Genomic DNA, 72,089 nt, shown 5'->3' with positions numbered 1-72,089 from the left:
TCCCAAAGTCTGGGATTTGCTGGAAATATGAATCCACATCCAGCATGCTAATTATGGACAACACTGATTTTCAAAAGTCTTCTTCTTTTGGTATGTTCTTCCTTTGCTTTATTTTTTTAAGAGTTTGGTGCTAGTAGTATGGCTAAGACGCGTACATGTGATTTCCAAACTGAAGCACAATTTATGTTGTCCACAGCAGGGCGATCTGGATGTAAGGCAGCAATGTTTAGTTTCCCAAAGTCTGGGATTTGGTGGAAATATGAATCCACATCCAGCATGTTAATTATGGACAACACTGATGTTCAAAAGTCTTCTTCTTTTGGTATGTTCTTGCTTTGCCTTATTTTTTTTAGGGTTAGGTACTAGTAGTACTACTAAGACGCGTACATGTGATTTCTGAACTGAAGCACAATTTATGTTCTCCACAGCAGGGCGATCTGGATATAAGGCAGCAATGTTTAGTTTCCCAAAGTCTGGGATTTGGTGGAAATATGAATCCACATCTAGCATGCTAATTATGGACAACGCTGATGTTCAAAAGTCTTCTTCTTTTGGTATGTTCTTTCTTTGCTTTATTTTTTTAAGAGTTAGGTGCTAGTACTACTACTGAGACAGTACATGTGATTTCCGAACTGAAGCACAAATTATGTTCTCCACAGCAAGGCGATCTGGATGTAAGGCAGCAATGTTTAGTTTCCCAAAGTCTGGGATTTGGTGGAAATATGAATCTACATCCAGCATGCTAATTATGGACAATGCTGATCTTCAAAAGTCTTCTTCTTTTGGTATGTTCTTCCTTTGCTTTATTCTTTTAAGAGTTAGTTGCTAGTAGTACTACTAAGACGCGTACATGTGATTTCCGAACTGAAGCGCAATTTATGTTCTCCACAACAGGGCGATCTGGATGTAAGGCAGCAATGTTTACTTTCCCAAAGTCTGGGATTTGGTGGAAATATGAATCCACATCCAGCATGCTAATTATGGACAATGCTGATGTTCAAAAGTCTTCTTCTTTTGGTATGTTCTTCCTTTGCTTTACTTCTTTAAGGGTTAGGTGCTAGTAGTACTACTAAGACGCGTACATGTGATTCCCGAACTGAAGCACAATTTATGTTCTCCACAGCAGTGCGATCTGGATGTAAGGCAGCAATGTTTAGTTTCCCAAAGTTTGGGATTTGGTGGAAATATGAATCCACATCCAGCATGCTAATTATGGACAACGCTGAACTTGAAAAGTCTTCTTCTTTAGGTATGTTCTTCTTTTGCTTTATTTTTTTAAGAGTTAGGTACTAGTAGTACAACTAAGACGCGTACATGTGATTTGCGAACTGAAGCACAATTTATGTTCTCCACAGCAGGGCGATCTGGATGTAAGGCAGCAATGTTTAGCTTCCCAAAGTCTGGGATTTGGTGGAAATATGAATCCACATTCAGCATGCTAATTATGGACATTGCTGATCCTCAAAAGCCTCCTTCTTTTGGTATGTTCTACTTTTGCTTTATTTTTTTAAGAGTTAGGTGCTAGTAGTAGTACTAAGATGCGTACATGTGATTTCCGTTCTGATGCACATTTTATGTTCTCCACAGCAGGGCGATCTGGATGTAAGGCAGCAATGTTTAGTTTCCCAAAGTCTGGGATTTGGTGGAAATATGAATCCACATCCAGCATGCTAGTTATGGACAACGCTGATCTTCAAAAGTCTTCTTGTTTTGGTATATTCTTCCTTTGCTTTATTTTTTTAAGAGTTAGTTGCTAGTAGTACTACTAAGACGCGTACATGTGATTTCCGTACTGATGCACATTTTATGTTCTCCACAGCAGGGCGATCTGGATGTAAGGCAGCAATGTTTAGTTTCCCAAAGTCTGGGATTTGGTGGAAATATGAATCCACATCCAGCATGCTAATTATGGACAATGCTGATCTTCAAAAGTCTTCTTCTTTTGGTATGTTCTTCCTTTGCTTTATATTTTTAAGGGTTAGGTGCTAGTAGTACTACTAAGATGCGTACATGTGATTTCCGAACTGAAGCATAATTTATGTTCTCCACAGCAGGGCGATCTGGACGTAAGGCAGCAATGTTTAGTTTCCCAAAGTCTGGGATTTGCTGGAAATATGAATCTACATCCAGCATGCTAATTATGGACAACACTGATTTTCAAAAGTCTTCTTCTTTTGCTATGTTCTTCCTTTGCTTTATTTTTTTAAGAGTTTGGTGCTAGTAGTATGGCTAAGACGCGTACATGTGATTTCCAAACTGAAGGACAATTTATGTTCTCCACAGCAGGGCGATCTGGATGTAAGGCAGCAATGTTTAGTTTCCAAAAGTCTGGGATTTGGTGGAAATATGAATCCACATCCAGCATGTTAATTATGGACAACACTGCTGTTCAAAAGTCTTCTTCTTTTGGTATGTTCTTGCTTTGCCTTATTTTTTTTAGGGTTAGGTACTAGTAGTACTACTAAGACGCGTACATGTGATTTCTGAACTGAAGCACAATTTATGTTCTCCACAGCAGGGCGATCTGGATATAAGGCAGCAATGTTTAGTTTCCCAAAGTCTGGGATTTGGTGGAAATATGAATCCACATCTAGCATGCTAATTATGGACAACGCTGATGTTCAAAAGTCTACTTCTTTTGGTATGTTCTTTCTTTGCTTTATTTTTTTAAGAGTTAGGTGCTAGTAGTACTACTGAGACACGTACATGTGATTTCCGAACTGAAGCACAAATTATGTTCTCCACAGCAGGGCGATCTGGATGTAAGGCATTAATGTTTAGTTTCCCAAAGTCTGGGATTTGGTGGAAATATGAATCTACATCCAGCATGCTAATTATGGACAATGCTGATCTTCAAAAGTCTTCTTCTTTTGGTATGTTCTTCCTTTGCTTTATTCTTTTAAGAGTTAGTTGCTTGTAGTACTACTAAGACGCGTACATGTGATTTCCGAACTGAAGCGCAATTTATGTTCTCCACAACAGGGCGATCTGGATGTAAGGCAGCAATGTTTACTTTCCCAAAGTCTGGGATTTGGTGGAAATATGAATCCACATCCAGCATGCTAATTATGGACAACGCTGATGTTCAAAAGTCTTCTTCTTTTGGTATATTCTTCCTTTGCTTTACTTTTTAAGAGTTAAGTGCTAGTAGTACTACTGAGACGCGTACATGTGATTTCCGAACTGAAGCACAATTTATGTTCTCCACAGCAGGGCGATCTGGATATAGGGCAGCAATGTTTAGTTTCCCAAAGTCTGGGATTTGGTGGAAATATGAATCCACATCTAGCATGCTAATTATGGACAACGCTGATGTTCAAAAGTCTTCTTCTTTTGGTATGTTCTTTCTTTGCTTTATTTTTTTAAGAGTTAGGTGCTAGTAGTACTACTGAGACACGTACATATGATTTCCGAACTGAAGCACAAATTATGTTCTCCACAGCAGGGCGATCTGGATGTAAGGCAGCAATGTTTAGTTTCCCAAAGTCTGGGATTTGGTGGAAATATGAATCTACATCCAGCATGCTAATTATGGACAATGCTGATCTTCAAAAGTCTTCTTCTTTTGGTATGTTCTTCCTTTGCTTTATTCTTTTAAGAGTTAGTTGCTAGTAGTACTACTAAGACGCGTACATGTGATTTCCGAACTGAAGCGCAATTTATGTTCTCCACAACAGGGCGATCTGGATGTAAGGCAGCAATGTTTACTTTCCCAAAGTCTGGGATTTGGTGGAAATATGAATCCACATCCAGCATGCTAATTATGGACAACGCTGATGTTCAAAAGTCTTCTTCTTTTGGTATATTCTTCCTTTGCTTTACTTTTTAAGAGTTAAGTGCTAGTAGTACTACTGAGATGCGTACATGTGATTTCCGAACTGAAGCACAATTTATGTTCTCCACAGCAGGGCGATCTGGATGTAAGGCAGCAATGTTTAGTTTCCCAAAGTTTGGGATTTGGTGGAAATATGAATCCACATCCAGCATGCTAATTATGGACAACGCTGATCTTGAAAAGTCTTCTTCTTTAGGTATGTTCTTCTTTTGCTTTATTTTTTTAAGAGTTAGGTACTAGTAGTACTACTAAGACGCGTACATGTGATTTGCGAACTGAAGCACAATTTATGTTCTCCACAGCAGGGCGATCTGGATGTAAGGCAGCTATGATTAGTTTCCCAAAGTCTGGGATTTGGTGGAAATATGAATCCACATCCAGCATGCTAACTATGGACAACGCTGATCTTCAAAAGTCTTCTTCTTTTGGTATGTTCTTCCTTTGCTTTACTTCTTTAAGGGTTAGGTGCTAGTAGTACTACTAAGACGCGTACATGTGATTCCCGAACTGAAGCACAATTTATGTTCCCCACAGCAGTGCGATCTGGATGTAAGGCAGCAATGTTTAGTTTCCCAAAGTTTGGGATTTGGTGGAAATATGAATCCACATCCAGCATGCTAATTATGGACAATGCTGATCTTGAAAAGTCTTCTTCTTTAGGTATGTTCTTCTTTTGCTTTATTTTTTTAAGAGTTAGGTACTAGTAGTACTACTAAGACGCGTACATGTGATTTGCGAACTGAAGCACAATTTATGTTCTCCACAGCAGGGCGATCTGGATGTAAGGCAGCAATGTTTAGCTTCCCAAAGTCTGGGATTTGGTGGAAATATGAATCCACATTCAGCATGCTAATTATGGACATTGCTGATCCTCAAAAGTCTCCTTCTTTTGGTATGTTCTACTTTTGCTTTATTTTTTTAAGAGTTAGGTGCTAGTAGTAGTACTAAGATGCGTACATGTGATTTCCGTACTGATGCACATTTTATGTACTCCACAGCAGGGCGATCTGGATGTAAGGCAGCAATGTTTAGTTTCCCAAAGTCTGGGATTTGGTGGAAATATGAATCCACATCCAGCATACTAGTTATGGACAACGCTGATCTTCAAAAGTCTTCTTGTTTTGGTATATTCTTCCTTTGCTTTATTTTTTTAAGAGTTAGTTGCTAGTAGTACTACTAAGACGCGTACATGTGATTTCCGAACTGAAGCACAATATATGTTCTCCACAGCAGGGCGATCTGGATGTAAGGCAGCAATGTTTAGTTTCCCAAAGTCTGGGATTTGGTGGAAATATGAATCCACATCCAGCATGCTAATTATGGACAATGCTGATCTTCAAAAGTCTTCTTCTTTTGGTATGTTCTTCCTTTGCTTTATATTTTTAAGGGTTAGGTGCTAGTAGTACTACTAAGATGCGTACATGTGATTTCCGAACTGAAGCATAATTTATGTTCTCCACAGCAGGGCGATCTGGATGTAAGGCAGCAATGTTTAGTTTCCCAAAGTCTGGGATTTGCTGGAAATATGAATCCACATCCAGCATGCTAATTATGGACAACACTGATTTTCAAAAGTCTTCTTCTTTTGCTATGTTCTTCCTTTGCTTTATTCTTTTAAGAGTTAGTTGCTAGTAGTACTACTAAGACGCGTACATGTGATTTCCGAACTGAAGCGCAATTTATGTTCTCCACAACAGGGCGATCTGGATGTAAGGCAGCAATGTTTACTTTCCCAAAGTCTGGGATTTGGTGGAAATATGAATCCACATCCAGCATGCTAATTATGGACAACGCTGATGTTCAAAAGTCTTCTTCTTTTGGTATATTCTTCCTTTGCTTTACTTTTTAAGAGTTAAGTGCTAGTAGTACTACTGAGACGCGTACATGTGATTTCCGAACTGAAGCACAATTTATGTTCTCCACAGCAGGGCGATCTGGATGTAAGGCAGCAATGTTTAGTTTCCCAAAGTCTGGGATTTGGTGGAAATATGAATCCACATCCAGCATGCTAATTATGGACAATGCTGATGTTCAAAAGTCTTCTTCTTTTGGTATGTTCTTCCTTTGCTTTATTTTTTTAAGAGTTAGGTGCTAGTAGTACTACTAAGTCCCGTTCATCTGATTCCCGAACTGAAGCACAATTTATGTTCTCCACAGCAGGTCGATCTGGATGTAATGGAGCAATGTTTAGTTTCCCAAAGTCTGGGATTTGGTGGAAATATGAATCCACATCCAGCAAGCTAATTTACGACAACGCTGCTCTTCAAAAGTCTTCTTCTTTTGGTATGTTCTTCCTTTGCTTTATTTTTTTAAGAGTTAAGTACTAGTAGTACTACTAAGACGCGTACATGAGATTTCTGAACTGAAGCACAATTTATGTTCTCCACAGCAGGGCGATCTGGATGTAAGGCAGCAATGTTTAGTTTCCCAAAGTCTGGGATTTGGTGGAAATATGAATCCATATCCAGCATGCTAATTATGGACAACACTGATCTTCAAAAGTCTTCTTCTTTTGGTATGTTCTTCCTTTGCTTTATTTTTTTAAGAGTTAGGTGCTAGTAGTACTACTAAGTCGCGTACATGTGATTCCCGAACTGAAGCACAATTTATGTTCTCCACAGCAGGGCGATCTGGATGTAAGGGAGCAATGTTTAGTTTCCCAAAGTCTGGGATTTGTTGGAAATATGAATCCGCATCCATGTTAATTATGGACAATGCTGATCTTCAAAATTCTTGTTCTTTTGGTATGTTCTTCTTTTGCTTTATTTTTTTAAGAGTTAGGTGCTAGTAGTACTACTCAGTTGCATACGTGTGATTTGCGAACTGAAGCACAATTTACGTTCTCCACAGCAGGGCGATCTGGATGTAAGGCAGCAATGTTTAGTTTCCCAAAGACTGGGATTTGGTGGAAATATGAATCCACATCCAGCATGCTAATTATGGACAACGCTGATGTTCAAAAGTCTTCTTCTTTTGGTATGTTCTTCCTTTGCTTTACTTTTTAAGAGTTAAGTGCTAGTAGTACTACTGAGAAGCGTACATGTGATTTCCGAACGGAAGCACAATTTATGTTCTCCACCCCAGGGCGATCTGGATGTAAGGCAGCAATGTTTAGTTTCCCAAAGTCTGGGATTTGGTGGAAATATGAATCCACATCCAGCATGCTAATTATGGACAACGGTGATCTTCAAAAGTCTTCTTCTTTTGGTATGTTCTTCCTTTGCTTTATTTTTTTAAGAGTTAGGTACTAGTAGTAGTAATAAGACGCGTACATGTGATTTCCGAACTGAAGCACAATTTATGTTCTCCACAGCAGGGCGATCTGGATGTAAGGCAGCAATGTTTAGTTTCCCAAAGTCTGGGATTTTGTGGAAATATGAATCCACATCCAGCATGCTAATTATGGACAACGCTGATGTTCAAAAGTCTTCTTCTTTTGGTAAGCTCTTCCTTTGCTTTACTTTTTAAGAGTTAAGTGCTAGTAGTACTACTGAGACGCGTACATGTGTTTTCCAAACTGAAGCACAATTTATGTTCTCCACAGCAGGGCGATCTGGATGTAAGGCAGCAATGTTTAGTTTCCCAAAGTCTGGGATTTGGTGGAAATATGAATCCACATCCAGCATGCTAATTATGGACAACACTGATGTTCAAAAGTCTTCTTCTTTTGGTATGTTCTTCCTTTGCTTTACTTTTTAAGAGTTAAGTGCCAGTAGTACTACTGAGACGCGTACATGTGATTTCCGAACTGAAGCACAATTTATGTTCTGCACAGCAGGGAGATCTGGATGTAAGGCAGCAATGTTTAGTTTCCCAAAGTCTGGGATTTGGTGGAAATATGAATCCACATCCAGCATGCTAATTATGGACAACGCTGATCTTCAAAAGTCTTCTTCTTTTGGTATGTTCTTCCTTTGCTTTATTTTTTTAAGAGTTAGGTGCTAGTAGTACTACTAAGTCGCGTACATCTGATTCCCGAACTGAAGCACAATTTATGTTCTCCACAGCAGGTCGATCTGGATGTAATGGAGCAATGTTTAGTTTCCCAAAGTCTGGGATTTGGTGGAAATATGAATCCACATCCAGCATGCTAATTATGGACAACGCTGATCTTCAAAAGTCTTTTTCTTTTGGTATGTTCTTCCTTTGCTTTATTTTTTTAAGAGTTAAGTACTAGTAGTACTACTAAGACGCGTACATGTGATTTCCGAACTGAAGCACAATTTATGTTCTCCACAGCAGGGCGATCTAAATGTAAGAGAGCAAAGTTTAGTTTCCCAAAGTCTGGGATTTGGTGCAAATATGAATCCACATCCAGCATGCTAATTATGGAAAACCCTGATCTTCATAAGTCCTCTTCTTTTGGTATGTTCTTCCTTTGCTTTATTTTTTTAAGAGTTATTTGCTAGTAGTACTACTATAACGCATACATGTGATTTCCGAACTGAAGCACAATTTATGTTCTCCACAGCAGGGCGATCTGGATGTAAGGCAGCAATGTTTAGTTTCCCAAAGTCTGGGATTTGGTGGAAATATGAATCCACATCCAGCATGCTAATTATGGACAACGCTGATGTTCAAAAGTCTTCTTCTTTTGGTATGTTCTTCCTTTGCCTTATTTTTTTTAGGGTTAGGTACTAGTAGTACTACTAAGACGCGTACATGTGATTTCTGAACTGAAGCACAATTTATGTTCTCCACAGCAGGGCGATCTGAATGTAAGGCAGCAATGTTTAGTTTCCCAAAGTCTGGGATTTGGTGGAAATTTGAATCCACATCCAGCATGCTAATTATGGACAATGCTGATATTCAAAAGTCTTCTTCTTTTGGTATGTTCTTCCTTTGCTTTATTTTTTTAAGAGTTAGGTACTAGTATTACTACTAAGACACGTACATGTGATTTCCGAACTGAAGCACAATTTATGTTCTCCACAGCAGGGCGATCTGGATGTAAGGCAGCAATGTTTAGTTTCCCAAAGTCTGGGATTTGGTGAAAATATGAATCTACATCCAGCATGCTAATTATGGACAATGCTGATCTTGAAAAGTCTTCTTCTTTTGGTATGTACTTCCTTTGCTTTATTTTTTTAATAGTTAGGTGCTAGTAGTACTACTAAGACGCGTACATGTGATTTCCGAACTGAAGCACAATTTATGTTCTCCACAGCAGGGCGATCTGGATGTAAGGCAGCAATGTTTAGCTTCCCAAAGTCTGGGATTTGGTGGAAATATGAATCCACATTCAGCATGCTAATTATGGACATTGCTGATCCTCAAAAGTCTCCTTCTTTTGGTATGTTCTACTTTTGCTTTATTTTTTTAAGAGTTAGGTGCTAGTAGTAGTACTAAGATGCGTACATGTGATTTCCGTACTGATGCACATTTTATGTACTCCACAGCAGGGCGATCTGGATGTAAGGCAGCAATGTTTAGTTTCCCAAAGTCTGGGATTTGGTGGAAATATGAATCCACATCCAGCATGCTAGTTATGGACAACGCTGATCTTCAAAAGTCTTCTTGTTTTGGTATATTCTTCCTTTGCTTTATTTTTTTAAGAGTTAGTTGCTAGTAGTACTACTAAGACGCGTACATGTGATTTCCGAACTGAAGCACAATATATGTTCTCCACAGCAGGGCGATCTGGATGTAAGGCAGCAATGTTTAGTTTCCCAAAGTCTGGGATTTGGTGGAAATATGAATCCACATCCAGCATGCTAATTATGGACAATGCTGATCTTCAAAAGTCTTCTTCTTTTGGTATGTTCTTCCTTTGCTTTATATTTTTAAGGGTTAGGTGCTAGTAGTACTACTAAGATGCGTACATGTGATTTCCGAACTGAAGCATAATTTATGTTCTCCACAGCAGGGCGATCTGGATGTAAGGCAGCAATGTTTAGTTTCCCAAAGTCTGGGATTTGCTGGAAATATGAATCCACATCCAGCATGCTAATTATGGACAACACTGATTTTCAAAAGTCTTCTTCTTTTGCTATGTTCTTCCTTTGCTTTATTCTTTTAAGAGTTAGTTGCTAGTAGTACTACTAAGACGCGTACATGTGATTTCCGAACTGAAGCGCAATTTATGTTCTCCACAACAGGGCGATCTGGATGTAAGGCAGCAATGTTTAGTTTCCCAAAGTCTGGGATTTGGTGGAAATATGAATCCACATCCAGCATGCTAATTATGGACAACGCTGATGTTCAAAAGTCTTCTTCTTTTGGTATATTCTTCCTTTGCTTTACTTTTTAAGAGTTAAGTGCTAGTAGTACTACTGAGACGCGTACATGTGATTTCCGAACTGAAGCACAATTTATGTTCTCCACAGCAGGTCGATCTGGATGTAATGGAGCAATGTTTAGTTTCCCAAAGTCTGGGATTTGGTGGAAATATGAATCCACATCCAGCAAGCTAATTTACGACAACGCTGCTCTTCAAAAGTCTTCTTCTTTTGGTATGTTCTTCCTTTGCTTTATTTTTTTAAGAGTTAAGTACTAGTAGTACTACTAAGACGCGTACATGTGATTACCGAACTGAAGCACAATTTATGTTCTCCACAGCAGGGCGATCTGGATGTAAGGGAGCAATGTTTAGTTTCCCAAAGTCCTGGATTTGGTGTAAATATGAATCCCCATCCAGCATGCTAATTATGGACAACACTGATGTTCAAAAGTCTTCTTCTTTTGGTATGTTCTTCCTTTGCCTTATTTTTTTAAGAGTTATTGGCTATTAGTACTACTAAAACGCATACATGTGATTTCCGAACGGAAGCACAATTTATGTTCTCCACAGCAGGGTGATCTGGATGTAAGGCAGCAATGTTTAGTTTCCCAAAGTCTGGGATTTGGTGGAAATATGAATCCACATCCAGCATGCTAATTATGGACAACGCTGATGTTCAAAAGTCTTCTTCTTTTGGTATGTTCTTCCTTTGCCTTATTTTTTTTAGGGTTAGGTACTAGTAGTACTAGTAAGACCTGTACATGTGATTTCTGAACTGAAGCACAAATTATGTTCTCCACAGCAGGGCGATCTGGATGTAAGGCAGCAATGTTTAGTTTCCCAAAGTCTGGGATTTGGTGGAAATATGAATCCACATCCAGCATGCTAATTATGGACAACGCTGATGTTCAAAAGTCATCTTCTTTTGGAATGTTCTTCCTTCGCCTTATTTTTTTTAGGGTTAGGTACTAGTAGTACTACTAAGACGCGTACATGTGATTTCTGAACTGAAGCACAATTTATGTTCTCCACAGCAGGGCGATCTGGATGTAAGGCAGCAATGTTTAGTTTCCCAAAGTCTGGGATTTGGTGGAAATATGAATCCATATCCAGCATGCTAATTATGGACAACACTGATCTTCAAAAGTCTTCTTCTTTTGGTATGTTCTTCCTTTGCTTTATTTTTTTAAGAGTTAGGTGCTAGTAGTACTACTAAGTCGCGTACATGTGATTCCCGAACTGAAGCACAATTTATGTTCTCCACAGCAGGCCGATCTGGATGTAATGGAGCAATGTTTAGTTTCCCAAAGTCTGGGATTTGGTGGAAATATGAATCCACATCCAGCAAGCTAATTTACGACAACGCTGCTCTTCAAAGTCTTCTTCTTTTGGTATGTTCTTCCTTTGCTTTATTTTTTTAAGAGTTAAGTACTAGTAGTACTACTAAGACGCGTACATGTGATTACCGAACTGAAGCACAATTTATGTTCTCCACAGCAGGGCGATCTGGATGTAAGGGAGCAATGTTTAGTTTCCCAAAGTCCTGGATTTGGTGTAAATATGAATCCCCATCCAGCATGCTAATTATGGACAACACTGATGTTCAAAAGTCTTCTTCTTTTGGTATGTTCTTCCTTTGCCTTATTTTTTTAAGAGTTATTTGCTATTAGTACTACTAAAACGCATACATGTGATTTCCGAACGGAAGCACAATTTATGTTCTCCACAGCAGGGTGATCTGGATGTAAGGCAGCAATGTTTAGTTTCCCAAAGTCTGGGATTTGGTGGAAATATGAATCCACATCCAGCATGCTAATTATGGACAACGCTGATGTTCAAAAGTCTTCTTCTTTTGGTATGTTCTTCCTTTGCCTTATTTTTTTTAGGGTTAGGTACTAGTAGTACTAGTAAGACCTGTACATGTGATTTCTGAACTGAAGCACAAATTATGTTCTCCACAGCAGGGCGATCTGGATGTAAGGCAGCAATGTTTAGTTTCCCAAAGTCTGGGATTTGGTGGAAATATGAATCCACATCCAGCATGCTAATTATGGACAACGCTGATGTTCAAAAGTCATCTTCTTTTGGAATGTTCTTCCTTCGCCTTATTTTTTTTAGGGTTAGGTACTAGTAGTACTACTAAGACGCGTACATGTGATTTCTGAACTGAAGCACAATTTATGTTCTCCACAGCAGGGCGATCTGGATGTAAGGCAGCAATGTTTAGTTTCCCAAAGTCTGGGATTTGGTGGAAATATGAATCCATATCCAGCATGCTAATTATGGACAACACTGATCTTCAAAAGTCTTCTTCTTTTGGTATGTTCTTCCTTTGCTTTATTTTTTTAAGAGTTAGGTGCTAGTAGTACTACTAAGTCGCGTACATGTGATTCCCGAACTGAAGCACAATTTATGTTCTCCACAGCAGGGCGATCTGGATGTAAGGGAGCAATGTTTAGTTTCCCAAAGTCTGGGATTTGTTGGAAATATGAATCCGCATCCATGTTAATTATGGACAATGCTGATCTTCAAAATTCTTGTTCTTTTGGTATGTTCTTCTTTTGCTTTATTTTTTTAAGAGTTAGGTGCTAGTAGTACTACTCAGTCGCATACGTGTGATTTGCGAACTGAAGCACAATTTACGTTCTCCACAGCAGGGCGATCTGGATGTAAGGCAGCAATGTTTAGTTTCCCAAAGACTGGGATTTGGTGGAAATATGAATCCACATCCAGCATGCTAATTATGGACAACGCTGATGTTCAAAAGTCTTCTTCTTTTGGTATGTTCTTCCTTTGCTTTACTTTTTAAGAGTTAAGTGCTAGTAGTACTACTGAGAAGCGTACATGTGATTTCCGAACGGAAGCACAATTTATGTTCTCCACCCCAGGGCGATCTGGATGTAAGGCAGCAATGTTTAGTTTCCCAAAGTCTGGGATTTGGTGGAAATATGAATCCACATCCAGCATGCTAATTATGGACAACGGTGATCTTCAAAAGTCTTCTTCTTTTGGTATGTTCTTCCTTTGCTTTATTTTTTTAAGAGTTAGGTACTAGTAGTAGTAATAAGACGCGTACATGTGATTTCCGAACTGAAGCACAATTTATGTTCTCCACAGCAGGGCGATCTGGATGTAAGGCAGCAATGTTTAGTTTCCCAAAGTCTGGGATTTTGTGGAAATATGAATCCACATCCAGCATGCTAATTATGGACAACGCTGATGTTCAAAAGTCTTCTTCTTTTGGTAAGCTCTTCCTTTGCTTTACTTTTTAAGAGTTAAGTGCTAGTAGTACTACTGAGACGCGTACATGTGTTTTCCAAACTGAAGCACAATTTATGTTCTCCACAGCAGGGCGATCTGGATGTAAGGCAGCAATGTTTAGTTTCCCAAAGTCTGGGATTTGGTGGAAATATGAATCCACATCCAGCATGCTAATTATGGACAACACTGATGTTCAAAAGTCTTCTTCTTTTGGTATGTTCTTCCTTTGCTTTACTTTTTAAGAGTTAAGTGCCAGTAGTACTACTGAGACGCGTACATGTGATTTCCGAACTGAAGCACAATTTATGTTCTGCACAGCAGGGAGATCTGGATGTAAGGCAGCAATGTTTAGTTTCCCAAAGTCTGGGATTTGGTGGAAATATGAATCCACATCCAGCATGCTAATTATGGACAACGCTGATCTTCAAAAGTCTTCTTCTTTTGGTATGTTCTTCCTTTGCTTTATTTTTTTAAGAGTTAGGTGCTAGTAGTACTACTAAGTCGCGTACATCTGATTCCCGAACTGAAGCACAATTTATGTTCTCCACAGCAGGTCGATCTGGATGTAATGGAGCAATGTTTAGTTTCCCAAAGTCTGGGATTTGGTGGAAATATGAATCCACATCCAGCATGCTAATTATGGACAACGCTGATCTTCAAAAGTCTTTTTCTTTTGGTATGTTCTTCCTTTGCTTTATTTTTTTAAGAGTTAAGTACTAGTAGTACTACTAAGACGCGTACATGTGATTTCCGAACTGAAGCACAATTTATGTTCTCCACAGCAGGGCGATCTAAATGTAAGAGAGCAAAGTTTAGTTTCCCAAAGTCTGGGATTTGGTGCAAATATGAATCCACATCCAGCATGCTAATTATGGAAAACGCTGATCTTCATAAGTCTTCTTCTTTTGGTATGTTCTTCCTTTGCTTTATTTTTTTAAGAGTTATTTGCTAGTAGTACTACTATAACGCATACATGTGATTTCCGAACTGAAGCACAATTTATGTTCTCCACAGCAGGGCGATCTGGATGTAAGGCAGCAATGTTTAGTTTCCCAAAGTCTGGGATTTGGTGGAAATATGAATCCACATCCAGCATGCTAATTATGGACAACGCTGATGTTCAAAAGTCTTCTTCTTTTGGTATGTTCTTCCTTTGCCTTATTTTTTTTAGGGTTAGGTACTAGTAGTACTACTAAGACGCGTACATGTGATTTCTGAACTGAAGCACAATTTATGTTCTCCACAGCAGGGCGATCTGAATGTAAGGCAGCAATGTTTAGTTTCCCAAAGTCTGGGATTTGGTGGAAATTTGAATCCACATCCAGCATGCTAATTATGGACAATGCTGATATTCAAAAGTCTTCTTCTTTTGGTATGTTCTTCCTTTGCTTTATTTTTTTAAGAGTTAGGTACTAGTATTACTACTAAGACACGTACATGTGATTTCCGAACTGAAGCACAATTTATGTTCTCCACAGCAGGGCGATCTGGATGTAAGGCAGCAATGTTTAGTTTCCCAAAGTCTGGGATTTGGTGAAAATATGAATCTACATCCAGCATGCTAATTATGGACAATGCTGATCTTGAAAAGTCTTCTTCTTTTGGTATGTTCTTCCTTTGCTTTATTTTTTTAATAGTTAGGTGCTAGTAGTACTACTAAGACGCGTACATGTGATTTCCGAACTGAAGCACAATTTATGTTCTCCACAGCAGGGCGATCTGGATGTAAGGCAGCAATGTTTAGTTTCCCAAAGTCTGGGATTTGGTGGAAAAATGAATCCACATCCAGCATGCTAATTATGGACAATGCTGATCTTCAAAAGTCTTCTTCTTTTGGTATGTTTTTCCTTTGCTTTATTTTCTTAAGAGTTAGGTGCTAGTAGTACTACTAAGACACGTACATGTGATTTCCGAACTGAAGCACAATTTATGTTCTCCACAGCAGGGCGATCTGGATGTAAGGCAGCAATGTTTAGTTTCCCAAAGTCTGGGATTTGGTGGAAATATGAATCCACATCCAGCATGCTAATTATGGACAACGCTGATTTTCAAAAGTCTTCTTCTTTTGGTATGTTCTTCCTTTGCTTTATTTTTTTAGGAGTTTGGTGCTAGTAGTACGGCTAAGAGGCGACATGTGATTTCCAAGCTGAAGATCAATTTATGTTTTCCACAGCAGGGCGATCTGGATGTAAGGCAGCAATGTTTAGTTTCCCAAAGTCTGGGATTTGGTGGAAATATGTATCCACATCCAGCATGCTAATTATGGACAATGCTGATCTTCAAAAGTCTTCTTCTTTTGGTATGTTCTTCCTTTGCTTTATTTTTTTAAGAGTTAGGTGCTAGTAGTACTACTAAGACGCGTACATGTGATTTCCGAACTGAAGCACAATTTATGTTATCCACAGCAGGGCGATCTGGATGTAAGGCAGCAATGTTTAGTTTCCCAAAGTCTGGGATTTGGTGGAAATATGAATCCACATCCAGCATGCTAATTATGGACAATGCTGATCTTCAAAAGTCTTCTTCTTTTGGTATGTTCTTCCTTTGCTTTATTTTTTTAAGAGTTAAGTGCTAGTAGTACTACTAAGATGCGTACATGTGATTTCCGAACTGAAGCACAATTTATGTTCTCCACAGCAGGGCGATCTGGATGTAAGGCAGCAATATTTAGTTTCCCAAAGTCTGGGATTTGGTGGAAATATGAATCCACATCCAGCATGCTAATTATGGACAACGCTGATTTTCAAAAGTCTTCTTCTTTTGCTATGTTCTTCCTTTGCTTTATTTTTTTAAGAGTTTGGTGCTAGTAGTACGGCTAAGACGCGTACGTGTGATTTCCAAACTGAAGCACAATTTATGTTCTCCACAGCAGGGCGATCTGGATGTAAGGCAGCAATGTTTAGTTTCCCAAAGTCTGGGATTTGGTGGAAATATGAATCCACATCCAGCATGTTAATTATGGACAACACTGATGTTCAAAAGTCTTCTTCTTTTGGTATGTTCTTCCTTTGCCTTATTTTTTTTAGGGTTAGGTACTAGTAGTACTACTAAGACGCGTACATGTGATTTCTGAACTGAAGCACAATTTATGTTCTCCACAGCAGGGCGATCTGGATATAAGGCAGCAATGTTTAGTTTCCCAAAGTCTGGGATTTGGTGGAAATATGAATCCACATCTAGCATGCTAATTATGGACAATGCTGATGTTCAAAAGTCTTCTTCTTTTGGTATGTTCTTCCTTTGCTTTATTTTTTTAAGAGTTAGGTGCTAGTAGTACTACTAAGACGCGTACATGTGATTTCCGAACTGAAGCACAAATTATGTTCTCCACAGCAGGGCGATCTGGATGTAAGGCAGCAATGTTTAGTTTCCCAAAGTCTGGGATTTGGTGGAAATATGAATCTACATCCAGCATGCTAATTATGGACAATGCTGATCTTCAAAAGTCTTCTTCTTTTGGTATGTTCTTGCTTTGCCTTATTTTTTTAAGAGTTAGGTACTATTAGTACTACTAAGACACGTACATGTGATTTCTGAGCTGAAGCACAATTTATGTTCTCCACAGCAGGCCGATCTGGATGTAAGGCAGCAATGTTTAGTTTCCCAAAGTCTGGGATTTGGTGGAAATATAAATCCACATCCAGGAAGCTAATTATGGACAACGCTGATGTTCGAAAGCCTTCTTCTTTTGGTATGTTCTTCCTTTGCTTTATTTTTTTAAGAGTTTGGTGCTAGTAGTACTACTAAGATGCGTACATGTGATTTCCGAACTGAAGCACAATTTATGTTCTCCACAGCAGGGCGATGTGGATGTAAGGCAGCAGTGTACAGTTTCCCAAAGTCTGGGATTTGGTGGATATATGAATCCACATCCAGAAAGCTAATTATGGACAACGCTGATGCTCAAAAGTCTTGTTCTTTTGGTATGTTCTTCCTTTGCCTTATTTTTTTAAGAGTTGGGTACTAGTAGTACTACTAAGACACATACATGAGATTTCTGAACTGAAGAACAATTTATGTTCTCCACAGCAGGGCGATCTGGATGTAAGGCAGCAATGTTTAGGTTCCCAAAGTCTGGGATTTGGTGGAAATATGAATCCACATCCAGCAAGCTAATTATGGACAACGCTGATTTTCAAAAGTCTTCTTCTTTTGCTATGTTCTTCCTTTGCTTTATTTTTTAAAGAGGTTGGTGCTAGTAGTACGGCTAAGACGCGTACATGTGATTTCCAAACTGAAGCACAATTTATGTTCTGCACAGCAGGGCGATCTGGATGTAAGGCAGCAATGTTTAGTTTCATAAAGTCTGGGATTTGGTGGAAATATGAATCCACATCCAGCATGCTAATTATGGACAATGCTGATCTTCAAAAGTCTTCTTCTTTTGGTATGTTCTTCCTTTGCTTTATTCTTTTAAGAGTTAGTTGCTAGTAGTACTACTAAGATGCGTACATGTGATTTCCGAACTGAAGCACAATTTATGTTCTCCACAGCAGGGCGATGTGGATGTAAGGCAGCAGTGTACAGTTTCCCAAAGTCTGGGATGTTGTGGAAATATGAATCGACATCCAGCAAGCTAATTATGGACAACGCTGATCTTCAAAAGTCTTCTTCTTTCTTCCTTTGCTTTATTTTTTTAAGACTTTGGTGCTAGTAGTACAGCTAAGACGCGTACATATGATTTCCGAACTGAAGCACAATTTATGTTCTCCACAGCAGGGCGACTTGGATGTAAGGCAGCAATGTTTAGTATCCCAAAGTCTGGGATTTGGTGGAAATATGAATCCACATCCAGCATGCTAATTATCGGCAACGCTGATCTTCAAAAGTCTTCTTCTTTTGGTATGTTCTTCCTTTGCTTTATATTTTTAAGAGTTAGGTACTAGTAGTAATACTAAGACGCGTACATGTGATTTCCGAACTGAAGCACAATTTATGTTCTCCACAGCAGGGCGATCTGGATGTAAGGGAGCAATGTTTAGTTTCCCAAAGTCCTGGATTTGGTGTAAATATGAATCCCCATCCAGCATGCTAATTATGGACAACACTGATGTTCAAAAGTCTTCTTCTTTTGGTATGTTCTTCCTTTGCCTTATTTTTTTAAGAGTTATTTGCTATTAGTACTACTAAAACGCATACATGTGATTTCCGAACGGAAGCACAATTTATGTTCTCCACAGCAGGGTGATCTGGATGTAAGGCAGCAATGTTTAGTTTCCCAAAGTCTGGGATTTGGTGGAAATATGAATCCACATCCAGCATGCTAATTATGGACAACGCTGATGTTCAAAAGTCTTCTTCTTTTGGTATGTTCTTCCTTTGCCTTATTTTTTTTAGGGTTAGGTACTAGTAGTACTAGTAAGACCTGTACATGTGATTTCTGAACTGAAGCACAAATTATGTTCTCCACAGCAGGGCGATCTGGATGTAAGGCAGCAATGTTTAGTTTCCCAAAGTCTGGGATTTGGTGGAAATATGAATCCACATCCAGCATGCTAATTATGGACAACGCTGATGTTCAAAAGTCATCTTCTTTTGGAATGTTCTTCCTTCGCCTTATTTTTTTTAGGGTTAGGTACTAGTAGTACTACTAAGACGCGTACATGTGATTTCTGAACTGAAGCACAATTTATGTTCTCCACAGCAGGGCGATCTGGATGTAAGGCAGCAATGTTTAGTTTCCCAAAGTCTGGGATTTGGTGGAAATATGAATCCATATCCAGCATGCTAATTATGGACAACACTGATCTTCAAAAGTCTTCTTCTTTTGGTATGTTCTTCCTTTGCTTTATTTTTTTAAGAGTTAGGTGCTAGTAGTACTACTAAGTCGCGTACATGTGATTCCCGAACTGAAGCACAATTTATGTTCTCCACAGCAGGGCGATCTGGATGTAAGGGAGCAATGTTTAGTTTCCCAAAGTCTGGGATTTGTTGGAAATATGAATCCGCATCCATGTTAATTATGGACAATGCTGATCTTCAAAATTCTTGTTCTTTTGGTATGTTCTTCTTTTGCTTTATTTTTTTAAGAGTTAGGTGCTAGTAGTACTACTCAGTCGCATACGTGTGATTTGCGAACTGAAGCACAATTTACGTTCTCCACAGCAGGGCGATCTGGATGTAAGGCAGCAATGTTTAGTTTCCCAAAGACTGGGATTTGGTGGAAATATGAATCCACATCCAGCATGCTAATTATGGACAACGCTGATGTTCAAAAGTCTTCTTCTTTTGGTATGTTCTTCCTTTGCTTTACTTTTTAAGAGTTAAGTGCTAGTAGTACTACTGAGAAGCGTACATGTGATTTCCGAACGGAAGCACAATTTATGTTCTCCACCCCAGGGCGATCTGGATGTAAGGCAGCAATGTTTAGTTTCCCAAAGTCTGGGATTTGGTGGAAATATGAATCCACATCCAGCATGCTAATTATGGACAACGGTGATCTTCAAAAGTCTTCTTCTTTTGGTATGTTCTTCCTTTGCTTTATTTTTTTAAGAGTTAGGTACTAGTAGTAGTAATAAGACGCGTACATGTGATTTCCGAACTGAAGCACAATTTATGTTCTCCACAGCAGGGCGATCTGGATGTAAGGCAGCAATGTTTAGTTTCCCAAAGTCTGGGATTTTGTGGAAATATGAATCCACATCCAGCATGCTAATTATGGACAACGCTGATGTTCAAAAGTCTTCTTCTTTTGGTAAGCTCTTCCTTTGCTTTACTTTTTAAGAGTTAAGTGCTAGTAGTACTACTGAGACGCGTACATGTGTTTTCCAAACTGAAGCACAATTTATGTTCTCCACAGCAGGGCGATCTGGATGTAAGGCAGCAATGTTTAGTTTCCCAAAGTCTGGGATTTGGTGGAAATATGAATCCACATCCAGCATGCTAATTATGGACAACACTGATGTTCAAAAGTCTTCTTCTTTTGGTATGTTCTTCCTTTGCTTTACTTTTTAAGAGTTAAGTGCCAGTAGTACTACTGAGACGCGTACATGTGATTTCCGAACTGAAGCACAATTTATGTTCTGCACAGCAGGGAGATCTGGATGTAAGGCAGCAATGTTTAGTTTCCCAAAGTCTGGGATTTGGTGGAAATATGAATCCACATCCAGCATGCTAATTATGGACAACGCTGATCTTCAAAAGTCTTCTTCTTTTGGTATGTTCTTCCTTTGCTTTATTTTTTTAAGAGTTAGGTGCTAGTAGTACTACTAAGTCGCGTACATCTGATTCCCGAACTGAAGCACAATTTATGTTCTCCACAGCAGGTCGATCTGGATGTAATGGAGCAATGTTTAGTTTCCCAAAGTCTGGGATTTGGTGGAAATATGAATCCACATCCAGCATGCTAATTATGGACAACGCTGATCTTCAAAAGTCTTTTTCTTTTGGTATGTTCTTCCTTTGCTTTATTTTTTTAAGAGTTAAGTACTAGTAGTACTACTAAGACGCGTACATGTGATTTCCGAACTGAAGCACAATTTATGTTCTCCACAGCAGGGCGATCTAAATGTAAGAGAGCAAAGTTTAGTTTCCCAAAGTCTGGGATTTGGTGCAAATATGAATCCACATCCAGCATGCTAATTATGGAAAACGCTGATCTTCATAAGTCTTCTTCTTTTGGTATGTTCTTCCTTTGCTTTATTTTTTTAAGAGTTATTTGCTAGTAGTACTACTATAACGCATACATGTGATTTCCGAACTGAAGCACAATTTATGTTCTCCACAGCAGGGCGATCTGGATGTAAGGCAGCAATGTTTAGTTTCCCAAAGTCTGGGATTTGGTGGAAATATGAATCCACATCCAGCATGCTAATTATGGACAACGCTGATGTTCAAAAGTCTTCTTCTTTTGGTATGTTCTTCCTTTGCCTTATTTTTTTTAGGGTTAGGTACTAGTAGTACTACTAAGACGCGTACATGTGATTTCTGAACTGAAGCACAATTTATGTTCTCCACAGCAGGGCGATCTGAATGTAAGGCAGCAATGTTTAGTTTCCCAAAGTCTGGGATTTGGTGGAAATTTGAATCCACATCCAGCATGCTAATTATGGACAATGCTGATATTCAAAAGCCTTCTTCTTTTGGTATGTTCTTCCTTTGCTTTATTTTTTTAAGAGTTTGGTGCTAGTAGTACTACTAAGATGCGTACATGTGATTTCCGAACTGAAGCACAATTTATGTTCTCCACAGCAGGGCGATGTGGATGTAAGGCAGCAGTGTACAGTTTCCCAAAGTCTGGGATTTGGTGGATATATGAATCCACATCCAGAAAGCTAATTATGGACAACGCTGATGCTCAAAAGTCTTGTTCTTTTGGTATGTTCTTCCTTTGCCTTATTTTTTTAAGAGTTGGGTACTAGTAGTACTACTAAGACACATACATGAGATTTCTGAACTGAAGAACAATTTATGTTCTCCACAGCAGGGCGATCTGGATGTAAGGCAGCAATGTTTAGGTTCCCAAAGTCTGGGATTTGGTGGAAATATGAATCCACATCCAGCAAGCTAATTATGGACAACGCTGATTTTCAAAAGTCTTCTTCTTTTGCTATGTTCTTCCTTTGCTTTATTTTTTAAAGAGGTTGGTGCTAGTAGTACGGCTAAGACGCGTACATGTGATTTCCAAACTGAAGCACAATTTATGTTCTGCACAGCAGGGCGATCTGGATGTAAGGCAGCAATGTTTAGTTTCATAAAGTCTGGGATTTGGTGGAAATATGAATCCACATCCAGCATGCTAATTATGGACAATGCTGATCTTCAAAAGTCTTCTTCTTTTGGTATGTTCTTCCTTTGCTTTATTCTTTTAAGAGTTAGTTGCTAGTAGTACTACTAAGATGCGTACATGTGATTTCCGAACTGAAGCACAATTTATGTTCTCCACAGCAGGGCGATGTGGATGTAAGGCAGCAGTGTACAGTTTCCCAAAGTCTGGGATGTTGTGGAAATATGAATCGACATCCAGCAAGCTAATTATGGACAACGCTGATCTTCAAAAGTCTTCTTCTTTCTTCCTTTGCTTTATTTTTTTAAGACTTTGGTGCTAGTAGTACAGCTAAGACGCGTACATATGATTTCCGAACTGAAGCACAATTTATGTTCTCCACAGCAGGGCGACTTGGATGTAAGGCAGCAATGTTTAGTATCCCAAAGTCTGGGATTTGGTGGAAATATGAATCCACATCCAGCATGCTAATTATGGACAACGCTGATCCTCAAAAGTCTTCTTCTTTTGGTATGTTCTTCCTTTGCTTTATTTTTTTAAGAGTTAGGTACTAGTAGTAGTAATAAGACGCGTACATGTGATTTCCGAACTGAAGCACAATTTATGTTCTCCACAGCAGGGCGATCTGGATGTAAGGCAGCAATGTTTAGTTTCCCAAAGTCTGGGATTTGGTGGAAATATAAATCCACATCCAGCATGCTAATTATGGACAACAGTGATGTTCAAAAGTTTTCTTCTTTTGGTATGTTCTTCCTTTGCTTTACTTTTAAGAGTTAAGTGCTAGTAATACTACTGAGACACGTACATGTGATTTCCGAACTGAAGCACAATTTATGTTCTCCACAGCACGGCGATCTGGATGTAAGGGAGCAATGTTTAGTTTCCCAAAGTCCTGGATTTGGTGTAAATATGAATCCCCATCCAGCATGCTAATTATGGACAACACTGATGTTCAAAAGTCTTCTTCTTTTGGTATGTTCTTCCTTTGCCTTATTTTTTTAAGAGTTATTTGCTATTAGTACTACTAAAACGCATACATGTGATTTCCGAACGGAAGCACAATTTATGTTCTCCACAGCAGGGTGATCTGGATGTAAGGCAGCAATGTTTAGTTTCCCAAAGTCTGGGATTTGGTGGAAATATGAATCCACATCCAGCATGCTAATTATGGACAACGCTGATGTTCAAAAGTCTTCTTCTTTTGGTATGTTCTTCCTTTGCCTTATTTTTTTTAGGGTTAGGTACTAGTAGTACTAGTAAGACCTGTACATGTGATTTCTGAACTGAAGCACAAATTATGTTCTCCACAGCAGGGCGATCTGGATGTAAGGCAGCAATGTTTAGTTTCCCAAAGTCTGGGATTTGGTGGAAATATGAATCCACATCCAGCATGCTAATTATGGACAACGCTGATGTTCAAAAGTCATCTTCTTTTGGAATGTTCTTCCTTCGCCTTATTTTTTTTAGGGTTAGGTACTAGTAGTACTACTAAGACGCGTACATGTGATTTCTGAACTGAAGCACAATTTATGTTCTCCACAGCAGGGCGATCTGGATGTAAGGCAGCAATGTTTAGTTTCCCAAAGTGTGGGATTTGGTGGAAATATGAATCCATATCCAGCATGCTAATTATGGACAACACTGATCTTCAAAAGTCTTCTTCTTTTGGTATGTTCTTCCTTTGCTTTATTTTTTTAAGAGTTAGGTGCTAGTAGTACTACTAAGTCGCGTACATGTGATTCCCGAACTGAAGCACAATTTATGTTCTCCACAGCAGGGCGATCTGGATGTAAGGGAGCAATGTTTAGTTTCCCAAAGTCTGGGATTTGTTGGAAATATGAATCCGCATCCATGTTAATTATGGACAATGCTGATCTTCAAAATTCTTGTTCTTTTGGTATGTTCTTCTTTTGCTTTATTTTTTTAAGAGTTAGGTGCTAGTAGTACTACTCAGTCGCATACGTGTGATTTGCGAACTGAAGCACAATTTACGTTCTCCACAGCAGGGCGATCTGGATGTAAGGCAGCAATGTTTAGTTTCCCAAAGACTGGGATTTGGTGGAAATATGAATCCACATCCAGCATGCTAATTATGGACAACGCTGATGTTCAAAAGTCTTCTTCTTTTGGTATGTTCTTCCTTTGCTTTACTTTTTAAGAGTTAAGTGCTAGTAGTACTACTGAGAAGCGTACATGTGATTTCCGAACGGAAGCACAATTTATGTTCTCCACCCCAGGGCGATCTGGATGTAAGGCAGCAATGTTTAGTTTCCCAAAGTCTGGGATTTGGTGGAAATATGAATCCACATCCAGCATGCTAATTATGGACAACGGTGATCTTCAAAAGTCTTCTTCTTTTGGTATGTTCTTCCTTTGCTTTATTTTTTTAAGAGTTAGGTACTAGTAGTAGTAATAAGACGCGTACATGTGATTTCCGAACTGAAGCACAATTTATGTTCTCCACAGCAGGGCGATCTGGATGTAAGGCAGCAATGTTTAGTTTCCCAAAGTCTGGGATTTTGTGGAAATATGAATCCACATCCAGCATGCTAATTATGGACAACGCTGATGTTCAAAAGTCTTCTTCTTTTGGTAAGCTCTTCCTTTGCTTTACTTTTTAAGAGTTAAGTGCTAGTAGTACTACTGAGACGCGTACATGTGTTTTCCAAACTGAAGCACAATTTATGTTCTCCACAGCAGGGCGATCTGGATGTAAGGCAGCAATGTTTAGTTTCCCAAAGTCTGGGATTTGGTGGAAATATGAATCCACATCCAGCATGCTAATTATGGACAACACTGATGTTCAAAAGTCTTCTTCTTTTGGTATGTTCTTCCTTTGCTTTACTTTTTAAGAGTTAAGTGCCAGTAGTACTACTGAGACGCGTACATGTGATTTCCGAACTGAAGCACAATTTATGTTCTGCACAGCAGGGAGATCTGGATGTAAGGCAGCAATGTTTAGTTTCCCAAAGTCTGGGATTTGGTGGAAATATGAATCCACATCCAGCATGCTAATTATGGACAACGCTGATCTTCAAAAGTCTTCTTCTTTTGGTATGTTCTTCCTTTGCTTTATTTTTTTAAGAGTTAGGTGCTAGTAGTACTACTAAGTCGCGTACATCTGATTCCCGAACTGAAGCACAATTTATGTTCTCCACAGCAGGTCGATCTGGATGTAATGGAGCAATGTTTAGTTTCCCAAAGTCTGGGATTTGGTGGAAATATGAATCCACATCCAGCATGCTAATTATGGACAACGCTGATCTTCAAAAGTCTTTTTCTTTTGGTATGTTCTTCCTTTGCTTTATTTTTTTAAGAGTTAAGTACTAGTAGTACTACTAAGACGCGTACATGTGATTTCCGAACTGAAGCACAATTTATGTTCTCCACAGCAGGGCGATCTAAATGTAAGAGAGCAAAGTTTAGTTTCCCAAAGTCTGGGATTTGGTGCAAATATGAATCCACATCCAGCATGCTAATTATGGAAAACGCTGATCTTCATAAGTCTTCTTCTTTTGGTATGTTCTTCCTTTGCTTTATTTTTTTAAGAGTTATTTGCTAGTAGTACTACTATAACGCATACATGTGATTTCCGAACTGAAGCACAATTTATGTTCTCCACAGCAGGGCGATCTGGATGTAAGGCAGCAATGTTTAGTTTCCCAAAGTCTGGGATTTGGTGGAAATATGAATCCACATCCAGCATGCTAATTATGGACAACGCTGATGTTCAAAAGTCTTCTTCTTTTGGTATGTTCTTCCTTTGCCTTATTTTTTTTAGGGTTAGGTACTAGTAGTACTACTAAGACGCGTACATGTGATTTCTGAACTGAAGCACAATTTATGTTCTCCACAGCAGGGCGATCTGAATGTAAGGCAGCAATGTTTAGTTTCCCAAAGTCTGGGATTTGGTGGAAATTTGAATCCACATCCAGCATGCTAATTATGGACAATGCTGATATTCAAAAGTCTTCTTCTTTTGGTATGTTCTTCCTTTGCTTTATTTTTTTAAGAGTTAGGTACTAGTATTACTACTAAGACACGTACATGTGATTTCCGAACTGAAGCACAATTTATGTTCTCCACAGCAGGGCGATCTGGATGTAAGGCAGCAATGTTTAGTTTCCCAAAGTCTGGGATTTGGTGAAAATATGAATCTACATCCAGCATGCTAATTATGGACAATGCTGATCTTGAAAAGTCTTCTTCTTTTGGTATGTTCTTCCTTTGCTTTATTTTTTTAATAGTTAGGTGCTAGTAGTACTACTAAGACGCGTACATGTGATTTCCGAACTGAAGCACAATTTATGTTCTCCACAGCAGGGCGATCTGGATGTAAGGCAGCAATGTTTAGTTTCCCAAAGTCTGGGATTTGGTGGAAAAATGAATCCACATCCAGCATGCTAATTATGGACAATGCTGATCTTCAAAAGTCTTCTTCTTTTGGTATGTTTTTCCTTTGCTTTATTTTCTTAAGAGTTAGGTGCTAGTAGTACTACTAAGACACGTACATGTGATTTCCGAACTGAAGCACAATTTATGTTCTCCACAGCAGGGCGATCTGGATGTAAGGCAGCAATGTTTAGTTTCCCAAAGTCTGGGATTTGGTGGAAATATGAATCCACATCCAGCATGCTAATTATGGACAACGCTGATTTTCAAAAGTCTTCTTCTTTTGGTATGTTCTTCCTTTGCTTTATTTTTTTAGGAGTTTGGTGCTAGTAGTACGGCTAAGAGGCGACATGTGATTTCCAAGCTGAAGATCAATTTATGTTTTCCACAGCAGGGCGATCTGGATGTAAGGCAGCAATGTTTAGTTTCCCAAAGTCTGGGATTTGGTGGAAATATGTATCCACATCCAGCATGCTAATTATGGACAATGCTGATCTTCAAAAGTCTTCTTCTTTTGGTATGTTCTTCCTTTGCTTTATTTTTTTAAGAGTTAGGTGCTAGTAGTACTACTAAGACGCGTACATGTGATTTCCGAACTGAAGCACAATTTATGTTATCCACAGCAGGGCGATCTGGATGTAAGGCAGCAATGTTTAGTTTCCCAAAGTCTGGGATTTGGTGGAAATATGAATCCACATCCAGCATGCTAATTATGGACAATGCTGATCTTCAAAAGTCTTCTTCTTTTGGTATGTTCTTCCTTTGCTTTATTTTTTTAAGAGTTAAGTGCTAGTAGTACTACTAAGATGCGTACATGTGATTTCCGAACTGAAGCACAATTTATGTTCTCCACAGCAGGGCGATCTGGATGTAAGGCAGCAATATTTAGTTTCCCAAAGTCTGGGATTTGGTGGAAATATGAATCCACATCCAGCATGCTAATTATGGACAACGCTGATTTTCAAAAGTCTTCTTCTTTTGCTATGTTCTTCCTTTGCTTTATTTTTTTAAGAGTTTGGTGCTAGTAGTACGGCTAAGACGCGTACGTGTGATTTCCAAACTGAAGCACAATTTATGTTCTCCACAGCAGGGCGATCTGGATGTAAGGCAGCAATGTTTAGTTTCCCAAAGTCTGGGATTTGGTGGAAATATGAATCCACATCCAGCATGTTAATTATGGACAACACTGATGTTCAAAAGTCTTCTTCTTTTGGTATGTTCTTCCTTTGCCTTATTTTTTTTAGGGTTAGGTACTAGTAGTACTACTAAGACGCGTACATGTGATTTCTGAACTGAAGCACAATTTATGTTCTCCACAGCAGGGCGATCTGGATATAAGGCAGCAATGTTTAGTTTCCCAAAGTCTGGGATTTGGTGGAAATATGAATCCACATCTAGCATGCTAATTATGGACAATGCTGATGTTCAAAAGTCTTCTTCTTTTGGTATGTTCTTCCTTTGCTTTATTTTTTTAAGAGTTAGGTGCTAGTAGTACTACTAAGACGCGTACATGTGATTTCCGAACTGAAGCACAAATTATGTTCTCCACAGCAGGGCGATCTGGATGTAAGGCAGCAATGTTTAGTTTCCCAAAGTCTGGGATTTGGTGGAAATATGAATCTACATCCAGCATGCTAATTATGGACAATGCTGATCTTCAAAAGTCTTCTTCTTTTGGTATGTTCTTGCTTTGCCTTATTTTTTTAAGAGTTAGGTACTATTAGTACTACTAAGACACGTACATGTGATTTCTGAGCTGAAGCACAATTTATGTTCTCCACAGCAGGCCGATCTGGATGTAAGGCAGCAATGTTTAGTTTCCCAAAGTCTGGGATTTGGTGGAAATATAAATCCACATCCAGGAAGCTAATTATGGACAACGCTGATGTTCGAAAGCCTTCTTCTTTTGGTATGTTCTTCCTTTGCTTTATTTTTTTAAGAGTTTGGTGCTAGTAGTACTACTAAGATGCGTACATGTGATTTCCGAACTGAAGCACAATTTATGTTCTCCACAGCAGGGCGATGTGGATGTAAGGCAGCAGTGTACAGTTTCCCAAAGTCTGGGATTTGGTGGATATATGAATCCACATCCAGAAAGCTAATTATGGACAACGCTGATGCTCAAAAGTCTTGTTCTTTTGGTATGTTCTTCCTTTGCCTTATTTTTTTAAGAGTTGGGTACTAGTAGTACTACTAAGACACATACATGAGATTTCTGAACTGAAGAACAATTTATGTTCTCCACAGCAGGGCGATCTGGATGTAAGGCAGCAATGTTTAGGTTCCCAAAGTCTGGGATTTGGTGGAAATATGAATCCACATCCAGCAAGCTAATTATGGACAACGCTGATTTTCAAAAGTCTTCTTCTTTTGCTATGTTCTTCCTTTGCTTTATTTTTTAAAGAGGTTGGTGCTAGTAGTACGGCTAAGACGCGTACATGTGATTTCCAAACTGAAGCACAATTTATGTTCTGCACAGCAGGGCGATCTGGATGTAAGGCAGCAATGTTTAGTTTCATAAAGTCTGGGATTTGGTGGAAATATGAATCCACATCCAGCATGCTAATTATGGACAATGCTGATCTTCAAAAGTCTTCTTCTTTTGGTATGTTCTTCCTTTGCTTTATTCTTTTAAGAGTTAGTTGCTAGTAGTACTACTAAGATGCGTACATGTGATTTCCGAACTGAAGCACAATTTATGTTCTCCACAGCAGGGCGATGTGGATGTAAGGCAGCAGTGTACAGTTTCCCAAAGTCTGGGATGTTGTGGAAATATGAATCGACATCCAGCAAGCTAATTATGGACAACGCTGATCTTCAAAAGTCTTCTTCTTTCTTCCTTTGCTTTATTTTTTTAAGACTTTGGTGCTAGTAGTACAGCTAAGACGCGTACATATGATTTCCGAACTGAAGCACAATTTATGTTCTCCACAGCAGGGCGACTTGGATGTAAGGCAGCAATGTTTAGTATCCCAAAGTCTGGGATTTGGTGGAAATATGAATCCACATCCAGCATGCTAATTATGGACAACGCTGATCCTCAAAAGTCTTCTTCTTTTGGTATGTTCTTCCTTTGCTTTATTTTTTTAAGAGTTAGGTACTAGTAGTAGTAATAAGACGCGTACATGTGATTTCCGAACTGAAGCACAATTTATGTTCTCCACAGCAGGGCGATCTGGATGTAAGGCAGCAATGTTTAGTTTCCCAAAGTCTGGGATTTGGTGGAAATATAAATCCACATCCAGCATGCTAATTATGGACAACAGTGATGTTCAAAAGTTTTCTTCTTTTGGTATGTTCTTCCTTTGCTTTACTTTTAAGAGTTAAGTGCTAGTAATACTACTGAGACACGTACATGTGATTTCCGAACTGAAGCACAATTTATGTTCTCCACAGCACGGCGATCTGGATGTAAGGCAGCAATGTTTAGTTTCCCAAAGTCTGGGATTTGGTGGAAATATGAATCCACATCCAGCATGCTAATTATGGACAATGCTGATCTTCAAAAGTCTTCTTCTTTTGGTATGTTCTTCCTTTGCTTTATTTTTTTAAGAGTTAGGTGCTAGTAGTACTACTAAGACGCGTACATGTGATTTCCGAACTGAAGCACAATTTATGTTATCCACAGCAGGGCGATCTGGATGTAAGGCAGCAATGTTTAGTTTCCCAAAGTCTGGGATTTGGTGGAAATATGAATCCTCATCCAGCATGCTAATTATGGACAACGCTGATCTTCAAAAGTCTCCTTCTTTTGGTATGTTCTTCCTTTGCTTTATTTTTTTAAGAGTTAAGTGCTAGTAGTACGGCTAAGACGCGTACATGTGATTTCCAAACTGAAGCACAATTTATGTTCTCCACAGCAGGGCGATCTGGATGTAAGGCAGCAATGTTTAGTTTCCCAAAGTCTGGGATTTGGTGGAAATATGAATCCACATCCAGCATGTTAATTATGGACAACACTGATGTTCAAAAGTCTTCTTCTTTTGGTATGTTCTTCCTTTGCCAAATTTTTTTTAGGGTTAGGTACTAGTAGTACTACTAAGACGCGTACATGTGATTTCTGAACTGAAGCACAATTTATGTTCTCCACAGCAGGGCGATCTGGATATAAGGCAGCAATGTTTAGTTTCCCAAAGTCTGGGATTTGGTGGAAATATGAATCCACATCTAGCATGCTAATTATGGACATCGCTGATGTTCAAAAGTCTTCTTCCTTTGGTATGTTCTTCCTTTGCTTTATTTTTTTAAGAGTTAGGTGCTAGTAGTACTACTAAGACGCGTACATGTGATTTCCGAACTGAAGCACAAATTATGTTCTCCACAGCAGGGCGATCTGGATGTAAGGCAGCAATGTTTAGTTTCCCAAAGTCTGGGATTTGGTGGAAATATGAATCTACATCCAGCATGCTAATTATGGACAATGCTGATCTTCAAAAGTCTTCTTCTTTTGGTATGTTCTTCCTTTGCTTTATTCTTTTAAGAGTTAGTTGCTAGTAGTACTACTAAGAAGCGTACATGTGATTTCCGAACTGAAGCACAATTTATGTTCTCCACAACAGGGCGATCTGGATGTAAGGCAGCAATGTTTAGTTTCCCAAAGTCTGGGATTTGGTGGAAATATGAATCCACATCCAGCATGCTAATTATGGACAACGCTGATGTTCAAAAGTCTTCTTCTTTTGGTATGTTCTTCCTTTGCTTTACTTTTTAAGAGTTAAGTGCTAGTAGTACTACTGAGACGCGTACATGTGATTTCCGAACTGAAGCACAATTTATATTCTCCACAGCAGGGTGATCTGGATGTAAGGCAGCAATGTTTAGTTTCCCAAAGTCTGCGATTTGGTGGAAATATGAATCCACATCCAGCATGCTAATTATGGACAATGCTGATCTTCAAAAGTCTTCTTCTTTTGGTATGTTCTTCCTTTGCTTTATTTTTTTAAGATTTAGGTGCTAGTAGTACTACTAAGACGCGTACATGTGATTTCCGAACTGAAGCACAATTTATGTTCTCCACAGCAGGGCGAACTGGATGTAAGGCAGCAATGTTTAGTTTCCCAAAGTCTGGAATTTGGTGGAAATATGAATCCACATCCAGCATGCTAATTATGGACAATTCTGATTTTCAAAAGTCTTCTTCTTTTGGTATGTTCTTGCTTTGCCTTATTTTTTTAAGAGTTAGGTACTATTAGTACTACTAAGACACGTACATGTGATTTCTGAACTGAAGCACAATTTATGTTCTCCACAGCAGGCCGATCTGGATGTAAGGCAGCAATGTTTAGTTTCCCACAGTCTGGGATTTGGTGGAAATATAAATCCACATCCAGGAAGCTAATTATGGACAACGCTGATGTTCAAAAGTCTTCTTCTTTTGGTATGTTCTTCCTTTGCTTTATTTTTTTAAGAGTTTGGTGCTAGTAGTACGGCTAAGAGGCGTACATGTGATTTCCAAACTGAAGCACAATTTATGTTCTCCACAGCAGGGCGAACTGGATGTAAGGCAGCAATGTTTAGGTTCCCAAAGTCTGGGATTTGGTGGAAATATGAATCCACATCCAGCGTGCTTATTATGGACAATGCTGATTTTCAAAAGTCTTCTTCTTTTGGTATGTTCTTCCTTTGCTTTATTTTTTTAAGAGTTAGGTACTAGTAGTACTACTAAGACACGTACAAGTGATTTCTGAACTGAAGCACAACTTATGTTCTCCACAGCAGGCCGATCTGGATGTAAGGCAGCAATGTTTAGTTTCCCAAAGTCTGGGATTTGGTGGAAATATGAATTCACATCCAGCAAGCAAATTATGGACAACGCTGATGTTCAAAAGTCTTCTTCTTTTGGTATGTTCTTCCTTTGCTTTATTTTTTTAAGAGTTAGGTACTAGTAGTACTACTAAGACACATACATGAGATTTCTGAACTGAAGCACAATTTATGTTCTCCACAGCAGGGCGATCTGGATGTAAGGCAGCAATGTTTAGGTTCCCAAAGTCTGGGATTTGGTGGAAATATGAATCCACATCCAGCAAGCTAATTATGGACAACGCTGATCTTCAAAAGTCTTCTTCTTTTGGTATGTTCTTCCTTTGCTTTATTCTTTTAAGTGTTAGTTGCTAGTAGTACTACTAAGATGCGTACATGTGATTTCCGAACTGAAGCACAATTAATGTTCTCCACAGCAGGGCGATGTGGATGTAAGGCAGCAGTGTACAGTTTCCCAAAGTCTGGGATTTTGTGGACATATGAATCGACATCCAGCATGCTAATTATGGACAACGCTGATCTTCAAAAGTCTTCTTCTTTTGGTATGTTCTTCCTTTGCTTTATTTTTTTAAGAGTTAGGTACTAGTAGTAGTAATAAGACGCGTACATGTGATTTCCGAACTGAAGCACAATTTATGTTCTCCACAGCAGGGCGATCTGGATGTAAGGCTGCAATGTTTAGTTTCCCAAAGTCTGGGATTTGGTGGAAATATAAATCCACATCCAGCATGCTAATTATGGACAACGGTGATGTTCAAAAGTTTTCTTCTTTTGGTATGTTCTTCCTTTGCTTTACTTTTAAGAGTTAAGTGCTAGTAATACTACTGAGACACGTACATGTGATTTCCGAACTGAAGCACAATTTATGTTCTCCACAGCAGGGCGATCTGGATGAAGGCAGCAATGTTTAGTTTCCCAAAGTCTGGGATTTGGAGGAAATATGAATCCACATCCAGCATGCTAATTATGGACAACGCTGATCTTCAAAAGTCTTCTTCTTTTGGTATGTTCTTCCTTTGCTTTATTTTTTTAAGAGTTAGGTACTAGTAGTAGTAATAAGACGCGTACATATGATTCCCGAACTGAAGCACAATTTATGTTCTCCACAGCAGGGCGATCTGGATGTAATGCAGCAATGTTTAGTTTCCCAAAGTCTGGGATTTGGTGGAAATATGAATCCACATCCAGCATGCTAATTATGGACAACGCTGATGTTCAAAAGTCTTCTTCTTTTGGTATGTTCTTCCTTTGCTTTACTTTTTAAGAATTAAGTGCTAGTAGTACTACTGAGAAGCGTACATGTGATTTCCGAACTGAAGCACAATTTATGTTCTCCACAGCAGGGCGATCTGGATGTAAGGCAGCAATGTTTAGTTTCCCAAAGTCTGGGATTTGGTGGAAATATGAATCCACATCCAGCATGCTAATTATGGACAACGCTGATCTTCAAAAGTCTTCTTCTTTTGGTATGTTCTTCCTTTGCTTTATTTTTTTAAGAGTTAGGTACTAGTAGTAGTAATAAGACGCGTACATGTGATTTCCGAACTGAAGCACAATTTATGTTCTCCACAGCAGGGCGATCTGGATGTAAGGCAGCAATGTTTAGTTTCCCAAAGTCTGGGATTTGGTGGAAATATGAATCTACATCCAGCATGCTAACTATGGACAACGCTGATGTTCAAAAGTTTTCTTCTTTTGGTATGTTCTTCCTTTGCTTTACTTTTTAAGAGTTAAGTGCTAGTAATACTACTGAGACGCGTACATGTGATTTCCGAACGGAAGCACAATTTATGTTCTCCACCCCAGGGCGATCTGGATGTAAGGCAGCAAGGTTTAGTTTCCCAAAGTCTGGGATTTGGTGGAAATATGAATCCACATCCAGCATGCTAATTATGGACAACGGTGATCTTCAAAAGTCTTCTTCTTTTGGTATGTTCTTCCTTTGCTTTATTTTTTTAAGAGTTTGGTGCTAGTAGTACGGCTAAGAGGCGTACATGTGATTTCCAAACTGAAGCATAATTTATGTTCTCCACAGCAGGGCGATCTGGATGTAAGGCAGCAATGTTTAGTTTCCCAAAGTCTGGGATTTGGTGGAAATATGAATCCACATCCAGCATGCTAATTATGGACAATGCTGATCTTCAAATGTCTTCTTCTTTTGGTATGTTCTTCCTTTGCTTTATTCTTTTAAGAGTTAGTTGCTAGTAGTATTACTAAGATGCATACATGTGATTTCCGAACTGAAGCACAATTTATGTTCTCCACAGCAGGGCGATCTGGATGTAAGGCAGCAATGTTTAGTTTCCCAAAGTCTGGGATTTGGTGGAAATATGAATCCCCATCCAGCATGCTAATTATGGAAAACGCTGATCTTCAAAAGTCTTCTTCTTTTGGTATGTTCTTCCTTTGCTTTATTTTTTTAAGAGTTATTTGCTAGTAGTACTACTAAAACGCATACATGTGATTTCCGAACTGAAGCACAATTTATGTTCTCCACAGCAGGGCGATCTGGATGTAAGGCAGCAATGTTTAGTTTCCCAAAGTCTGGGATTTGGTGGAAATATGAATCAACATCCAGCATGCTAATTATGGACAACGCTGATGTTCAAAAGTCTTCTTCTTTTGGTATGTTCTTCCTTTGCCTTATTTTTTTTAGGGTTAGGTACTAGTAGTACTACTAAGACGCGTACATGTGATTTCTGAACTGAAGCACAATTTATGTTCTCCACAGCAGGGCGATCTGGATGTAAGGCAGCAATGTTTAGTTTCCCAAAGTCTGGGATTTGGTGGAAATATGAATCCACATCCAGCATGCTAATTATGGACAACGCTGATGTTCAAAAGTTTTCTTCTTTTGGTATGTTCTTCCTTTGCTTTACTTTTTAAGAGTTATGTGCTAGTAATACTACTGAGACGCGTACATGTGATTTCCGAACGGAAGCACAATTTATGTTCTCCACCCCAGGGCGATCTGGATGTAAGGCAGCAATGTTTAGTTTCCCAAAGTCTGGGATTTGGTGGAAATATGAATCCACATCCAGCATGCTAATTACGGACAATGCTGATTTTCAAAAGTCTTGTTCTTTTGGTATGTTCTTCCTTTGCTTTATTTTTTTAAGAATTAGGTGCTAGTAGTACTACTAAGACGCGTACATGTGATTTCCGAACTGAAGCAAAATTTATGTTCTCCACAGCAGGGCGATCTGGATGTAAGGCAGCAATGTTTAGTTTCCCAAAGTCTGGGATTTGGTGGAAATATGAATCCACATCCAGCAGTGGAAATATGAATCCACATCCAGCATGCTTATTATGGACAACGCTGATGTTCAAAAGTCTTCTTCTTTTGGTATGTTCTTCCTTTGCTTTATTTTTTTAAGAGCTAAGTACTAGTAGTACTACTAAGAAACGAAACATGAGATTTCTGAACTGAAGCACAATTTATGTTCTCCACAGCAGGGCGATCTGGATGTAAGGCAGCAATGTTTAGTTTCCCTAAGTCTGGGATTTGGTGGAAATATGAATCCACATCCAGCATGCTAATTATGGACAACGGTGATCTTCAAAAGTCTTCTTCTTTTGGTATGTTCTTCCTTAGCTTTATTTTTTTAAGAGTTAGGTGCTAGTAGTATTACTAAGACGCGTACATGTGATTTCCTAACTGAAGCTCAATTTGTGTTCTCCACAGCAGGGCGATCTGGATGTAAGGCAGCAATGTTTAGTTTCCCAAAGTCTGGGATTTGGTGGAAATATGAATCCACATCCAGCATGCTAATTATGGACAACGGTGATGTTGAAAAGTCTTCTTCTTTTGGAATGTTCTTCCGTTGCTTTACTTTTTAAGATTTACGTGCTAGTAGTACTACTTAAGACGCGTACATGTGATTTCCGAACTGAAGCACAATTTATGTTCTCCACAGCAGGGCGATCTGGATGTAAGGCAGCAATGTTTAGTTTCCCAAAGTCTGGGATTTGGTGGAAATATGAATCCACATCCAGCATGCTAATTACGGACAATGCTGATTTTCAAAAGTCTTCTTCTTTTGGTATGTTCTTCCTTTGCTTTATTTTTTTAAGAGTTAGGTGCTTTAGTACTACTAAGACGCTTACATGTGATTTCTGAACTGATGCACAATTTATGTTCTCCACAGCAGGGCGATCTGGATGTAAGGCAGCAATGTTTAGTTTCCCAAAGTCTGGGATTTGGTGGAAATATGAATCCACATCCAGCATGCTAATTATGGACAATGCTGATCTTCAAAAGTCTTCTTCTTTTGGTATGTTCTTCCTTTGCTTTATTTTTTTAAGAGTTAGGTGCTAGTAGTACTACTAAGACGCGTACATGTGATTTCCGAACTGAAGCACAATTTATGTTATCCACAGCAGGGCGATCTGGATGTAAGGCAGCAATGTTTAGTTTCCCAAAGTCTGGGATTTGGTGGAAATATGAATCCTCATCCAGCATGCTAATTATGGACAACGCTGATCTTCAAAAGTCTCCTTCTTTTGGTATGTTCTTCCTTTGCTTTATTTTTTTAAGAGTTAAGTGCTAGTAGTACGGCTAAGACGCGTACATGTGATTTCCAAACTGAAGCACAATTTATGTTCTCCACAGCAGGGCGATCTGGATGTAAGGCAGCAATGTTTAGTTTCCCAAAGTCTGGGATTTGGTGGAAATATGAATCCACATCCAGCATGTTAATTATGGACAACACTGATGTTCAAAAGTCTTCTTCTTTTGGTATGTTCTTCCTTTGCCAAATTTTTTTTAGGGTTAGGTACTAGTAGTACTACTAAGACGCGTACATGTGATTTCTGAACTGAAGCACAATTTATGTTCTCCACAGCAGGGCGATCTGGATATAAGGCAGCAATGTTTAGTTTCCCAAAGTCTGGGATTTGGTGGAAATATGAATCCACATCTAGCATGCTAATTATGGACATCGCTGATGTTCAAAAGTCTTCTTCCTTTGGTATGTTCTTCCTTTGCTTTATTTTTTTAAGAGTTAGGTGCTAGTAGTACTACTAAGACGCGTACATGTGATTTCCGAACTGAAGCACAAATTATGTTCTCCACAGCAGGGCGATCTGGATGTAAGGCAGCAATGTTTAGTTTCCCAAAGTCTGGGATTTGGTGGAAATATGAATCTACATCCAGCATGCTAATTATGGACAATGCTGATCTTCAAAAGTCTTCTTCTTTTGGTATGTTCTTCCTTTGCTTTATTCTTTTAAGAGTTAGTTGCTAGTAGTACTACTAAGAAGCGTACATGTGATTTCCGAACTGAAGCACAATTTATGTTCTCCACAACAGGGCGATCTGGATGTAAGGCAGCAATGTTTAGTTTCCCAAAGTCTGGGATTTGGTGGAAATATGAATCCACATCCAGCATGCTAATTATGGACAACGCTGATGTTCAAAAGTCTTCTTCTTTTGGTATGTTCTTCCTTTGCTTTACTTTTTAAGAGTTAAGTGCTAGTAGTACTACTGAGACGCGTACATGTGATTTCCGAACTGAAGCACAATTTATATTCTCCACAGCAGGGTGATCTGGATGTAAGGCAGCAATGTTTAGTTTCCCAAAGTCTGCGATTTGGTGGAAATATGAATCCACATCCAGCATGCTAATTATGGACAATGCTGATCTTCAAAAGTCTTCTTCTTTTGGTATGTTCTTCCTTTGCTTTATTTTTTTAAGATTTAGGTGCTAGTAGTACTACTAAGACGCGTACATGTGATTTCCGAACTGAAGCACAATTTATGTTCTCCACAGCAGGGCGAACTGGATGTAAGGCAGCAATGTTTAGTTTCCCAAAGTCTGGAATTTGGTGGAAATATGAATCCACATCCAGCATGCTAATTATGGACAATTCTGATTTTCAAAAGTCTTCTTCTTTTGGTATGTTCTTGCTTTGCCTTATTTTTTTAAGAGTTAGGTACTATTAGTACTACTAAGACACGTACATGTGATTTCTGAACTGAAGCACAATTTATGTTCTCCACAGCAGGCCGATCTGGATGTAAGGCAGCAATGTTTAGTTTCCCACAGTCTGGGATTTGGTGGAAATATAAATCCACATCCAGGAAGCTAATTATGGACAACGCTGATGTTCAAAAGTCTTCTTCTTTTGGTATGTTCTTCCTTTGCTTTATTTTTTTAAGAGTTTGGTGCTAGTAGTACGGCTAAGAGGCGTACATGTGATTTCCAAACTGAAGCACAATTTATGTTCTCCACAGCAGGGCGAACTGGATGTAAGGCAGCAATGTTTAGGTTCCCAAAGTCTGGGATTTGGTGGAAATATGAATCCACATCCAGCGTGCTTATTATGGACAATGCTGATTTTCAAAAGTCTTCTTCTTTTGGTATGTTCTTCCTTTGCTTTATTTTTTTAAGAGTTAGGTACTAGTAGTACTACTAAGACACGTACAAGTGATTTCTGAACTGAAGCACAACTTATGTTCTCCACAGCAGGCCGATCTGGATGTAAGGCAGCAATGTTTAGTTTCCCAAAGTCTGGGATTTGGTGGAAATATGAATTCACATCCAGCAAGCAAATTATGGACAACGCTGATGTTCAAAAGTCTTCTTCTTTTGGTATGTTCTTCCTTTGCTTTATTTTTTTAAGAGTTAGGTACTAGTAGTACTACTAAGACACATACATGAGATTTCTGAACTGAAGCACAATTTATGTTCTCCACAGCAGGGCGATCTGGATGTAAGGCAGCAATGTTTAGGTTCCCAAAGTCTGGGATTTGGTGGAAATATGAATCCACATCCAGCAAGCTAATTATGGACAACGCTGATCTTCAAAAGTCTTCTTCTTTTGGTATGTTCTTCCTTTGCTTTATTCTTTTAAGTGTTAGTTGCTAGTAGTACTACTAAGATGCGTACATGTGATTTCCGAACTGAAGCACAATTAATGTTCTCCACAGCAGGGCGATGTGGATGTAAGGCAGCAGTGTACAGTTTCCCAAAGTCTGGGATTTTGTGGACATATGAATCGACATCCAGCATGCTAATTATGGACAACGCTGATCTTCAAAAGTCTTCTTCTTTTGGTATGTTCTTCCTTTGCTTTATTTTTTTAAGAGTTAGGTACTAGTAGTAGTAATAAGACGCGTACATGTGATTTCCGAACTGAAGCACAATTTATGTTCTCCACAGCAGGGCGATCTGGATGTAAGGCTGCAATGTTTAGTTTCCCAAAGTCTGGGATTTGGTGGAAATATAAATCCACATCCAGCATGCTAATTATGGACAACGGTGATGTTCAAAAGTTTTCTTCTTTTGGTATGTTCTTCCTTTGCTTTACTTTTAAGAGTTAAGTGCTAGTAATACTACTGAGACACGTACATGTGATTTCCGAACTGAAGCACAATTTATGTTCTCCACAGCAGGGCGATCTGGATGAAGGCAGCAATGTTTAGTTTCCCAAAGTCTGGGATTTGGAGGAAATATGAATCCACATCCAGCATGCTAATTATGGACAACGCTGATCTTCAAAAGTCTTCTTCTTTTGGTATGTTCTTCCTTTGCTTTATTTTTTTAAGAGTTAGGTACTAGTAGTAGTAATAAGACGCGTACATATGATTCCCGAACTGAAGCACAATTTATGTTCTCCACAGCAGGGCGATCTGGATGTAATGCAGCAATGTTTAGTTTCCCAAAGTCTGGGATTTGGTGGAAATATGAATCCACATCCAGCATGCTAATTATGGACAACGCTGATGTTCAAAAGTCTTCTTCTTTTGGTATGTTCTTCCTTTGCTTTACTTTTTAAGAATTAAGTGCTAGTAGTACTACTGAGAAGCGTACATGTGATTTCCGAACTGAAGCACAATTTATGTTCTCCACAGCAGGGCGATCTGGATGTAAGGCAGCAATGTTTAGTTTCCCAAAGTCTGGGATTTGGTGGAAATATGAATCCACATCCAGCATGCTAATTATGGACAACGCTGATCTTCAAAAGTCTTCTTCTTTTGGTATGTTCTTCCTTTGCTTTATTTTTTTAAGAGTTAGGTACTAGTAGTAGTAATAAGACGCGTACATGTGATTTCCGAACTGAAGCACAATTTATGTTCTCCACAGCAGGGCGATCTGGATGTAAGGCAGCAATGTTTAGTTTCCCAAAGTCTGGGATTTGGTGGAAATATGAATCTACATCCAGCATGCTAACTATGGACAACGCTGATGTTCAAAAGTTTTCTTCTTTTGGTATGTTCTTCCTTTGCTTTACTTTTTAAGAGTTAAGTGCTAGTAATACTACTGAGACGCGTACATGTGATTTCCGAACGGAAGCACAATTTATGTTCTCCACCCCAGGGCGATCTGGATGTAAGGCAGCAAGGTTTAGTTTCCCAAAGTCTGGGATTTGGTGGAAATATGAATCCACATCCAGCATGCTAATTATGGACAACGGTGATCTTCAAAAGTCTTCTTCTTTTGGTATGTTCTTCCTTTGCTTTATTTTTTTAAGAGTTTGGTGCTAGTAGTACGGCTAAGAGGCGTACATGTGATTTCCAAACTGAAGCATAATTTATGTTCTCCACAGCAGGGCGATCTGGATGTAAGGCAGCAATGTTTAGTTTCCCAAAGTCTGGGATTTGGTGGAAATATGAATCCACATCCAGCATGCTAATTATGGACAATGCTGATCTTCAAATGTCTTCTTCTTTTGGTATGTTCTTCCTTTGCTTTATTCTTTTAAGAGTTAGTTGCTAGTAGTATTACTAAGATGCATACATGTGATTTCCGAACTGAAGCACAATTTATGTTCTCCACAGCAGGGCGATCTGGATGTAAGGCAGCAATGTTTAGTTTCCCAAAGTCTGGGATTTGGTGGAAATATGAATCCCCATCCAGCATGCTAATTATGGAAAACGCTGATCTTCAAAAGTCTTCTTCTTTTGGTATGTTCTTCCTTTGCTTTATTTTTTTAAGAGTTATTTGCTAGTAGTACTACTAAAACGCATACATGTGATTTCCGAACTGAAGCACAATTTATGTTCTCCACAGCAGGGCGATCTGGATGTAAGGCAGCAATGTTTAGTTTCCCAAAGTCTGGGATTTGGTGGAAATATGAATCAACATCCAGCATGCTAATTATGGACAACGCTGATGTTCAAAAGTCTTCTTCTTTTGGTATGTTCTTCCTTTGCCTTATTTTTTTTAGGGTTAGGTACTAGTAGTACTACTAAGACGCGTACATGTGATTTCTGAACTGAAGCACAATTTATGTTCTCCACAGCAGGGCGATCTGGATGTAAGGCAGCAATGTTTAGTTTCCCAAAGTCTGGGATTTGGTGGAAATATGAATCCACATCCAGCATGCTAATTATGGACAACGCTGATGTTCAAAAGTTTTCTTCTTTTGGTATGTTCTTCCTTTGCTTTACTTTTTAAGAGTTATGTGCTAGTAATACTACTGAGACGCGTACATGTGATTTCCGAACGGAAGCACAATTTATGTTCTCCACCCCAGGGCGATCTGGATGTAAGGCAGCAATGTTTAGTTTCCCAAAGTCTGGGATTTGGTGGAAATATGAATCCACATCCAGCATGCTAATTACGGACAATGCTGATTTTCAAAAGTCTTGTTCTTTTGGTATGTTCTTCCTTTGCTTTATTTTTTTAAGAATTAGGTGCTAGTAGTACTACTAAGACGCGTACATGTGATTTCCGAACTGAAGCAAAATTTATGTTCTCCACAGCAGGGCGATCTGGATGTAAGGCAGCAATGTTTAGTTTCCCAAAGTCTGGGATTTGGTGGAAATATGAATCCACATCCAGCAGTGGAAATATGAATCCACATCCAGCATGCTTATTATGGACAACGCTGATGTTCAAAAGTCTTCTTCTTTTGGTATGTTCTTCCTTTGCTTTATTTTTTTAAGAGCTAAGTACTAGTAGTACTACTAAGAAACGAAACATGAGATTTCTGAACTGAAGCACAATTTATGTTCTCCACAGCAGGGCGATCTGGATGTAAGGCAGCAATGTTTAGTTTCCCTAAGTCTGGGATTTGGTGGAAATATGAATCCACATCCAGCATGCTAATTATGGACAACGGTGATCTTCAAAAGTCTTCTTCTTTTGGTATGTTCTTCCTTAGCTTTATTTTTTTAAGAGTTAGGTGCTAGTAGTATTACTAAGACGCGTACATGTGATTTCCTAACTGAAGCTCAATTTGTGTTCTCCACAGCAGGGCGATCTGGATGTAAGGCAGCAATGTTTAGTTTCCCAAAGTCTGGGATTTGGTGGAAATATGAATCCACATCCAGCATGCTAATTATGGACAACGGTGATGTTGAAAAGTCTTCTTCTTTTGGAATGTTCTTCCGTTGCTTTACTTTTTAAGATTTACGTGCTAGTAGTACTACTTAAGACGCGTACATGTGATTTCCGAACTGAAGCACAATTTATGTTCTCCACAGCAGGGCGATCTGGATGTAAGGCAGCAATGTTTAGTTTCCCAAAGTCTGGGATTTGGTGGAAATATGAATCCACATCCAGCATGCTAATTATGGACAACGGTGATGTTGAAAAGTCTTCTTCTTTTGGAATGTTCTTCCGTTGCTTTACTTTTTAAGATTTACGTGCTAGTAGTACTACTCTGACGCGTACATGTGATTTCCGAACTGAAGCACAATTTATGTTCTCCACAGCAGGGTGATCTGGATGTAAGGCAGCAATGTTTAGTTTCCCAAAGTCTGGGATTTGGTGGAAATATGAATCCACATCCAGCATGCTAATTATGGACAATGCTGATCTTCAAAAGTCTTCTTCTTTTGGTATGTTCTTCCTTTGCTTTATTCTTTTAAGAGTTAGTTGCTAGTAGTACTACTAAGACCCGTACATGTGATTTCCGAACTGAAGCACAATTTATGTTCTCCACAGCAGGGCGATCTGGATGTAAGGCAGCAATGTTTAGTTTCCCAAAGTCTGGGATTTGGTGGAAATATGATTCCACATCCAGCATGCTAATTATGGACAACGCTGATGTTCAAAAGTCTTCTTCTTTTGATATGTTCTTCCTTTGCTTTATTTTTTTAAGAGCTAAGTACTAGTAGTACTACTAAGAAACGAAACATGAGATTTCTGAACTGAAGCACAATTTACGTTCTCCACAGCAGGGCGATCTGGATGTAAGGCAGCAATGTTTAGTTTCCCAAAGTCTGGGATTTGGTGGAAAGATGAATCCACATCCAGCATGCTAATTATGGACAAAGCTGATTTTCAAAAGTCTTCTTCTTTGGTATGTTCTTCCTTTGCTTTATTTTTTTTAGGGTTAGGTACTAGTAGTTCTACTATGACACGTACATGTGATTTCTGAACTGAAGCACAATTTATGTTCTCCACAGCAGGGCGATCTGGATGTAAGGCAGCAATGTTTAATTTCCCAAAGTCTGGGACTTGGTGGAAATATGAATCCATATCCAGCATGCTAATTATGGACAACGCTGATGTTCAAAAGACTTCTTCTTTTGGTATGTTCTTCCTTTGCTTTATTTTTTTAAGAGTTAGGTGCTAGTAGTTCTACTAAGACGCGTACATGTGATTTCCGAACTGAAGCACAATTTATGTTCTCCACAGCAGGGCGATCTGGATGTAAGGCAGCAATGTTTAGTTTCCCAAAGTCTGGGATTTGGTGGAAATATGAATCCATATCCAGCATGCTAATTATGGACAACGCTGATGTTCAAAAGTCTTCTTCTTTTGGTATGTTCTTCCTTTGGCTTATTTTTTTTAAGGTTAGGTACTAGTAGTACTACTAAGACGCGTACATGTGATTTCCGAACTGAAGCACAAAATATGTTCTCCACAGCAGGGCGATCTGGATGTAAGGCAGCAATGTTTAGTTTCCCAAAGTCTGGGATTTGGTGGAAATATGAATCCACATCCAGCATGCTAATTATGGACAACGCTGATGTTCAAAAGTCTTCTTCTTTTGGTATGTTCTTCCTTTGCTTTATTTTCTTAAGAGTTAATTGCTAGTAGTACTACTAAGACACGTACATGTGATTTCCGAACTGAAGCACAATTTATGTTCTCCACAGCAGGGCGATCTGGATGTAAGGCAGCAATGTTTAGTTTCCCAAAGTCTGGGATTTCGTGGAAATATGATTCCACATCCAGCATGCTAATTACGGACAATGCTGATTTTCAAAAGGCTTCTTCTTTTGGTATGTTCTTCGTTTGCTTTATTTTTTTAAGAGTTAAGTGCTAGTAGTACTACTAAGACGCGTACATGTGATTTCCGAATTGGAGCACAATTTATGTTCTCCACAGCAGGGCGATCTGGATGTAAGGCAGCAATGTTTAGTTTCCCAAAGTCTGGGATTTGGTGGAAATATGAATCCACATCCAGCATGCTAATTGTGGACAAAGCTGATGTTCAAAAGTCTTCTTCTTTTGGTATGTTCTTCCTTTGCCTTATTTTTTTAAGAGTTAGGTACTAGTAGTACTACTAAGACACGTACATGAGATTTCTGAACTGTAGCACAATTTATGTTCTCCACAGCAGGCCGATCTGGATGTAAGGCAGCAATGTTTAGTTTCCCAAAGTCTGGGATTTGGTGGAAATATGAATCCACATCCAGCAGTGGAAATATGAATCCACATCCAGCATGCTAATTATGGACAACGCTGATGTTCAAAAGTCTTCTTCTTTTGGTATGTTCTTCCTTTGCTTTATTTTTTTAAGAGCTAGGTACTAGTAGTACGACTAAGGAACAAAACATCAGATTTCTGAACTGAAGCACAATTTATGTTCTCCACAGCAGGGCGATCTGGATGTAAGGCAGCAATGTTTAGTTTCCCAAAGTCTGGGATTTTATGGAAATATGAATCCACATCCAGCATGCTAATTATGGACAACGCTGATTTTCAAAAGTCTTCTTCTTTTGGTATGTTCTTCCTTTGCTTTATTTTTTTAAGAGTTTGTTGCTAGTAGTACGGCTAAGAGGCGTACATGTGATTTCCAAACTGAAGCACAATTTATGTTTTCCACAGCAGGGCGATCTGGATGTAAGGCAGCAATGTTTAGTTTCCCAAAGTCTGGGATTTGGTGGAAATATAAATCCACATCCAGCATGCTAATTATGGACAATGCTGATCTTCAAAAGTCTTCTTCTTTTGGTATGTTCTTCCTTTGCTTTATTCTTTTAAGAGTTAGTTGCTAGTAGTACTACTAAGATGCGTACGTGTGATTTCCGAACTGAAGCACAATTTATGTTGTCCACAGCAGGGCGATCTGGATGTAAGGCAGCAATGTTTAGTTTCCCAAAGTCTGGGATTTGGTGGAAATATGAATCCACATCCAGCATGCTAATTATGGACAACGCTGATGTTCAAAAGTCTTCTTCTTTTGGTATGTTCTTCCTTTGCTTTATTTTTTTAAGAGTTAGGTACTAGTAGTACTACTAAGACATGTACATGTGATTTCCTAACTGAAGCACAATTTATGTTCTCCACAGCAGGGCGATCTGGATGTAAGGCAGCAATGTTTAGTTTCCCAAAGTCTGGGATTTGGTGGAAATATGAATCCACATCCAGCATGCTAATTATGGACAACGGTGATGTTGAAAAGTCTTCTTCTTTTGGAATGTTCTTCCGTTGCTTTACTTTTTAAGATTTACGTGCTAGTAGTACTACTTAAGACGCGTACATGTGATTTCCGAACTGAAGCACAATTTATGTTCTCCACAGCAGGGCGATCTGGATGTATGGCAGCAATGTTGAGTTTCCCAAAGTCTGGGATTTGGTGGAAATATGAATCCACATCCAGCATGCTAATTATGGACAACGCTGATGTTCAAAAGTCTTCTTCTTTTGGAATGTTCTTCCGTTGCTTTACTTTTTAAGATTTACGTGCTAGTAGTACTACTAAGACGCGTACATGTGATTTCCGAACTGAAGCACAATTTATGTTCTCAACAGCAGGGTGATCTGGATGTAAGGCAGCAATGTTTAGTTTCCCAAAGTCTGGGATTTGGTGGAAATATGAATCCACATCCAGCATGCTAATTATGGACAATGCTGATCTTCAAAAGTCTTCTTCTTTTGGTATGTTCTTCCTTTGCTTTATTCTTTTAAGAGTTAGTTGCTAGTAGTACTACTAAGACCCGTACATGTGATTTCCGAACTGAAGCACAATTTATGTTCTCCACAGCAGGGCGATCTGGATGTAAGGCAGCAATGTTTAGTTTCCCAAAGTCTGGGATTTCGTGGAAATATGATTCCACATCCAGCATGCTAATTACGGACAATGCTGATTTTCAAAAGGCTTCTTCTTTTGGTATGTTCTTCGTTTGCTTTATTTTTTTAAGAGTTAGGTGCTAGTAGTACTACTAAGACGCGTACATGTGATTTCCGAATTGGAGCACAATTTATGTTCTCCACAGCAGGGCGATCTGGATGTAAGGCAGCAATGTTTAGTTTCCCAAAGTCTGGGATTTGGTGGAAATATGAATCCACATCCAGCATGCTAATTGTGGACAAAGCTGATGTTCAAAAGTCTTCTTCTTTTGGTATGTTCTTCCTTTGCCTTATTTTTTTAAGAGTTAGGTACTAGTAGTACTACTAAGACACGTACATGAGATTTCTGAACTGTAGCACAATTTATGTTCTCCACAGCAGGCCGATCTGGATGTAAGGCAGCAATGTTTAGTTTCCCAAAGTCTGGGATTTGGTGGAAATATGAATCCACATCCAGCAGTGGAAATATGAATCCACATCCAGCATGCTAATTATGGACAATGCTGATGTTCAAAAGTCTTCTTCTTTTGGTATGTTCTTCCTTTGCTTTATTTTTTTAAGAGCTAGGTACTAGTAGTACGACTAAGGAACAAAACATCAGATTTCTGAACTGAAGCACAATTTATGTTCTCCACAGCAGGGCGATCTGGATGTAAGGCAGCAATGTTTAGTTTCCCAAAGTCTGGGATTTTATGGAAATATGAATCCACATCCAGCATGCTAATTATGGACAACGCTGATTTTCAAAAGTCTTCTTCTTTTGGTATGTTCTTCCTTTGCTTTATTTTTTTAAGAGTTTGGTGCTAGTAGTACGGCTAAGAGGCGTACATGTGATTTCCAAACTGAAGCACAATTTATGTTTTCCACAGCAGGGCGATCTGGATGTAAGGCAGCAATGTTTAGTTTCCCAAAGTCTGGGATTTGGTGGAAATATAAATCCACATCCAGCATGCTAATTATGGACAATGCTGATCTTCAAAAGTCTTCTTCTTTTGGTATGTTCTTCCTTTGCTTTATTCTTTTAAGAGTTAGTTGCTAGTAGTACTACTAAGATGCGTACGTGTGATTTCCGAACTGAAGCACAATTTATGTTGTCCACAGCAGGGCGATCTGGATGTAAGGCAGCAATGTTTAGTTTCCCAAAGTCTGGGATTTGGTGGAAATATGAATCCACATCCAGCATGCTAATTATGGACAACGCTGATGTTCAAAAGTCTTCTTCTTTTGGTATGTTCTTCCTTTGCTTTATTTTTTTAAGAGTTAGGTACTAGTAGTACTACTAAGACATGTACATGTGATTTCCTAACTGAAGCACAATTTATGTTCTCCACAGCAGGGCGATCTGGATGTAAGGCAGCAATGTTTAGTTTCCCAAAGTCTGGGATTTGGTGGAAATATGATTCCACATCCAGCATGCTAATTATGGACAACGGTGATGTTGAAAAGTCTTCTTCTTTTGGAATGTTCTTCCGTTGCTTTACTTTTTAAGATTTACGTGCTAGTAGTACTACTTAAGACGCGTACATGTGATTTCCGAACTGAAGCACAATTTATGTTCTCCACAGCAGGGCGATCTGGATGTAAGGCAGCAATGTTTAGTTTCCCAAAGTCTGGGATTTGGTGGAAATATGAATCCACATCCAGCATGCTAATTATGGACAACGCTGATGTTCAAAAGTCTTCTTCTTTTGGAATGTTCTTCCGTTGCTTTACTTTTTAAGATTTACGTGCTAGTAGTACTACTAAGACGCGTACATGTGATTTCCGAACTGAAGCACAATTTATGTTCTCCACAGCAGGGTGATCTGGATGTAAGGCAGCAATGTTTAGTTTCCCAAAGTCTGGGATTTGGTGGAAATATGATTCCACATCCAGCATGCTAATTATGGACAACGCTGATGTTCAAAAGTCTTCTTCTTTTGGTATGTTCTTCCTTTGCTTTATTTTTTTAAGAGCTAAGTACTAGTAGTACTACTAAGAAACGAAACATGAGATTTCTGAACTGAAGCACAATTTATGTTCTCCACAGCAGGGCGATCTGGATGTAAGGCAGCAATGTTTAGTTTCCCAAAGTCTGGGATTTGGTGGAAAGATGAATCCACATCCAGCATGCTAATTATGGACAACGCTGATTTTCAAAAGTCTTCTTCTTTGGTATGTTCTTCCTTTGCTTTATTTTTTTTAGGGTTAGGTACTAGTAGTTCTACTATGACACGTACATGTGATTTCTGAACTGAAGCACAATTTATGTTCTCCACAGCAGGGCAATCTGGATGTAAGGCAGCAATGTTTAATTTCCCAAAGTCTGGGATTTGGTGGAAATATGAATCCACATCCAGCATGCTAATTATGGACAACGCTGATGTTCAAAAGACTTCTTCTTTTGGTATGTTCTTCCTTTGCTTTATTTTTTTAAGAGTTAGGTGCTAGTAGTTCTACTAAGACGCGTACATGTGATTTCCGAACTGAAGCACAATTTATGTTCTCCACAGCAGGGCGATCTGGATGTAAGGCAGCAATGTTTAGTTTCCCAAAGTCTGGGATTTGGTGGAAATATGAATCCATATCCAGCATGCTAATTATGGACAACGCTGATGTTCAAAAGTCTTCTTCTTTTGGTATGTTCTTCCTTTGGCTTATTTTTTTTAAGGTTAGGTACTAGTAGTACTACTAAGACGCGTACATGTGATTTCCGAACTGAAGCACAAAATATGTTCTCCACAGCAGGGCGATCTGGATGTAAGGCAGCAATGTTTAGTTTCCCAAAGTCTGGGATTTGGTGGAAATATGAATCCACATCCAGCATGCTAATTATGGACAACGCTGATGTTCAAAAGTCTTCTTCTTTTGGTATGTTCTTCCTTTGCTTTATTTTCTTAAGAGTTAATTGCTAGTAGTACTACTAAGACACGTACATGTGATTTCCGAACTGAAGCACAATTTATGTTCTCCACAGCAGGGCGATCTGGATGTAAGGCAGCAATGTTTAGTTTCCCAAAGTCTGGGATTTCGTGGAAATATGATTCCACATCCAGCATGCTAATTACGGACAATGCTGATTTTCAAAAGTCTTCTTCTTTTGGTATGTTCTTCGTTTGCTTTATTTTTTTAAGAGTTAGGTGCTAGTAGTACTACTAAGACGCGTACATGTGATTTCCGAATTGGAGCACAATTTATGTTCTCCACAGCAGGGCGATCTGGATGTAAGGCAGCAATGTTTAGTTTCCCAAAGTCTGGGATTTGGTGGAAATATGAATCCACATCCAGCATGCTAATTGTGGACAAAGCTGATGTTCAAAAGTCTTCTTCTTTTGGTATGTTCTTCCTTTGCCTTATTTTTTTAAGAGTTAGGTACTAGTAGTACTACTAAGACACGTACATGAGATTTCTGAACTGTAGCACAATTTATGTTCTCCACAGCAGGCCGATCTGGATGTAAGGCAGCAATGTTTAGTTTCCCAAAGTCTGGGATTTGGTGGAAATATGAATCCACATCCAGCAGTGGAAATATGAATCCACATCCAGCATGCTAATTATGGACAACGCTGATGTTCAAAAGTCTTCTTCTTTTGGTATGTTCTTCCTTTGCTTTATTTTTTTAAGAGCTAGGTACTAGTAGTACGACTAAGGAACAAAACATCAGATTTCTGAACTGAAGCACAATTTATGTTCTCCACAGCAGGGCGATCTGGATGTAAGGCAGCAATGTTTAGTTTCCCAAAGTCTGGGATTTGGTGGAAATATGAATCTACATCCAGCATGCTAATTATGGACAATGCTGATGTTCAAAAGTCTTCTTCTTTTGGTATGTTCTTCCTTTGCTTTATTTTTTTAAGAGTTAGGTGCTAGTAGTACTACTAAGACGCGTACATGTGATTTCCGAACTGAAGCACAATTTATGTTCTCCACAACAGGGCGATCTGGATGTAAGGCAGCAATGTTTAGTTTCCCAAAGTCTGGGATTTGGTGGAAATATGAATCCACATCCAGCATGCTAATTATGGACAACGCTGATTTTCAAAAGTCTTCTTCTTTTGGTATGTTCTTCCTTTGCTTTATTTTTTTAAGAGTTAGGTACTAGTAGTACTACTAAGACGCGTACATGTGATTTCCGAACTGAAGCACAAATTATGTTCTCCACAGCAGGGCGATCTGGATGTAAGGCAGCAATGTTTAGTTTCCCAAAGTCTGGGATTTGGTGGAAATATGAATCCACATCCAGCAAGCTAATTATGGACAACGCTGATCTTCAAAAGTCTTCTTCTTTTGGTATGTTCCGTCTTTGCTTTATTTTTTTAAGAGTTTGGTGCTAGTAGTACGGCTAAGAGGCGTACATGTGATTTCCAAACTGAAGCACAATTTATGTTTTCCACAGCAGGGCGATCTGGATGTAAGGCAGCAATGTTTAGTTTCCCAAAGTCTGGGATTTGGTGGAAATATGAATCCACATCCAGCATGCTAATTATGGACAATGCTGATCTTCAAAAGTCTTCTTCTTTTGGTATGTTCTTCCTTTGCTCTATTCTTTTAAGAGTTAGTTGCTAGTAGTACTACTAAGATGCGTACGTGTGATTTCCGAACTGAAGCACAATTTATGTTGTCCACAGCAGGGCGATCTGGATGTAAGGCAGCAATGTTTAGTTTCCCAAAGTCTGGGATTTGGTGGAAATATGAATCCACATCCAGCATGCTAATTATGGACAACGCTGATGTTCAAAAGTCTTCTTCTTTTGGTATGTTCTTCCTTTGCTTTATTTTTTTAAGAGTTAGGTACTAGTAGTACTACTAAGACATGTACATGTGATTTCCTAACTGAAGCACAATTTATGTTCTCCACAGCAGGGCGATCTGGATGTAAGGCAGCAATGTTTAGTTTCCCAAAGTCTGGGATTTGGTGGAAATATGAATCCACATCCAGCATGCTAATTATGGACAACGGTGATGTTGAAAAGTCTTCTTCTTTTGGAATGTTCTTCCGTTGCTTTACTTTTTAAGATTTACGTGCTTGTAGTACTACTAAGACGCGTACATGTGATTTCCGAACTGAAGCACAATTTATGTTCTCCACAGCAGGGCGATCTGGATGTAAGGCAGCAATGTTTAGTTTCCCAAAGTCTGGGATTTGGTGGAAATATGAATCCACATCCAGCATGCTAATTATGGACAACGGTGATGTTGAAAAGTCTTCTTCTTTTGGAATGTTCTTCCGTTGCTTTACTTTTTAAGATTTACGTGCTAGTAGTAATACTAAGACGCGTACATGTGATTTCCGAACTGAAGCACAATTTATGTTCTCCACAGCAGGGTGATCTGGATGTAAGGCAGCAATGTTTAGTTTCCCAAAGTCTGGGATTTGGTGGAAATATGAATCCACATCCAGCATGCTAATTATGGACAATGCTGATCTTCAAAAGTTTTCTTCTTTTGGTATGTTCTTCCTTTGCTTTATTCTTTTAAGAGTTACTTGCTAGTAGTACTACTAAGACCCGTAAATGTGATTTCCGAACTGAAGCACAATTTATGTTCTCCACAGCAGGGCGATCTGGATGTAAGGCAGCAATGTTTAGTTTCCCAAAGTCTGGGATTTGGTGGAAATATGAATCCACATCCAGCATGCTAATTGTGGACAAAGCTGATGTTCAAAAGTCTTCTTCTTTTGGTATGTTCTTCCTTTGCTTTACTTTTTAAGTGTTAAGTGCTAGTAGTACTACTGAGACGCGTACATGTGATTTCCGAACTGAAGCACAATTTATGTTCTCCACAGCAGGGCGATCTGGATGTAAGGCAGCAATGTTTAGTTTCCCAAAGTCTGGGATTTGGTGGAAAGATGAATCCACATCCAGCATGCTAATTATGGACAATGCTGATGTTCAAAAGTCTTCTTCTTTTGGTATGTTCTTCCTTTGCTTTATTTTTTTAAGAGTTAGGTGCTAGTAGTACTACTAAGACGCGTACATGTGATTTCCGAACTGAAGCACAATTTATGTTCTCCACAGCAGGGCGATCTGGATGTAAGGCAGCAATGTTTAGTTTCCCAAAGTCTGGGATTTGGTGGAAATATGAATCCACATCCAGCATGCCAATTATGGACAACGCTGATGTTCTAAAGTCTTCTTCTTTTGGTATGTTCTTCCATTGCCTTATTTTTTTTAGGGTTAGGTACTAGTAGTACTACTAAGACGCGTACATGTGATTTCCGAACTGAAGCACAATTTATGTTTTCACAGCAGGGCGATCTGGATGTAAGGCAGCAATGTTTAGTTTCCCAAAGTCTGGGATTTGGTGGAAATATGAATCCACATCCAGCATGCTAATTATGGACAATGCTGATGTTCCAAAGTCTTCTTCTTTTGGTATGTTCTTCCTTTGCTTTATTTTTTTAAGAGTTAGGTACTAGTATAACTACTAAGACACGTACATGTGATTTCCGAACTGAAGCACAATTTATGTTCTCCACAGCAGGCCGATCTGGATGTAAGGCAGCAATGTTTAGTTTCCCAAAGTCTGGGATTTGGTGGAAATATGAATCCACATCCAGCATGCTAATTATGGACGAAGCTGATGTTCAAATGTCTTCTTCTTTTGGTATGTTCTTCCTTTGCTTTATTTTTTTAAGAGCTAGTTGCTAGTAGTACTACTAAGACCCGTACATGTGATTTCCGAACTGAAGCACAATTTATGTTCTCCACAGCAGGGCGATCTGGATGTAAGGCAGCAATGTTTAGTTTCCCAAAGTCTGGGATTTGGTGGAAATATGAATCCACATCCAGCATGCTAATTATGGACAACGCTGATGTTCAAAAGTCTTCTTCTTTTGGTATGTTCTTCCTTTGCTTTATTCTTTTAAGAGTTAGTTGCTAGTAGTACTACTAAGACCCGTACATGTGATTTCCGAACTAAAGCACAATTTATGTTCTCCACAGCAGGGCGATCTGGATGTAAGGCAGCAATGTTTAGTTTCCCAAAGTCTGGGATTTGGTGGAAATATGAATCCACATCCAGCATGCTAATTATGGACAATGCTGATCTTCAAAAGTCTTCTTCTTTTGGTATGTTCTTCCTTTGCTTTACTTTTTAAGTGTTAAGTGCTAGTAGTACTACTGAGACGCGTACATGTGATTTCCAAACTGAAGCACAATTTATGTTCTCCACAGCAGGGCGATCTGGATGTAAGGCAGCAATGTTTAGTTTCCCAAAGTCTGGGATTTGGTGGAAAGATGAATCCACATCCAGCATGCTAATTATGGATAATGCTGATGTTCAAAAGTCTTCTTCTTTTGGTATGTTCTTCCTTTGCTTTATTTTTTTAAGAGTTAGGTGCTAGTAGTACTACTAAGACGCGTACATGTGATTTCCGAACTGAAGCACAATTTATGTTCTCCACAGCAGGGCGATCTGCATGTAAGGCAGCAATGTTTAGTTTCCCAAAGTCTGGGATTTGGTGGAAATATGAATCCACATCCAGCATGCTAATTATGGACAACGCTGATTTTCAAAAGTCTTCTTCTTTTGGTATGTTCTTCCTTTGCTTTATTTTTTTAAGAGTTAGGTACTAGTAGTACTACTAAGACGCGTACATGTGATTTCCGAACTGAAGCACAAATTATGTTCTCCACAGCAGGGCGATCTGGATGTAAGGCAGCAATGTTTAGTTTCCCAAAGTCTGGGATTTGGTGGAAATATGAATCCACATCCAGCAAGCTAATTATAGACAATGCTGATCTTCAAAAGTCTTCTTCTTTTGGTATGTTCCGTCTTTGCTTTATTTTTTTAAGAGTTTGGTGCTAGTAGTACGGCTAAGAGGCGTACATGTGATTTCCAAACTGAAGCACAATTTATGTTTTCCACAGCAGGGCGATCTGGATGTAAGGCAGCAATGTTTAGTTTCCCAAAGTCTGGGATTTGGTGGAAATATGAATCCACATCCAGCATGCTAATTATGGACAATGCTGATCTTCAAAAGTCTTCTTCTTTTGGTATGTTCTTCCTTTGCTTTATTCTTTTAAGAGTTAGTTGCTAGTAGTACTACTAAGACACGTACGTGTGATTTCCGAACAGAAGCACAATTTATGTTGTCCACAGCAGGGCGATCTGGATGTAAGGCAGCAATGTTTAGTTTCCCAAAGTCTGGGATTTGGTGGAAATATGAATCCACATCCAGCATGCTAATTATGGACAACGGTGATGTTGAAAAGTCTTCTTCTTTTGGAATGTTCTTCCGTTGCTTTACTTTTTAAGATTTACGTGCTAGTAGTACTACTAAGACGCGTACATGTGATTTCCGAACTGAAGCACAATTTATGTCCTCCACAGCAGGGCGATCTGGATGTATGGCAGCAATGTTTAGTTTCCCAAAGTCTGGGATTTGGTGGAAATATGAATCCACATCCAGCAAGCTAATTATAGACAATGCTGATCTTCAAAAGTCTTCTTCTTTTGGTATGTTCCGTCTTTGCTTTATTTTTTTAAGAGTTTGGTGCTAGTAGTACCGCTAAGAGGCGTACATGTGATTTCCAAACTGAAGCACAATTTATGTTTTCCACAGCAGGGCGATCTGGATGTAAGGCAGCAATGTTTAGTTTCCCAAAGTCTGGGATTTGGTGGAAATATGAATCCACATCCAGCATGCTAATTATGGACAATGCTGATGTTCCAAAGTCTTCTTCTTTTGGTATGTTCTTCCTTTGCTTTATTTTTTTAAGAGTTAGGTACTAGTATAACTACTAAGACACGTACATGTGATTTCCGAACTGAAGCACAATTTATGTTCTCCACAGCAGGCCGATCTGGATGTAAGGCAGCAATGTTTAGTTTCCCAAAGTCTGGGATTTGGTGGAAATATGAATCCACATCCAGCATGCTAATTATGGACGAAGCTGATGTTCAAATGTCTTCTTCTTTTGGTATGTTCTTCCTTTGCTTTATTTTTTTAAGAGCTAGTTGCTAGTAGTACTACTAAGACCCGTACATGTGATTTCCGAACTGAAGCACAATTTATGTTCTCCACAGCAGGGCGATCTGGATGTAAAGCAGCAATGTTTAGTTTCCCAAAGTCTGGGATTTGGTGGAAATATGAATCCACATCCAGCATGCTAATTATGGACAACGCTGATGTTCAAAAGTCTTCTTCTTTTGGTATGTTCTTCCTTTGCTTTACTTTTTAAGTGTTAAGTGCTAGTAGTACTACTGAGACGCGTACATGTGATTTCCGAACTGAAGCACAATTTATGTTCTCCACAGCAGGGCGATCTGGATGTAAGGCAGCAATGTTTAGTTTCCCAAAGTCTGGGATTTGGTGGAAATATGAATGCACATCCAGCATGCTAATTATGGACAAAGCTGATGTTCAAAAGTCTTCTTCTTTTGGTATGTTCTTACTTTGCTTTATTTTTTTAAGAGCTAGGTACTAGTAGTACTACTAAGACACGTACATGAGATTTCCGAACTGAAGCACAATTTATGTTCTCCACAGCAGGGCGATCTGGATGTAAGGCAGCAATGCTTAGTTTCCCAAAGTCTGGGATTTGGTGGAAATATGAATCCACATCCAGCATGCTAATTATGGAAAACGCTGATGTTCAAATGTCTTCTTCTTTTGGTATGTTCTTCCTTTGCCTTATTTTTTTAAGAGTTTGGTACTAGTAGTACTACTAAGAGACGAACATGAGATTTCTGAACTGAAGCACAATTTATGTTCTCCACAGCAGGCCGATATGGATGTAAGGCAGCAATGTTTAGTTTCCCAAAGTCTGGGATTTGGTGGAAATATAAATCCACATCCAGCATGCTAATTATGGACAACGCTGATGTTCAAAAGTCTTCTTCTTTTGGTATGTTCTTCCTTTGCTTTATTTTTTTAAGAGCTAGGTACTAGTAGTACTACTAAGACACGTACATGAGATTTCTGAACTGAAGCACAGTTTATGTTCTCCACAGCAGGGCGATCTGGATATAAGGCAGCAATGTTTAGTTTCCCAAAGTCTGGGATTTGGTGGAAATATGAATCCACACCCAGCATGTTAATTATGGACAATGCTGATGTTCAAAAGTCTTCTTCTTTTGGTATGTTCTTCCATTGCCTTATTTTTTTTAGGGTTAGGTACTAGTAGTACTACTAAGACGCGTACATGTGATTTCCGAACTGAAGCACAATTTATGTTTTCACAGCAGGGCGATCTGGATGTAAGGCAGCAATGTTTAGTTTCCCAAAGTCTGGGATTTGGTGGAAATATGAATCCACATCCAGCATGCTAATTATGGACAAAGCTGATGTTCAAAAGTCTTCTTCTTTTGGTATGTTCTTCCTTTGCTTTACTTTTTAAGAGTTAAGTGCTAGTAGTACTACTGAGACGCGTACATGTGATTTTCGAACTGAAGCACAATTTATGTTCTCCACAGCAGGGCGATCTGGATGTAAGGCAGCAATGTTTAGTTTCCCAAAGTCTGGGATTTGGTGGAAATATGAATCCACATCCAGCATGCTAATTATGGACAACGCTGATGTTCAAAAGTCTTCTTCTTTTGGTATGTTCTTCTTTGCCTTATTTTTTTTAGGGTTAGGTACTAGTAGTACTACTAAGACGCGTACATGTGATTTCCGAACTGAAGCACAATTTATGTTCTCCACAGCAGGGCGATCTGGATGTAAGGCAGCAATGCTTAGTTTCCCAAAGTCTGGGATTTGGTGGAAATATGAATCCACATCCAGCATGCTAATTACGGACAATTCTGATTTTCAAAAGTCTTCTTCTTTTGGTATGTTCTTCCTTTGCTTTACTTTTTAAGATATACGTGCTAGTAGTACTACTAAGACGCGTACATGTGATTTCCGAACTGAAGCACAATTTATGTTCTCCACAGCAGGGCGATCTGGATGTAAGGCAGCAATGTTTAGTTTCCCAAAGTCTGGGATTTGGTGGAAATATGAATCCACATCCAGCATGCTAATTACGGACAATGCTGATTTTCAGAAGTCTTCTTCCTTTGGTATGTTCTTCCTTTGCTTTATTTTTTTTAAGAGTTAGGTACTAGTATAACTACTAAGACACGTACATGTGATTTCCGAACTGAAGCACAATTTATGTTCTCCACAGCAGGGCGATCTGGATGTAAGGCAGCAATGTTTAGCTTCCCAAAGTCTGGGATTTGGTGGAAATATGAATCCACATCCAGCATGCTAATTATGGACAACGCTGATGTTCAAAAGTCTTCTTCTTTTGGTATGTTCTTCCTTTGCTTTACTTTTTAAGTGTTAAGTGCTAGTAGTACTACTGAGACGCGTACATGTGATTTCCGAACTGAAGCACAATTTATGTTCTCCACAGCAGGCCGATATGGATGTAAGGCAGCAATGTTTAGTTTCCCAAAGTCTGGGATTTGGTGGAAATATAAATCCACATCCAGCATGCTAATTATGGACAACGCTGATGTTCAAAAGTCTTCTTCTTTTGGTATGTTCTTCCTTTGCTTTATTTTTTTAAGAGCTAGGTACTAGTAGTACTACTAAGACACGTACATGAGATTTCTGAACTGAAGCACAGTTTATGTTCTCCACAGCAGGGCGATCTGGATATAAGGCAGCAATGTTTAGTTTCCCAAAGTCTGGGATTTGGTGGAAATATGAATCCACACCCAGCATGTTAATTATGGACAATGCTGATGTTCAAAAGTCTTCTTCTTTTGGTATGTTCTTCCATTGCCTTATTTTTTTTAGGGTTAGGTACTAGTAGTACTACTAAGACGCGTACATGTGATTTCCGAACTGAAGCACAATTTATGTTTTCACAGCAGGGCGATCTGGATGTAAGGCAGCAATGTTTAGTTTCCCAAAGTCTGGGATTTGGTGGAAATATGAATCCACATCCAGCATGCTAATTATGGACAAAGCTGATGTTCAAAAGTCTTCTTCTTTTGGTATGTTCTTCCTTTGCTTTACTTTTTAAGAGTTAAGTGCTAGTAGTACTACTGAGACGCGTACATGTGATTTTCGAACTGAAGCACAATTTATGTTCTCCACAGCAGGGCGATCTGGATGTAAGGCAGCAATGTTTAGTTTCCCAAAGTCTGGGATTTGGTGGAAATATGAATCCACATCCAGCATGCTAATTATGGACAACGCTGATGTTCAAAAGTCTTCTTCTTTTTGTATGTTCTTCTTTGCCTTATTTTTTTTAGGGTTAGGTACTAGTAGTACTACTAAGACGCGTACATGTGATTTCCGAACTGAAGCACAATTTATGTTCTCCACAGCAGGGCGATCTGGATGTAAGGCAGCAATGCTTAGTTTCCCAAAGTCTGGGATTTGGTGGAAATATGAATCCACATCCAGCATGCTAATTACGGACAATTCTGATTTTCAAAAGTCTTCTTCTTTTGGTATGTTCTTCCTTTGCTTTACTTTTTAAGATATACGTGCTAGTAGTACTACTAAGACGCGTACATGTGATTTCCGAACTGAAGCACAATTTATGTTCTCCACAGCAGGGCGATCTGGATGTAAGGCAGCAATGTTTAGTTTCCCAAAGTCTGGGATTTGGTGGAAACATGAATCCACATCCAGCATGCTAATTACGGACAATGCTGATTTTCAGAAGTCTTCTTCCTTTGGTATGTTCTTCCTTTGCTTTATTTTTTTTAAGAGTTAGGTACTAGTATAACTACTAAGACACGCACATGTGATTTCCGAACTGAAGCACAATTTATGTTCTCCACAGCAGGGCGATCTGGATGTAAGGCAGCAATGTTTAGCTTCCCAAAGTCTGGGATTTGGTGGAAATATGAATCCACATCCAGCATGCTAATTATGGACAACGCTGATGTTCAAAAGTCTTCTTCTTTTGGTATGTTCTTCCTTTGCTTTACTTTTTAAGTGTTAAGTGCTAGTAGTACTACTGAGACGCGTACATGTGATTTCCGAACTGAAGCACAATTTATGTTCTCCACAGCAGGGCGATCTGGATGTAAGGCAGCAATGTTTAGTTTCCCAAAGTCTGGGATTTGGTGGAAATATGAATCCACATCCAGCATGCTAATTATGGACAATGCTGATGTTCAAAAGTCTTCTTCTTTTGGTATGTTCTTCCTTTGCTTTATTTTTTTAAGTGTTAGGTGCTAGTAGTACTACTAAGACGCGTACATGTGATTTCCGAACTGAAGCACAATTTATGTTCTCCACAGCAGGGCGATCTGGATGTAAGGCAGCAATGTTTAGTTTCCCAAAGTCTGGGATTTGGTGGAAATATGAATCCACATCCAGCATGCTAATTAGGGACAATGCTGATCTTCAAAAGTCTTCTTCTTTTGGTATGTTCTTCCTTTGCTTTATTTTTTTAAGAGTTAGGTGCTTTAGTACTACTAAGACACGTACATGTGATTTCCGAACTGAAGCACAATTTATGTTCTCTACAGCAGGGCGATCTGGATGTAAGGCAGCAATGTTTAGTTTCCCAAAGTCTGGGATTTGGTGGAAATATGAATCCACATCCAGCATGCTAATTATGGACAAAGCTGATGTTCAAAAGTCTTCTTCTTTTGGTATGTTCTTCCTTTGCTTTATTTTTTTAAGAGCTAGGTACTAGTAGTACTACTAAGACACGTACATGAGATTTCTGAACTGAAGCACAATTTATGTTCTCCACAGCTGGCCGATCTGGATGTAAGGCAGCAATGTTTAGTTTCCCAAAGTCTGGGATTTGGTGGAAATATGAATCCACATCCAGCATGCTAATTACGGACAATTCTGATTTTCAAAAGTCTTCTTCTTTTGGTATGTTCTTCCTTTGCTTTACTTTTTAAGATATACGTGCTAGTAGTACTACTAAGACGCGTACATGTGATTTCCGAACTAAAGCACAATTTATGTTCTCCACAGCAGGGCGATCTGGATGTAAGGCAGCAATGTTTAGTTTCCCAAAGTCTGGGATTTGGTGGAAATATGAATCCACATCCAGCATGCTAATTACGGACAATGCTGATTTTCAAAAGTCTTCTTCTTTTGGTATGTTCTTCCTTTGCTTTATTTTTTTTAAGCGTTAGGTACTAGTATAACTACTAAGACACGTACATGTGATTTCCGAACTGAAGCACAATTTATGTTCTCCACAGCAGGGCGATCTGGATGTAAGGCAGCAATGTTTAGTTTCCCAAAGTCTGGGATTTGGTGGAAATATGAATCCACATCCAGCATGCTAATTATGGACAACGCTGATGTTCAAAAGTCTTCTTCTTTTGGTATGTTCTTCCTTTGCTTTACTTTTTAAGTGTTAAGTGCTAGTAGTACTACTGAGCCGCGTACATGTGATTTCCGAACTGAAGCACAATTTATGTTCTCCACAGCAGGGCGATCTGGATGTAAGGCAGCAATGTTTAGTTTCCCAAAGTCTGGGATTTGGTGGAAATATGAATCCACATCCAGCATGCTAATTATGGAAAACGCTGATGTTCAAATGTCTTCTTCTTTTGGTATGTTCTTCCTTTGCCTTATTTTTTTAAGAGTTAGGTACTAGTAGTACTACTAAGAGACGTACATGAGATTTCTGAACTGAAGCACAAATTATGTTCTCCACAGCAGGCCGATATGGATGTAAGGCAGCAATGTTTAGTTTCCCAAAGTCTGGGATTTGGTGGAAATATAAATCCACATCCAGCATGCTAATTATGGACAACGCTGATGTTCAAAAGTCTTCTTCTTTTGGTATGTTCTTCCTTTGCTTTATTTTTTTAAGAGCTAGGTACTAGTAGTACTAGTAAGACACGTACATGAGATTTCTGAACTGAAGCACAGTTTATGTTCTCCACAGCAGGGCGATCTGGATATAAGGCAGCAATGTTTAGTTTCCCAAAGTCTGGGATTTGGTGGAAATATGAATCCACATCCAGCATGCTAATTATGGACAATGCTGATGTTCAAAAGTCTTCTTCTTTTGGTATGTTCTTCCATTGCCTTATTTTTTTTAGGGTTAGGTACTAGTAGTACTACTAAGACGCGTACATGTGATTTCCGAACTGAAGCACAATTTATGTTTTCACAGCAGGGCGATCTGGATGTAAGGCAGCAATGTTTAGTTTCCCAAAGTCTGGGATTTGGTGGAAATATGAATCCACATCCAGCATGCTAATTATGGACAATGCTGATCTTCAAAAGTCTTCTTCTTTTGGTATGTTCTTCCTTTGCTTTATTCTTTTAAGAGTTAGTTGCTAGTAGTACTACTAAGACCCGTACATGTGATTTCCGAACTGAAGCACAATTTATGTTCTCCACAGCAGGGCGATCTGGATGTAAGGCAGCAATGTTTAGTTTCCCAAAGTCTGGGATTTGGTGGAAATATGAATCCACATCCAGCATGCTAATTATGGACAACGCTGATGTTCAAAAGTCTTCTTCTTTTGGTATGTTCCTCCTTTGCTTTACTTTTTAAGTGTTAAGTTCTAGTAGTACTACTGAGACGCGTACATGTGATTTCCGAACTGAAGCACAATTTATGTTCTCCACAGCAGGGCGATCTGGATGTAAGGCAGCAATGTTTAGTTTCCCAAAGTCTGGGATTTGGTGGAAAGATGAATCCACATCCAGCATGCTAATTATGGATAATGCTGATGTTCAAAAGTCTTCTTCTTTTGGTATGTTCTTCCTTTGCTTTATTTTTTTAAGAGTTAGGTGCTAGTAGTACTACTAAGACGCGTACATGTGATTTCCGAACTGAAGCACAATTTATGTTCTCCACAGCAGGGCGATCTGGATGTAAGGCAGCAATGTTTAGTTTCCCAAAGTCTGGGATTTGGTGGAAATATGAATCCACATCCAGCATGCCAATTATGGACAACGCTGATTTTCAAAAGTCTTCTTCTTTTGGTATGTTCTTCCTTTGCTTTATTTTTTTAAGAGTTAGGTACTAGTAGTACTACTAAGACGCGTACATGTGATTTCCGAACTGAAGCACAAATTATGTTCTCCACAGCAGGGCGATCTGGATGTAAGGCAGCAATGTTTAGTTTCCCAAAGTCTGGGATTTGGTGGAAATATGAATCCACATCCAGCATGCTAATTATGGACAATGCTGATGTTCAAAAGTCTTCTTCTTTTGGTATGTTCTTCCTTTGCTTTATTTTTTTAAGTGTTAGGTGCTAGTAGTACTACTAAGACGCGTACATGTGATTTCCGAACTGAAGCACAATTTATGTTCTCCACAGCAGGGCGATCTGGATGTAAGGCAGCAATGTTTAGTTTCCCAAAGTCTGGGATTTGGTGGAAATATGAATCCACATCCAGCATGCTAATTAGGGACAATGCTGATCTTCAAAAGTCTTCTTCTTTTGGTATGTTCTTCCTTTGCTTTATTTTTTTAAGAGTTAGGTGCTTTAGTACTACTAAGACACGTACATGTGATTTCCGAACTGAAGCACAATTTATGTTCTCTACAGCAGGGCGATCTGGATGTAAGGCAGCAATGTTTAGTTTCCCAAAGTCTGGGATTTGGTGGAAATATGAATCCACATCCAGCATGCTAATTATGGACAAAGCTGATGTTCAAAAGTCTTCTTCTTTTGGTATGTTCTTCCTTTGCTTTATTTTTTTAAGAGCTAGGTACTAGTAGTACTACTAAGACACGTACATGAGATTTCTGAACTGAAGCACAATTTATGTTCTCCACAGCTGGCCGATCTGGATGTAAGGCAGCAATGTTTAGTTTCCCAAAGTCTGGGATTTGGTGGAAATATGAATCCACATCCAGCATGCTAATTACGGACAATTCTGATTTTCAAAAGTCTTCTTCTTTAGGTATGTTCTTCCTTTGCTTTACTTTTTAAGATATACGTGCTAGTAGTACTACTAAGACGCGTACATGTGATTTCCGAACTAAAGCACAATTTATGTTCTCCACAGCAGGGCGATCTGGATGTAAGGCAGCAATGTTTAGTTTCCCAAAGTCTGGGATTTGGTGGAAATATGAATCCACATCCAGCATGCTAATTACGGACAATGCTGATTTTCAAAAGTCTTCTTCTTTTGGTATGTTCTTCCTTTGCTTTATTTTTTTTAAGCGTTAGGTACTAGTATAACTACTAAGACACGTACATGTGATTTCCGAACTGAAGCACAATTTATGTTCTCCACAGCAGGGCGATCTGGATGTAAGGCAGCAATGTTTAGTTTCCCAAAGTCTGGGATTTGGTGGAAATATGAATCCACATCCAGCATGCTAATTATGGACAACGCTGATGTTCAAAAGTCTTCTTCTTTTGGTATGTTCTTCCTTTGCTTTACTTCTTAAGTGTTAAGTGCTAGTAGTACTACTGAGCCGCGTACATGTGATTTCCGAACTGAAGCACAATTTATGTTCTCCACAGCAGGGCGATCTGGATGTAAGGCAGCAATGTTTAGTTTCCCAAAGTCTGGGATTTGGTGGAAATATGAATCCACATCCAGCATGCTAATTATGGACAATGCTGATGTTCAAAAGTCTTCTTCTTTTGGTATGTTCTTCCATTGCCTTATTTTTTTTAGGGTTAGGTACTAGTAGTACTACTAAGACGCGTACATGTGATTTCCGAACTGAAGCACAATTTATGTTTTCACAGCAGGGCGATCTGGATGTAAGGCAGCAATGTTTAGTTTCCCAAAGTCTGGGATTTGGTGGAAATATGAATCCACATCCAGCATGCTAATTATGGACAATGCTGATCTTCAAAAGTCTTCTTCTTTTGGTATGTTCTTCCTTTGCTTTATTCTTTTAAGAGTTAGTTGCTAGTAGTACTACTAAGACCCGTACATGTGATTTCCGAACTGAAGCACAATTTATGTTCTCCACAGCAGGGCGATCTGGATGTAAGGCAGCAATGTTTAGTTTCCCAAAGTCTGGGATTTGGTGGAAATATGAATCCACATCCAGCATGCTAATTATGGACAACGCTGATGTTCAAAAGTCTTGTTCTTTTGGTATGTTCCTCCTTTGCTTTACTTTTTAAGTGTTAAGTTCTAATAGTACTACTGAGACGCGTACATGTGATTTCCGAACTGAAGCACAATTTATGTTCTCCACAGCAGGGCGATCTGGATGTAAGGCAGCAATGTTTAGTTTCCCAAAGTCTGGGATTTGGTGGAAAGATGAATCCACATCCAGCATGCTAATTATGGATAATGCTGATGTTCAAAAGTCTTCTTCTTTTGGTATGTTCTTCCTTTGCTTTATTTTTTTAAGAGTTAGGTGCTAGTAGTACTACTAAGACGCGTACATGTGATTTCCGAACTGAAGCACAATTTATGTTCTCCACAGCAGGGCGATCTGGATGTAAGGCAGCAATGTTTAGTTTCCCAAAGTCTGGGATTTGGTGGAAATATGAATCCACATCCAGCATGCCAATTATGGACAACGCTGATTTTCAAAAGTCTTCTTCTTTTGGTATGTTCTTCCTTTGCTTTATTTTTTTAAGAGTTAGGTACTAGTAGTACTACTAAGACGCGTACATGTGATTTCCGAACTGAAGCACAAATTATGTTCTCCACAGCAGGGCGATCTGGATGTAAGGCAGCAATGTTTAGTTTCCCAAAGTCTGGGATTTGGTGGAAATATGAATCCACATCCAGCAAGCTAATTATGGACAATGCTGATCTTCAAAAGTCTTCTTCTTTTGGTATGTTCCGTCTTTGCTTTATTTTTTTAAGAGTTTGGTGCTAGTAGTACGGCTAGGAGGCATACATGTGATTTCCAAACTGAAGCACAATTTTCGTTTTCCACAGCAGGGCGATCTGGATGTAAGGCAGCAATGTTTAGTTTCCCAAAGTCTGGGATTTGGTGGAAATATGAATCCACATCCAGCATGCTAATTATGGACAATGCTGATCTTCAAAAGTCTTCTTCTTTTGGTATGTTCTTCCTTTGCTTTATTCTTTTAAGAGTTAGTTGCTAGTAGTACTACTAAGACGCGTACGTGTGATTTCCGAACAGAAGCACAATTTATGTTGTCCACAGCAGGGCGATCTGGATGTAAGGCAGCAATGTTTAGTTTCCCAAAGTCTGGGATTTGGTGGAAATATGAATCCACATCCAGCATGCTAATTATGGACAACGGTGATGTTGAAAAGTCTTCTTCTTTTGGAATGTTCTTCCGTTGCTTTACTTTTTAAGATTTACGTGCTAGTAGTACTACTAAGACGCGTACATGTGATTTCCGAACTGAAGCACAATTTATGTTCTCCACAGCAGGGTGATCTGGATGTAAGGCAGCAATGTTTAGTTTCCCAAAATCTGGGATTTGGTGGAAATATGAATCCACATCCAGCATGCTAATTATGGACAATGCTGATCTTCAAAAGTCTTCTTCTTTTGGTATGTTCTTCCTTTGCTTTATTCTTTTAAGAGTTAGTTGCTAGTAGTACTACTAAGACCCGTACATGTGATTTCCGAACTGAAGCACAATTTATGTTCTCCACAGCAGGGCGATCTGGATGTAAGGCAGCAATGTTTAGTTTCCCAAAGTCTGGGATTTGGTGGAAATATGAATCCACATCCAGCATGCTAATTATGGACAACGCTGATGTTCAAAAGTCTTCTTCTTTTGGTATGTTCTTCCTTTGCTTTACTTTTTAAGTGTTAAGTGCTAGTAGTACTACTGAGACGCGTACATGTGATTTCCGAACTGAAGCACAATTTATGTTCTCCACAGCAGGGCGATCTGGATGTAAGGCAGCAATGTTTAGTTTCCCAAAGTCTGGGTTTTGGTGGAAATATGAATCCACATCCAGCATGCTAATTACGGACAATGCTGATTTTCAAATGTCTTCTTCTTTTGGTATGTTCTTCCTTTGCTTTATTTTTTTTAAGAGTTAGGTACTAGTATAACTACTAAGACACATACATGTGATTTCCGAACTGAAGCACAATTTATGTTCTCTACAGCAGGGCGATCTGGATGTAAGGCAGCAATGTTTAGTTTCCCAAAGTCTGGGATTTGGTGGAAATATGAATCCACATCCAGCATGCTAATTATGGACAACGCTGATGTTCAAAAGTCTTCTTCTTTTGGTATGTTCTTCCTTTGCTTTACTTTTTAAGTGTTAAGTGCTAGTAGTACTACTGAGACGCGTACATGTGATTTCCGAACTGAAGCACAATTTATGTTCTCCACAGCAGGGCGATCTGGATGTAAGGCAGCAATGTTTAGTTCCCCAAAGTCTGGGATTTGGTGGAAAGATGAATCCACATCCAGCATGCTAATTATGGACAATGCTGATGTTCAAAAGTCTTCTTCTTTTGGTATGTTCTTCCTTTGCTTTATTTTTTTAAGTGTTAGGTGCTAGTAGTACTACTAAGACGCGTACATGTGATTTCCGAACTGAAGCACAATTTATGTTCTCCACAGCAGGGCGATCTGGATGTAAGGCAGCAATGTTTAGTTTCCCAAAGTCTGGGATTTGGTGGAAATATGAATCCACATCCAGCATGCTAATTATGGACAATGCTGATGTTCAAAAGTCTTCTTCTTTTGGTATGTTCTTCCTTTGCTTTATTTTTTTAAGAGTTAGGTGCTTTAGTACTACTAAGACACGTACATGTGATTTCCGAACTGAAGCACAATTTATGTTCTCCACAGCAGGGCGATCTGGATGTAAGGCAGCAATGTTTAGTTTCCCAAAGTCTGGGATTTGGTGGAAATATGAATCCACATCCAGCATGCTAATTATGGACAAAGCTGATGTTCAAAAGTCTTCTTCTTTTGGTATGTTCTTCCTTTGCTTTATTTTTTTAAGAGCTAGGTACTAGTAGTACTACTAAGACACGTACATGAGATTTCCGAACTGAAGCACAATTTATGTTCTCCACAGCAGGGCGATCTGGATGTAAGGCAGCAATGCTTAGTTTCCCAAAGTCTGGGATTTGGTGGAAAGATGAATCCACATCCAGCATGCTAATTATGGATAATGCTGATGTTCAAAAGTCTTCTTCTTTTGGTATGTTCTTCCTTTGCTTTATTTTTTTAAGAGTTAGGTGCTAGTAGTACTACTAAGACGCGTACATGTGATTTCCGAACTGAAGCACAATTTATGTTCTCCACAGCAGGGCGATCTGGATGTAAGGCAGCAATGTTTAGTTTCCCAAAGTCTGGGATTTGGTGGAAATATGAATCCACATCCAGCATGCTAATTATGGACAACGCTGATTTTCAAAAGTCTTCTTCTTTTGGTATGTTCTTCCTTTGCTTTATTTTTTTAAGAGTTAGGTACTAGTAGTACTACTAAGACGCGTACATGTGATTTCCGAACTGAAGCACAAATTATGTTCTCCGCAGCAGGGCGATCTGGATGTAAGGCAGCAATGTTTAGTTTCCCAAAGTCTGGGATTTGGTGGAAATATGAATCCACATCCAGCAAGCTAATTATGGACAATGCTGATCTTCAAAAGTCTTCTTCTTTTGGTATGTTCCGTCTTTGCTTTATTTTTTTAAGAGTTTGGTGCTAGTAGTACGGCTAAGAGGCATACATGTGATTTCCAAACTGAAGCACAATTTATGTTTTCCACAGCAGGGCGATCTGGATGTAAGGCAGCAATGTTTAGTTTCCCAAAGTCTGGGATTTGGTGGAAATATGAATCCACATCCAGCATGCTAATTATGGACAATGCTGATCTTCAAAAGTCTTCTTCTTTTGGTATGTTCTTCCTTTGCTTTATTCTTTTAAGAGTTAATTGCTAGTAGTACTACTAAGACGCGTACGTGTGATTTCCGAACAGAAGCACAATTTATGTTGTCCACAGCAGGGCGATCTGGATGTAAGGCAGCAATGTTTAGTTTCCCAAAGTCTGGGATTTGTTGGAAATATGAATCCACATCCAGCATGCTAATTATGGACAACGGTGATGTTGAAAAGTCTTCTTCTTTTGGAATGTTCTTCCGTTGCTTTACTTTTTAAGATTTACGTGCTAGTAGTACTACTAAGACGCGTACATGTGATTTCCGAACTGAAGCACAATTTATGTTCTCCACAGCAGGGTGATCTGGATGTAAGGCAGCAATGTTTAGATTCCCAAAGTCTGGGATTTGGTGGAAATATGAATCCACATCCAGCATGCTAATTATGGACAATGCTGATCTTCAGAAGTCTTCTTCTTTTGGTATGTTCTTCCTTTGCTTTATTCTTTTAAGAGTTAGTTGCTAGTAGTACTACTAAGACCCGTACATGTGATTTCCGAACTGAAGCACAATTTATGTTCTCCACAGCAGGGCGATCTGGATGTAAGGCAGCAATGTTTAGTTTCCCAAAGTCTGGGATTTGGTGGAAATATGAATCCACATCCAGCATGCTAATTATGGACAACGCTTATGTTCAAAAGTCTTCTTCTTTTGGTATGTTCTTCCTTTGCTATACTTTTAAAGTGTTAAGTGCTAGTAGTACTACTGAGACGCGTACATGTGTTTTCCGAACTGAAGCACAATTTATGTTCTCCACAGCAGGGCGATCTGGACGTAAGGCAGCAATGTTTAGTTTCCCAAAGTCTGGGATTTGGTGGAAAGATGAATCCACATCCAGCATGCTAATTATGGACAATGCTGATGTTCAAAAGTCTTCTCCTTTTGGTATGTTCTTCCTTTGCTTTATTTTTTTAAGTGTTAGGTGCTAGTAGTAATACTAAGACGCGTACATGTGATTTCCGAACTGAAGCACAATTTATGTTCTCCACAGCAGGGCGATCTGGATGTAAGGCAGCAATGTTTAGTTTCCCAAAGTCTGGGATTTGGTGGAAATATGAATCCACATCCAGCATGCTAATTATGGACAATGCTGATCTTCAAAAGTCTTCTTCTTTTGGTATGTTCTTCCTTTGCTTTATTTTTTTAAGAGTTAGGTGCTTTAGTACTACTAAGACACGTACATGTGATTTCCGAACTGAAGCACAATTTATGTTCTCCACAGCAGGGCGATCTGGATGTAAGGCAGCAATGTTTAGTTTCCCAAAGTCTGGGATTTGGTGGAAATATGAATCCACATCCAGCATGCTAATTATGGACAAAGCTGATGTTCAAAAGTCTTCTTCTTTTGGTATGTTCTTCCTTTGCTTTATTTTTTTAAGAGCTAGGTACTAGTAGTACTACTAAGACACGTACATGAGATTTCTGAACTGAAGCACAATTTATGTTCTCCACAGCAGGGCGATCTGGATGTAAGGCAGCAATGTTTAGTTTCCCAAAGTCTGGGATTTGGTGGAAATATGAATCCACATCCAGCATGCTAATTACGGACAATTCTGATTTTCAAAAGTCTTCTTCTTTTGGTATGTTCTTCCTTTGCTTTACTTTTTAAGATATACGTGCTAGTAGTACTACTAAGACGCGTACATGTGATTTCCGAACTGAAGCACAATTTATGTTCTCCACAGCAGGGCGATCTGGATGTAAGGCAGCAATGTTTAGTTTCCCAAAGTCTGGGTTTTGGTGGAAATATGAATCCACATCCAGCATGCTAATTACGGACAATGCTGATTTTCAAAAGTCTTCTTCTTTTGGTATGTTCTTCCTTTGCTTTATTTTTTTTAAGAGTTAGGTACTAGTATAACTACTAAGACACATACATGTGATTTCCGAACTGAAGCACAATTTATGTTCTCCACAGCAGGGCGATCTGGATGTAAGGCAGCAATGTTTAGTTTCCCAAAGTCTGGGATTTGGTGGAAATATGAATCCACATCCAGCATGCTAATTATGGACAACGCTGATGTTCAAAAGTCTTCTTCTTTTGGTATGTTCTTCCTTTGCTTTACTTTTTAAGTGTTAATTGCTAGTAGTACTACTGAGACGCGTACATGTGATTTCCGAACTGAAGCACAATTTATGTTCTCCACAGCAGGGCGATCTGGATGTAAGGCAGCAATGTTTAGTTTCCCAAAGTCTGGGATTTGGTGGAAAGATGAATCCACATCCAGCATGCTAATTATGGACAATGCTGATGTTCAAAAGTCTTCTTCTTTTGGTATGTTCTTCCTTTGCTTTATTTTTTTAAGTGTTAGGTGCTAGTAGTACTACTAAGACGCGTACATGTGATTTCCGAACTGAAGCACAATTTATGTTCTCCACAGCAGGGCGATCTGGATGTAAGGCAGCAATGTTTAGTTTCCCAAAGTCTGGGATTTGGTGGAAATATGAATCCACATCCAGCATGCTAATTATGGACAATGCTGATGTTCAAAAGTCTTCTTCTTTTGGTATGTTCTTCCTTTGCTTTATTTTTTTAAGAGTTAGGTGCTTTAGTACTACTAAGACACGTACATGTGATTTCCGAACTGAAGCACAATTTATGTTCTCCACAGCAGGGCGATCTGGATGTAAGGCAGCAATGTTTAGTTTCCCAAAGTCTGGGATTTGGTGGAAATATGAATCCACATCCAGCATGCTAATTATGGACAAAGCTGATGTTCAAAAGTCTTCTTCTTTTGGTATGTTCTTCCTTTGCTTTATTTTTTTAAGAGCTAGGTACTAGTAGTACTACTAAGACACGTACATGAAATTTCCGAACTGAAGCACAATTTATGTTCTCCACAGCAGGGCGATCTGGATGTAAGGCAGCAATGCTTAGTTTCCCAAAGTCTGGGATTTGGTGGAAAGATGAATCCACATCCAGCATGCTAATTATGGATAATGCTGATGTTCAAAAGTCTTCTTCTTTTGGTATGTTCTTCCTTTGCTTTATTTTTTTAAGAGGTAGGTGCTAGTAGTACTACTAAGACGCGTACATGTGATTTCCGAACTGAAGCACAATTTATGTTCTCCACAGCAGGGCGATCTGGATGTAAGGCAGCAATGTTTAGTTTCCCAAAGTCTGGGATTTGGTGGAAATATGAATCCACATCCAGCATGCCAATTATGGACAACGCTGATTTTCAAAAGTCTTCTTCTTTTGGTATGTTCTTCCTTTGCTTTATTTTTTTAAGAGTTAGGTACTAGTAGTACTACTAAGACGCGTACATGTGATTTCCGAACTGAAGCACAAATTATGTTCTCCACAGCATGGCGATCTGGATGTAAGGCAGCAATGTTTAGTTTCCCAAAGTCTGGGATTTGGTGGAAATATGAATCCACATCCAGCAAGCTAATTATGGACAATGCTGATCTTCAAAAGTCTTCTTCTTTTGGTATGTTCCGTCTTTGCTTTATTTTTTTAAGAGTTTGGTGCTAGTAGTACAGCTAAGAGGCATACATGTGATTTCCAAACAGAAGCACAATTTATGTTTTCCACAGCAGGGCGATCTGGATGTAAGGCAGCAATGTTTAGTTTCCCAAAGTCTGGGATTTGGTGGAAATATGAATCCACATCCAGCATGCTAATTATGGACAATGCTGATCTTCAAAAGTCTTCTTCTTTTGGTATGTTCTTCCTTTGCTTTATTCTTTTAAGAGTTAGTTGCTAGTAGTACTACTAAGACGCGTACGTGTGATTTCCGAACAGAAGCACAATTTATGTTGTCCACAGCAGGGCGATCTGGATGTAAGGCAGCAATGTTTAGTTTCCCAAAGTCTGGGATTTGGTGGAAATATGAATCCACATCCAGCATGCTAAATATGGACAACGGTGATGTTGAAAAGTCTTCTTCTTTTGGAATGTTCTTCCGTTGCTTTACTTTTTAAGATTTACGTGCTAGTAGTACTACTAAG

The sequence above is a fragment of the Schistocerca gregaria genome, chromosome 10, assembly GCF_023897955.1.
Source record: "Schistocerca gregaria isolate iqSchGreg1 chromosome 10, iqSchGreg1.2, whole genome shotgun sequence".
Classification (NCBI taxonomy): domain Eukaryota; kingdom Metazoa; phylum Arthropoda; class Insecta; order Orthoptera; family Acrididae; genus Schistocerca; species Schistocerca gregaria.
The sequence above is the reverse complement of the archived record's forward strand: the minus strand, read 5'-3'. Positions refer to the sequence as shown.